Source organism: Cajanus cajan, chromosome 10 (genome assembly GCF_000230855.2).
Source record: "Cajanus cajan strain Asha chromosome 10, NIPB_CcT2T_4, whole genome shotgun sequence".
In the NCBI taxonomy this organism is placed as follows: domain Eukaryota; kingdom Viridiplantae; phylum Streptophyta; class Magnoliopsida; order Fabales; family Fabaceae; genus Cajanus; species Cajanus cajan.
This window is the reverse complement of record NC_138526.1, coordinates 31,669,448-31,741,536: the sequence shown is the minus strand read 5'-3', so window position 1 is coordinate 31,741,536 and position 72,089 is coordinate 31,669,448. Positions and strand designations below refer to the sequence as shown.

General features: G+C 31.4%; 4 long non-coding RNA genes across 4 annotated transcripts; all 4 read right to left on the bottom strand.

Moving 5' to 3' along the window:
- Positions 1 to 27,184: 27,184 nt before the first annotated feature.
- Positions 27,185 to 29,443, bottom strand: LOC145952825 (uncharacterized). Its single transcript, XR_014430318.1, has 3 exons — positions 28,381 to 29,443; positions 27,958 to 28,301; positions 27,185 to 27,879 (listed from the first exon to the last, which is right to left on the bottom strand). It is a non-coding gene; the product is annotated as an uncharacterized LOC145952825 (long non-coding RNA).
- A 1-nt stretch (position 29,444) lies between these two features.
- Positions 29,445 to 34,679, bottom strand: LOC145952824 (uncharacterized). The gene is made up of 3 exons (XR_014430317.1): positions 30,011 to 34,679; positions 29,821 to 29,910; positions 29,445 to 29,726 (listed from the first exon to the last, which is right to left on the bottom strand). It is a non-coding gene; the product is annotated as an uncharacterized LOC145952824 (long non-coding RNA).
- A 23,252-nt stretch (positions 34,680 to 57,931) lies between these two features.
- On the bottom strand, positions 57,932 to 60,190 carry LOC145952818 (uncharacterized). Its single transcript, XR_014430306.1, has 3 exons — positions 59,128 to 60,190; positions 58,705 to 59,048; positions 57,932 to 58,626 (listed from the first exon to the last, which is right to left on the bottom strand). It is a non-coding gene; the product is annotated as an uncharacterized LOC145952818 (long non-coding RNA).
- Position 60,191: 1 nt separating this feature from the next.
- Positions 60,192 to 67,189, bottom strand: LOC145952817 (uncharacterized). Its single transcript, XR_014430305.1, has 3 exons — positions 60,758 to 67,189; positions 60,568 to 60,657; positions 60,192 to 60,473 (listed from the first exon to the last, which is right to left on the bottom strand). It is a non-coding gene; the product is annotated as an uncharacterized LOC145952817 (long non-coding RNA).
- Positions 67,190 to 72,089: the final 4,900 nt, after the last annotated feature.

The window sequence follows — 72,089 nt, the reverse complement described above, 5'->3', positions numbered from 1 at the left end:
TGAAGGTTTTGATGATAACAAAGTGAGGAAAAAAGCTGACCAAGGACAAAAACAAGTCAAAAACAAAGTCAAGAGGAAAAATATGATTATCATGTTGTAATAGGAGTAGCTCATAAATTGTATTGTTTTTTTGAGCTTATTTTTTCATGTCTGTGCTTTGTGCATGAGCTAATATTTATCTAATCTGATTAGGAGTGAGTATGATGACGAATTTGAAGCTTAAGAAGTTATTTTGAGACATAAAACAGAGTTTTGAAAACTAACTCAAAATAATCAATTATCATTAAATATAATCGATTATTCCAGCAACAGGTAAAAAGGATACCTTGTTGCAATAATCGATTATTTGTGAAATAATTGATTATCCCGTAAATCACTCTCTAGAATAATCGATTATCCTGCAAAATAATCGATTAAATTGTTCTTGGTTGATTTCCAGAAATCATGAAGAATAAAATAATTGATTATTCTTTAAAATAATCGATTATCTGGTTCTGAAAAACTTATAAATAGTTTGCACATTTTAAAACTTCAGAAAAAGATAGAACAGAGAATCAAAAAGAGAAAAACGTAATTGTGAAGTCTTTGTGACCTCATTAGAGAGTTTTCTTTGTGAAACCAAGAAGAAAAATATTTTTGAAATGCTTTGAGAAAAGATCATCATCATCATCACATTCTTGAAAAGAGAAAGATTAAGATTTGCTTCTGAATTCCAGGTGAATTCGTTCCTTTAATTCTTTGTGAATAATTGTAAATCTTGAGTAGGTTTCTCAAGTGGTAAGGGATTCTTGTAGTGGGTTTCTACAAGGGGTGCTTTCTTGAGGTCAAGAAAATGGTTATCTTGAATGTAGGAGTGTATGCATGTGTGGTATGCTTGTAAAACTTCTTCATTAAGATAGTAAAACAAATCTTGATCATGTTATGATTGAGGACTAGATGTAGGTCACATGTGGAGTGGCTGAATCAGGATAAAAGACTTGTGCAATCTTCTCTTACCCTTATCTTTTACTTTGTGTATTGAAGAGATTATTCTTGATTAACATGTTTGTATGTGCAACATTGGTTTAAATAGAATCAAAGTATTACATATTGATTGTGCTTAACTTTGAATCTCATTAATGATTAATCAAGAAAGCATATAGGATTCATTCTTCATTAACAAGTCTTTAAGAAACTTCTTTGAAAATTCATAATTAGAAAAGTTTGAATTGAAATAAAGATCCTAAAAAATATGAAAATTTTTAAAGTGCCATAGAATCCAATTCACCCCCCTCTTGGATTGAGCCATTCTTTTCTAACACTATAGCCTCATGTTTTACCACCAAAATAAATCATCTAAATGTGCTTCTCCAATTTCTTTCAACCGTCCATTCGTTACTCGAGTCATACTTAGTTTCACACTACTAGGAGTAACTTAACAATTCAAACTTAAATCCATAGACCGAGCCAAAAGGTCCATCTCTCAAATCTTAAGTGAAGATGAATGTAAAGGTTTCCTACTCAAAGCATCGACTACTACGTTCACTTTACCAGATAACAACTAAGATTAAAATCTTAGTCCTTAAGAAATTCCAACTATCTCTCTTGTCTTATATTCAACTCTCTCGGGTCAAATAGATATTTAAGGCTCTAATGATCACTAAATACCTCAAGCTTATAATCATATAGGTAGTGTCTCCAAATCTTAGTGTAAATGTCACAACTGCTCACTCAATGTCATGGTAAGGTAATTCCTCTCATGAATTTTCAATTTCCTAGACACATAAGCTACTACCCTTCCTTCTTGCATCCATACTCCAACCAACCCATCTTAGAAGCATCACTATATACCACATAAGACTTACTAAAATCTGGTAACACTATGCGATCTTTCCTTAAGAGTTTGAAACCTACTCTCACATTTATTATCCCATACAAAGGCAACTCTTTCCTAGTCAATCTAGTCAAAGGTAATGATATCCTAGAAATTTTCTCAATAACTCTCCTATAATAATAAACTAATATAAGAAAACTCTTATCCTCACTAATTGACTTTTGGTATCTCCTACTTAGCACAACTTCTACCTTAGGTAGATCTACGTTATATCTCCATTAGAAATTACAGGGCCTAGAACATTCACCTCATACAATCAAAAATTACACTTAGATAACTAGCATAAAATTGTCTAGTATATATCCTCATCTTCAACTTTGATTTGATGATACCACATCCTAAGGTCAATCTTACTAAACACACAAACACCCACTAATTGTTATATAAGGTCATCTATCCTCATATCAACATACACGCATATCAAATCATATTAGAATACCTACTTCAAACATTCATATATACCATCCCTAAGCATATACCAATCAATCATCGTTTACTCCATACAACATGTACATGAACCAACCTTACCATATAGAATCATACCATCTTAAACAACCTCTCAATGACAACACCTCAGAACATCATATCCAAATTAGTTTTTATTCTTGTTATGCCTAACAACTCAAAAACATCATAACATCATACACCTCCCTTTAACAATTATCGAGCAAATGACACACAGAGAGTCATACTCATCCAAATGATCTCAAACCTATCTCAAAAGAAAGCTAAGAGAATAAGCTATAATTTTATGAAAACATACAATTCTAAAATGATTATCTTCTTAGCTAAAAATTCAAAAAATCCCGACAAATATATTCAGCACTTATAGCTAGACCTTTGATCACCCAAGCAGCTATAACTGGAGTTCTAGACCTTCATTTTTCCTGATTCCAGTTCCACTGAAAAGATAACATCTAAGGATTCTACTTTCCTGATGATGTCAATACGGTACTCATACTAGCACAACAAAACTTCAGCGAAAACATCCTCTATACCAGACAGTAATATTATATCAACCTCTAAAACCATGAAAATACCTCAATCCTTCCAACTCACTTCTTTCCACCTCAACTAATATCCAAGCTTCCCACTACAATCCTAAACCAAAATAACTCACATACTCAACACTAAAGACTTAGAAAATAAAACTCACATGTTACCTAAACCATGAAAGGTTAACATGCAAGCACCAACACTAAAGGAATTCACCAATATTTCAATCTCTCATCAAGAATACCAAAACTCCAGTTCTCAAAATACAATCTCCTTGGATTCAATCACTATAACTATAAATTTCAGAAACGCCACCAATCGTAAACTCTTAATACATTCAATAAGTCAATTTCTCACTCACATCCAAGGTTCCACTAGTTCTAGTTGGTTAGCAAGATACCTCGTCTACTACAACTACTTGCACCTATGCTCATAGCATAAGCGATGCCACCCAACCACTACTTCTTACATAAGCAAGAAGTATCAAAACAATTAAGCAATCATGAGAATAAGAAAGAACAATCAAAAATAGCATCATCAAGTTATATCATGTCTATCAGACAAATCCTGAGAACACAATGTAACACCCCAATTTTCAAAAAAGTTATTATTATTATTATTAGATGGTATTTGGTCATAATTATTTTAATAATTATAGAGGAATATTATTTTGTACGTTTTAAATAATTATTATTTTGGACAATTATTTTGTACGTATTAAATAAGTATTTTTATTAGCATTTTTAAATAAATATTTATATGTTTTAAGAGAAGGTTGATTTTATATGATATTTTGTTATTAAAATTATATTATTATATTTTGGGTCAGAAATATATTATTATTATAGAGGAAAAATATTTTATAATATACATGTATTTATTTTATTTAATTATTTTGAGGAAAAAGAGAAGTGGGTTAGAAGAGAAGGAAAATGGGTTGGGTTGACCCAACCCAATGGATTAATTTTAAGAAAGGAATCAGGTGGTGTTAACCCTATCTACCTCATTTGCGTTCTGAAGGGTTAGGAAAAAAAAAAGAGGAGAAACAAAGAGCTCTAAGGAAGAGTACTCAGGAACGATCCTAGATCACACCAAGAGCATTCGTCTTCTGCTCATCCAGGTACGAGGGAGATGGGTTTCTTCATATGTGAATATAGGGGTGTTCGGGTAGTGAGGGCAATCCCTAAGTCCCTCTAGGAACTCTATTTAAAATTCTGAACGATTATCTGTGCAATCGATGTTCTAAATTCTTAATTCATTTGGAAGAACTTATTTCTTGAATTATCTTTGAATTCCATTGGGGCTTTCTTGTTAATTCTTTATCCTTAAATTTGATGACTTGAATTTTATGTGTTAAGAAGAGTTTAGATTTTTTTTGTAAAACCAATGGAAACCAATTTTTGAGGCTTGAGATGTGTATGGATTGATTTGGAACGTATGAAGAATATAAATGGAGTTAAACTGAACCAACGGGGTGTAGAAGTAGTGAAAATTGGTAAAAACCTTGTTGGAACTCATAAAACGCAGGTTTAATTTCACAGAGGGGAGTCTGGGCAGAGATTTGGGCGCTCAGCGCCAGTTTTGGGCGTCGGGCGTCGGGACCCCGACATACGTTTGTAATTTTGCGATATCTTTCTGTGTAATTATCCAAATCGAGTGCCGTTTGTTTTGCTAGAAACTAGACATCTGGGGCTACCATTTAGACACACGAATCGTGTAAAAATATTAATATTTGATCAAGTTATGTGAGTTTCAATTTGAGCCTTCCAATCTGTGTGCGAACCACAACATCAATTTTTTTGTGAGCCCTGAATGGTAACCTAAACGACTTTATTAGGATTTGTGTTCTTCAGGAAAGTTGTAGATATTGATGTTAGGATTCTAATGAAGTTGGGATCACTTAGAAAGGATATGTATATCTCGAGTTATGGTTAAATTATTAACTGAATGTCATAGATATTGTGATGTGTGTGAAGAATTATGTGAAATTTGTGATCTGTGATGTTGATAACTTAATGATAGGTACCTAGCATGTGAGGTTGATATTGCATGGATTGTTATTGACATGTGATGATGTTATATAATGGAGATGCATTAATTATGAGTTACGTGGGATGCATGAGTTGCATGAGACTTATGTGTTGCATGTGGTGCTTGAGAAGCCAGACGTGACTATATTGCATTGGACCCTGGGCCCAGAGAGGGGTTGAGACAGGGGGGACCATGACGGGAGGCATTCCATGCGTGGGCCATTGGGTGTTTAACTGCGTAGCTCACTGGCCACAAAGGGTTTAACGGTGGGTGGATTGCCTTTGCACGGGCCGCTGGGTGTTTAACCGTGCAACATACCGGCCCTGGGAGGGTGTGAGAACGGTATGCCCGCATTGGCAACAACTAAGGGAATTGACGAGGTACGCCCATTGTGCGGAGTGCCAAGTTGAGACTCTTAGGAGAGGAAATGTGTATGAGCATATAGTGAGCATGTGTATGAAAGCTTGTATGATTGAAAAAAAAAATGATGTTTGGTAATTATATGAGATGTATTTGTTGTTTATATTTAATGATGATATTTTGGTGCAAGGTGTGGGGGGGAATTGGGTAGCTCTATGTTCATATATGATGTTATCTATCTCTCACCGTCCTGTTTTTATGTGGTTTTCTTTTAGGTGAAGATGAAGGCACTCATAGTGTTGAGTTCTAAAGGAAAAGGGTTCTGCTCTGATAGGATGTGACATTGGGGCATGAATTTAGGATGCTTTAGTTATGAATTGTTATTTGTCGTTTGAGGAGACTTATTTTTAAGAGTTTTATATTCACCTTATATTTGTAAATTCTGGATTCCTTTCATTTTTCTTTAGAGACCTTGATAATTTTCTTTTAAGAGTAAAACTTTATTATTATTATTATTATTATTATTTCTATTTATTTCAAGACTTGTGAACCTATGAGTTTTTATTAAAATATGTGGACCCTTCTTGATGTTATATTTATTGAATTATTCTTATTGTTGTTACTTATTTATTATGGGGTAGAAGGGTGTCACATTTAGTGGTATCAGAGCAGGTCGATCCAATCGGCCGTGAGTTATGAGTCTACTATGCTTGTTTGGTAGATGAATGATGGAATATGTTTTGCTTTATGATGAGGATAATGATGATGATGATGATGTTTCCATTGTGTTGTTAGTGTTGTGCTTACACTTATATTGTTTTCTCAGAATTTGGCCGAAAGACATGATATAGCTTAGTTGATGTTATTCATGATTGCTTATTTGTTTTGATACTTCTTGCTTACGTAAGAAGTAGTGGTTGAGTGGTATCGCTCGTATTGCGAGCATATGTGCCAGTAGTAGTGGACGAAGCCTTGCTAATCAACTAGAAATTATTGGGACCTTAGATTTGGGTGAGACATTGATTTGTCGAGAGTTTACGGTTAATGGAGTTTCTGGAATCTATAGTTGTAACGATTGAATCCAAGAAGGTTGTATATGAGAATTGGAGTTTTGATATCCTTGATGAGAGATTGAAATGTTGGTAATTCCCTTGAGTGTTGGTGTTGGCATGTTTACCGTTTATGGTTTAGGTAGAATGTGAGTTTTATTTTCTAAGTCTGTTGTGCTAAATATGTGAGTTGTTTTGGTTTAGTATTGTAGTGGGAAGCTTGAATATGGAGTTGAGGTGTGAGTTTGGAAGGGTTGATGTATTTTTGTGGCCTTAGATATATTGATATACTATTGCTGTTTGGTGTAGAGGATATTTTCGCTGCAGTTTTGTTGTGCCATTATGACTACCATATTGATAGATTTAGATTTTGTGATCTTCATGAAAGTTGTAGTCTTGGGAGTGATCTTTTCAATGGCACTGAAATTAGGTAAAATGAAGGTTTAGAACTCCAGTTATAGTTATTTTGGTAATCAGAGGCTAGCTGTAAGCGTTAAATATATCTGTTGTGATTTTTGAATTGTTAGCTAAGAAGAGGATCTATTCTTAATCTCATGTCTTCATAAGAGTTATAGCTTATTCTTTTATCTTTCTTTTGAGATAGGATTGAGATCATTGGACAAGTGTAACTCTCTAGGTATCATTTTCCTTGACAGTTATTGATGGGATATGTATGCTATCATGATGTTTTTGAGTTACTAGGCGATGCAAGGATAAAAATAATTTTGTTATGATGTTCTGAGGTCTTGTCATGTGGATTGTAAGGTTGTTCAAGGTTGTATGATGTTATGTGGTAAAGTTAAGTTCATGCACATGTTATATGGTGTAAAATAGTGATAGATTCATATATATGATTGGGAAGAATATAGATGAAGGTTTAAATAGGTATTCTAATATGATTTGATATGCATGTATGTGGATATGAGGATAGATGACCTTATGGATTAATTAGTGAATGGTTGTGTGTTTAGTGAGATTGACCTTAAGATGTGATATCATCAGATTAGAGTTATTCTGAATATATATCCAAGATAGATTTAGGCTAAATTATCTAAGTATGATTTTTGATTGTATGAGGTGAGTGTTCTAGGCCTTGTAATTTCTTGCGCGGATATAATGTAGATCTACCTATGGTAGAAGTTGTGCTTAAGTGGGAGATACCAAAAGTCAATTAGTGAGGTTATGAGTTTTATTGAGATAGTTTATAGGAAATTTATTGAGTAAATTTTAAGATAGCGGTTCACGGTTTAGGCTGCTCTCGTTTCTCTCGTCGCTGCCACGGGAATCGCTGTTGCTTTCTTTTCCTCTGGTTATTAAGATGCTTCAGTTCACCAGGTTGTCTCTTGCCTACCCATGGATTCAACAGTAGTTCGAAAGGTTAATCTATATCGGGCATTCCTGAACCTATGCTTTTTTTTTTTAACTCCTCAAAGCATTTCGTCGCTTACTACTCTGGGTCGCTTATTATTACCTTTGACTGGATTGACTATAAAAGAGTTGCCTTTGTATGGGATGACAAATGTGAGAGTAGTTTTCAAACTCTTAAGAAAAGGTTGGCTAGTGCCAATATTACTGGATTTTTGTAAGCCTTTTATAGTATATAGTAGTGCTTCTAAGATAGGTTTGGGCAGAGTGTTGATGCAAGAAGGAACGGTAGTAGCTTATGCTTCTAGGAAATTGAGAAATCATGAGAGGAATTACCTTACCCATGACTTTAAGTTAGCGGTTGTAATATTTATACTAAGATTTGGAGACACTACCTATATGATTCTAAGCTTGAGGTATTTAGTGATCATTAGAGCCTTAAATATCTTTTGACCAAAGGAGATAATTGGAATTTCTTAAGGACTAGGATTTTAATCTTAGTTGTTATCTAGGTAAAGCCAATGTGGTGATCGATGCTTTGAGTAGGAAACCTTTATATTTGCTTTTCCTTATGATTAGAGAGACGGATCTTTTAGTTCAAATTAGGGATTTAAGCTTGACTTATGAGGTTATCCTTAGTAGTGTGAGACTAGGTATGACTCGAATAACTAGTGAATTGTTAAAGGAAAATTGGAGGAACATAATTTGTTGATTCATTTTGGTGATAAGATATGAGGCTATAGGACAAGATAATGGATAAGTGTTTATCTCGGGTATAGATGAAGTGGTAAGACTTTGAGATCTAGTATATGTACCTAGTGCACTTATGCTTAGGTGGTTGATCTTTAGAGAGGGTCATAGAAGAAAAGCTAATATTATAGCAGATACCTTGAGTAGGATGATCTTTCATCTATCGTCTTTGATGATTTAAGGTTGGATTTGATTAAAGAGTTTACAGACTTAAGCTTGATGTGTGAGCTTACCCTTAGAAGCATTGAATTGAGTATGTCGAACGTGACTAGTGAATTAATGGATGAGATTAGAAAAAGCCCAGGAGTCAGATCCTTTCTTAGTGAACCAAGTGAAGAAGATTGATAGGAGTATAGGTAACCTTTTCTGAGTAGGAATCGACGTTGTTTTGAGGTGCAAGAACAAAATTTGGGTGCCTAGTAATCCCAAATTAAGAGATGATCTTAGAGGAAGGACAAAAAAGTACTCTTAGCATCCATTTAGGAGCTATTAACATGTATCAGAGTGGCGCAGCGGAAGCATTGTGGCCTAAGGTGAAGAGAGGAGGAGAGGAAGTTTGTGTACTCATGTTTAGTATGATATAAGTCTAAGACAGAACATCATGAGCCTTTTAGGACTTTTGTAGCCTTTAGATGTCCTGTTTGGAGGTGAGATAATGCGTCTATACTTTGTTGTGGGTTTGCCTAGGAAGTTTAGGAAGAATCTTGAGTTTAATGAAGGAGTCATAGTCGAACCTCTTCATTTCAGAAATTCGAGGACGAATTTCTTAAAAGGGGGGAAGTATTGTAACACCCCAATTTTCAAAAAAGTTATTATTATTATTATTAGATGGTATTTGGTCATAATTATTTTAATAATTATAGAGGAATATTATTTTGTACGTTTTAAATAATTATTATTTTGGACAATTATTTTGTACGTATTAAATAAGTATTTTTATTAGCATTTTTAAATAAATATTTATATGTTTTAAGAGAAGGTTGATTTTATATGATATTTTGTTATTAAAATTATATTATTATATTTTGGGTCAAAAATATATTATTATTATAGAGGAAAAATATTTTATAATATACATGTATTTATTTTATTTAATTATTTTGAGGAAAAAGAGAAGTGGGTTAGAAGAGAAGGAAATTGGGTTGGGTTGACCCAACCCAATGGATTAATTTTAAGAAAGGAATCAGGTGGTGTTAACCCTATCTGCCTCATTTGCGTTCTGAAGGGTTAGGAAAAAAAAAGAGGAGAAACAAAGAGCTCTAAGGAAGAGTACTCAGGAACGATCCTAGATCACACCAAGAGCATTCATCTTCTGCTCATCCAGGTACGGGGGAGATGGGTTTCTTCATATGTGAATATAGGGGTGTTCGGGTAGTGAGGGCAATCCCTAAGTCCCTCTAGGAACTCTATTTAAAATTCTGAACGATTATCTGTGCAATCGATGTTCTAAATTCTTAATTCATTTGGAAGAACTTATTTCTTGAATTATCTTTGAATTCCATTGGGGCTTTCTTGTTAATTCTTTATCCTTAAATTTGATGACTTGAATTTTATGTGTTAAGAAGAGTTTAGATTTTTTTTTTGTAAAACCAATGGAAACCAATTTTTGAGGCTTGAGATGTGTATGGATTGATTTGGAACGTATGAAGAATATAAATGGAGTTAAACTGAACCAACGGGGTGTAGAAGTAGTGAAAATTGGTAAAAACCTTGTTGGAACTCGTAAAACGCAGGTTTAATTTCACAGAGGGGAGTCTGGGCAGAGATTTGGGCGTTCAGCGCCAGTTTTGGGCGTCGGGCGTCGGGACCCCGACATACGTTTGTAATTTTGCGATATCTTTCTGTGTAGTTATCCAAATCGAGTGCCGTTTGTTTTGTTAGAAACTAGACAACTGGGGCTACCATTTAGACACACGAATCGTGTAAAAATATTAATATTTGATCAAGTTATGTGAGTTTCAATTTGAGCCTTCCAATCTGTGTGCGAACCACAACATCAATTTTTGTGAGCCCTGAATGGTAACCTAAACGACTTTATTAGGATTTGTGTTCTTCAGGAAAGTTGTAGATATTGATGTTAGGATTCTAATGCAGTTGGGATCACTTAGAAAGGATATGTATATCTCGAGTTATGGTTAAATTATTAACTGAATGTCATAGATATTGTGATGTGTGTGAAGAATTATGTGAAATTTGTGATCTATGATGTTGATAACTTAATGATAGGTACCTAGCATGTGAGGATGATATTGCATGGATTGTTATTGACATGTGATGATGTTATATAATGGAGATGCATTAATTATGAGTTACGTGGGATGCATGAGTTGCATGAGACTTATGTGTTGCATGTGGTGCTTGAGAAGCCAGACGTGACTATATTGCATTGGACCCTGGGCCCAGAGAGGGGTTGAGACAGGGGGGACCATGACGGGAGGCATTCCATGCGTGGGCCGTTGCGTGTTTAACTGCGCAGCTCACTGGCCACAGAGGGTTTAACGGTGGGTGGATTGCCTTTGCACGGGCCGCTGGGTGTTTAACCGTGCAACATACCGGCCCTGGGAGGGTGTGAGAACGGTATGCCCGCATTGGCAACAACTAAGGGAATTGACGAGGTACGCCCATTGTGCGGAGTGCCAAGTTGAGACTCTTAGGAGAGGAGATGTGTATGAGCATATAGTGAGCATGTGTATGAAAGCTTGTATGATTGAAAAAAAAATGATGTTTGGTAATTATATGAGATGTATTTGTTGTTTATATTTAATGATGATATTTTGGTGCAAGGTGTGGGGGGGAATTGGGTAGCTCTATGTTCATATATGATGTTATCTATCTCTCACCGTCCTGTTTTTATGTGGTTTTCTTTTAGGTGAAGATGAAGGCACTCATAGTGTTGAGTTCTAAAGGGAAAGGCTTCTGCTCTGATAGGATGTGACATTGGGGCATGAATTTAGGATGCTTTAGTTATGAATTGTTATTTGTCGTTTGAGGAGACTTATTTTTAAGAGTTTTATATTCACCTTATATTTGTAAATTCCGGATTCCTTTCATTTTTCTTTAGAGACCTTGATAATTTTCTTTTAAGAGTAAAACTTTATTATTATTATTATTATTATTATTTCTATTTATTTCAAGACTTGTGAACCTATGAGTTTTTATTAAAATATGCGGACCCTTCTTGATGTTATATTTATTGAATTATTCTTATTGTTGTTACTTATTTATTATGGGGTAGAAGGGTGTCACACACAATGCACACAAATAAATAAACAACAACATAATCATTAATCACATTAGCACATCAATAAGTTCAACAATCAATTCATTACATTATTCATCTACCAAACAAGCATAGTAGACTCATAACTCACGGTCGATTGGATCGACCTGCTCTGATACCACTAAATGTGACACCCTTACTACCCCAACACATATATATTGTAACAATGTAAATAAACTAAATAATAAGATTTTCAACGTTGGTAAAAGGGTTCACATCAAACCTTCATAATTGTTTTTCAATCCAAAAATAATTGAAAATAAAACTTGAAAAGTAAAACTTAAGAGTTTACAAATTGTTTTCAAAGGAAAAAGGCACAACTCTAAATACATATAAAAATTTATATCCTAGAATTCTCTACCCCGATATCACAATACTATAGCACACCCACAATTCAATTGTTGGCATTTTAGATGCCACTCAAAGCAGGATCCTCCTCACCTAAAACATCAACAAATTATACGGTGATAAAAGAAAACATCTCTATGTAAAGCACATACAAACAAACAACAATGTAATCTCATCATAACTCATTACATAATGAAATATTTACAAGCATTTCTATATATCATAACTCTATCAATCATGCATCATCTTCACACCATAATTCGCAATCACACCCATTCATCTCAAATCTTGCAATTAACATTCTTATTTTCACATTCATAATCCACACAAATCTTACAATTAACACTATGCCAAGGCAACGCCACAACTGACATAAGTGATATGTGTTAATTGTGTCACTCATCCCACACCATGCCAGGGTCACGCCCTCCCTGTAGCATCACTTACCCAGGGGTCGTGCCATCCCTGGTCATTAATGTGAGGAACCACAATCACATCATAATCCACAAAAATCTTGCAATTAAACCTATGCCAAGGTCACACCTGTAGCATCTCTTGCTCGAGGTCGTTCTCTCTCCCAGATCATCATTTGTACAAACTAATCATATATTCATAATCCTTAACACATATAGAATCTAAAGGGATCATCAATTTCTCAAACAGAATTAATTATAAAATTATCCATAATCTTAAGGGACTCTTCCTCTACCCAATTCCCTCATGTAACTCTACATACAAATAATCATTTTTCCCCCCGTACCTGGATAAACAGTAGTTGAAACTAAAACAGAGATCTCCTTGGTCTCCTCCTGTGAGTGCCCCTCGGTCTTCAGAGAGTGCAGAAAGAAAAGAAGAGAGCAAAGAAGAAAAGAAGAGAAAAGTGAAAAGTGTGCTTTTTGTGAGTGCCAGAGTGCTCTATTTATAGGCATCAAGTGTCTCCGGAATGGCCAGATCCAAATCCAGAACGGCTCGTTCTGGACCTTTAAATCATGAGTAAAATTCACATTCAGAACGGCCCATTCTCAAACCAGAATAGCCCGTTCTCAAACTAGAAAGGCCCGTTCTAGGTTTGCATTAAAAACTCTCAACGGTAATATTTTAGAACAGTCCGTTCCAACTTTGGAATGGCCCGTTCTCAATAAGGTTTAAAGGTCATTTCTAAAATTCAGAACGGCCCGTTCCCAACTAAGAATCATAGGCAAATTTAACAGTTTGGAATGTCCTGTTCCATTTTGGGAAAGGCCCGTTCCGAGCCACTAAATCACCTTCATTTTAGTAACTTGGAATGGCTCGTTCCAATTTTGGAACGGCCCATTCTGGGCTACTAAAACACCCCTGTAAATTACTAAATTACCTTCATTGGGCTTTTGGGCCCTCGTACATTCTATGAAAATCGAGCTGTTACAATTGAGGCAGAAAGTTCACAAACCACTCAAGATACTATCAATTGGAAAAATGATATATACTCAAAAGTTAAAGGACCTGAGAAAAAGGATGAGTGCGTTGTCTTGGAAAGCTTCCATGACATGAAAGTTCATACCAAAGCTCTACCATAGACAATAGAATTCAAAAATTAGAGAATTTTCTTGGAAATATTGTTAATGTCCTTCAATCACGGTTTGTATATGATCCACAGATTAATCAAGTTTGACAAGTTGTAGCTGAAGAGGTGTGAATTTTTATAATGCAATTTATTTAATAACTCAAATGATATAATTTTTTATAAATTAAAAATATCTTTTTTTTTCTCATTTAGGTACCTACAAATGTTTCAAATGATTCTATTAGTCAAAATCATCAAACTACAAGAGACCCCAAATGAGAAAAGTTAATATAGGTGAGTTAATTGAAATTCAAATAATTAAATTTTTGATACTTCATATTGACAACAATCTTTTATTTTATTTTCTGTTATTATAATGTTATGTGTGATTGGATGAATAGAAGGCTTACACACATATATATATATATATATATATATATATATATATATATATATATATATATATAAGCATTGGGATATAATGTAATGTAACCATTGATTACTTTTTTAATATGGGTAATTGCTACTTAATTTTTTAAGGTTGGGGAAATAAAAATAACATAATATGCTTCAAGAAGAAAATATACTTGTGACAAATATTTTCCTTGCCTAAAATGTTTCACTTTATCTATTTAATTTTGTTAACTCTTAAATTCTGTCTCTTCATTCCCTTCTAAAATATTACTTTAGTAATTAAAATGCATAATTTCATGTCATAGTACATGATGAAGATAATTATCATAGCATTGTAAAATTGACATCTTTCATATTTTTTTTAGGATTGGTGAAGGATTTACATGCAGTGAATCACCATAGATGACAATACTTACAGAATGACATTTATCAATGCAATATGTTTTCCTTTTTTATTTCTAATTAGCAACTTTAACATCATGAATTTGCCATTTTTATAACATAGTTTGGATACTTATATTTCTAGCTCTATGAACAATGATACTTGAAATATAATACAAACATGATGTTTAAAATAACATAATAACAATTACTGGTTGTTGACACTGACATGGAATCTCAATATTAGACGAGTAAGAGAATAAGTAAAAATTTTCGTGTTATTTTAATATAGATCAAAAAACAACTTGTGTCAAGTCATCTACTTATTTTTTTCCTTTTTTTTTTCTTCCAAAAAAGGAAGGATGAATATTATAATATGTTTTGTATATATAGTTTTTATTATTTAATGAAATTTAGCAAGAACAAAATATTAATGGTGTTTACCTATAGTAAGGGGTGTACCTACAATAATAATAATAATAAATACTTTTACCTACATGCATAACATGTAACTACAACTTAATGGTGTTTACCTATAGTAAGGGGTGTAAATATAAGTCAATGCCTTTTACCCACGCATATTGCAAATTATAGGTATCTCTTATAATGACAGTCAAATGTAGTTGTTGAATTATGTCTGTAGGTAAAACTTATAGTGATAGGCTATTAGTTGTCCATATATGCCCTCTCAAAGTTGACAACTTCAGTGTCTATAGGTCAAAGTCCATGATACCTTTAGCTATGGAATTTGGATTTTTAGTGACATTTTTTGTGTGTAGGCATAGGTCATTTTTCTTGTAGTGAAGGTGACTAAGGCATATGTATTATGTAAGTAAAGAGAGGAGGAGTGATGCACCTGATCAAGTCTAGAATAGAGAATTGCCTAACTAAGTGCCAATTTGGCAATAGTAAAAGAGTGACAACATGTGGAGAGAAAATTTTAATATGTGAACCTATTTAACCTTAATTATTTATGAATTTCTTTATTTATTAATTTCATTACATATTTAGATAGAATGGATGTCATAGTATTTGTAAATTATTTAATTTAATAAATATTCAGTGAAATTCGTCAATTTAAATAAATAAACAGATACATCTGTGGGAGAACATATTGTTTATTACTTAAAAAATATGTTTATGTAAATTCTTTTATTTTATTTTTTTTTTGGTTTGGCCCTTCTTGGTACATAATATTTACTAAACATATTAATAATCAATTTTCGTTGAAATTGGTTTAGCGGTAGAAGTTGAAATAGTAAGCATGGTTTTAAGGTCAAACCATATGGAATGTTTATTTTACATAATGTTATTTTATCTTAGGAGAATAATATAACTCAAAATGTTATTACTAAAAATATAAGAAGAGATGTTTGATTCACTTTTTTTATGCTACAAAAAATGTAAAAGACAAACTAAAGAGAACTATACTCTAACATGTAAGATGCCAATGACTTGGGCCAACAAAAGGTAAGTAAGCTGAGGAGGACTATTTATTTAAACTTAGATGAGTTGATCATGTGTGATGTCATACTTTGTTACCAAGTATGCACATGAACTAGTTTCTCGAAAGACATGTTTAAAGCTGACAATTCAATTTAAAAAAGTAAAATGTTGAATCCTCTATATAAGCAAATAGTATGGATAGAAAACATTGTCATTTTCCCTTATCAACACTATAAGAAAATCTGATTCACAAATAAGGTTGCAAATATCATCATATCAAACTTTCTAAAGTGATATTTAACAATTTAATATTCCTAGAAATATTTTCTATAATTTAAAATAATATAATTGAAAATACAAGTTACAAGGGTTACAAAAAAATAAATTTCAATATTTCCATGAGAATATCGATTATTCACCTCTCCACCATGGAAATAGAACTTTCTTACTCATGAGAATATCACTTTCTCATAAATAAAATATATTTAAGAATGTTATTGTATAAACATCTAACAAACATAGAAACAAAACATTTTCACCTTTATATTCCCATAAACAAAGAAAAATAACTTGAAACAATCATCTCCTAATATTATCATTATAATTTTGATAGATAAAAGAAAAATTCTCATTAAAAAACATGATTGATTATATTTAATAACAATTTTACTTCTGATTACAATTATTTAACTATTAATTCAAATATGATATTTTATTTAAAGAATGAGTTAGTTCTATTTCAACAAAAAATTATATTAATAATACATATAAATTAAACACTAATTAAAACTTTTTAATTATAAAGAAACTATTTACTTATTTTAACAAACAAACTATCATCATAAAGTAAAAGGAATCCTATATTCTATTTAACAAAAAAAATGCTACAATGATTAAAATGGTTTTCCTCATTTGAATTTTGGCAGAGGATTATGACGAAGATGGAGCGGTGGCACACGTCAGACGGCTACTGGACATCGTGGGTGGGAACTCTCAACTCTTGATCTTACCCCTCCACATTCTGAATGCAGGATATTACCACTTTAGGTGTTGTTAATGTAAGATATTGTGGTTATGTTTTTGCTATGAAAGTTGAGGGTGGAGAAACTAGAAGAAATGATGGGAGAGTAAGGTTTGGTTGTTATTTATAATTTATATCTATATCTATAACAATAATAAAGGGAAAACCCTCCCATGTCAAATTAATTATATTAAATTGCTAAAATATAAAAAAAAAATTGGCAAAAATATCAAATTTAACATTTTTTTCAAAAAAAAATTAAAAAATGTGAACAAATAAATTTATTTGGAATTGCGACTCTTTCATCAACTGTCGCACCAACTACCTCTATATTAACATTACGACCCTTTCATCAACTATCGCATCAATTGCCTCGAAATTAATATTATGACTCTTTTTTTACCGGTTGAAAATTATAATTTTTTCTAATTTTAATAAATTTATTAATGTAACAATCCTCATATTTGGCCTCTCAAGGGTTCTATTTCACAATATTTCACTATTTAGCGTGTTTTATCCTTACTTGTGCAATTTCTGGGAAACATCCCAGAAGGTCACCCATCCCTGTACTACTCTAGGTCAAGCACTCTTAATTATGAAGTTCTAATGAGTAGGCTACCAAAATGTATATGTATGTTGTCAGTATAACTTATACAAATTAATTCATTTAAGTTATCCTCAAATATACAATCTCATATTTGTACTATAATAATAATATATAATAATTTTATATTATGAATAATAATAATAATAGTAATAATAATAATATATTTAGTTATTCTTTATTTATATGTACTTACTTTTATAATTAACATCTACTTATTTCTATTTAAAATTATAACTTAAATAATTTAATTTTATAATTTATAATGATAATATATTTTATAAAATTATAAATATTTATTTATTACATACATATAAATTAAATTTTAATATTTTAAATAATTATTAATTAATTTAATATATTTATTTACCTTAAATCAAACATATAAAATTCAAAAAAAATGTATTTATCCTTGTTTTATTTTCTAATTATCAACTATTAATAAAATACTAACTTAAAATCTTATCTAATTATATATAATATTCTCATATCAAATTTAAAAGCAGATATTAGTTATACAAAAATATTAGGATCATATAGTAAATTGTTAATAAGATTTTAGTTAAATAACTTAAAATAATTAATGTTTCAATTATATTGTTAATTAGCAAATAATTTATTCCAAAACTAGTTAAATTTTTTATATTAATTATTAGTAAAATTTAATAACTTTTAAATTAACAATTAATTGGATCGATGAAATTCAACATACACCATGAGTTATTGAGCGGAATAACCCAGAGTTATTTTGTAAGTTATCTTAAATCAAACATATAATATTCAAAAAATGTATTTATCCTTGTTTTATTTTTTAATTATCAACCTTTAATAAAATACTAACTTAAAATCTTATCTAATTATATCATAATATTTTCATATCAAATTTAAAACCAGTTGTTACATTTTCGACGAATATAAATTTTTCTGAAATATTCCATTAATAATATAGCTTCTCCTACAAAAAATTTCTCATCGAAAATATAAATTTTCTGACAGATTGAATTTAATTTTATAAGAAATCATCGTCGATTAATATAACATTTTGTATATATGATTTAAGAGTAAAAGATTTTCAATTTAACGGTTAAATTTACAAAATTCACATTTAATATAAAGTTATTGAGCGGTGTAACACTTAGTAAAATTTACACCGATGTAATTATAACCCCCCCTCATATATATATATATATATATATATATATATATATATATATATATATATATATATATATATATATATATATATATATGTGACTTTTACTAAGTATTACACCGCTCAATAACTTTATATTAAATGTAAATTTGGTAAATCCAACTGTTAGATTAAAAGTTCATATCTCTCATAGATTATATATACAAAAAGATGATTTGATACTTCATTTTTATAAAACAAAATTGATGTAATATATTCATTTCAAAATACACTAAAATATAAATACTTTGATTACCTACCAGTTGTTCAATTTTAACAAAATTTGATATACACTTATAAAGTGATATGAACTGTCAATTTAACGGTTGGATTTACAAAATTCGCATTTAATATAAAGTTATTGAGTGTCATAATACTTAGTGAAAGTTACACCAGTATAATTATAACCCTCTATATTATATATATATATATATATATATATATATATATATATATATATATATATATATATATATATACAGGGACGGATGCACGTTTGGAATAGTGGGTCACTTGCCCCCACTACTATTTGACATATACATAATTTTTTATCTAAAAAATAATATATTTTAAAAAAAATTATATTCTAATAAAAAAAAATATAGATTCTGAAAAAAAATATTTATTTATTTGATATCTGTCAAATTTTTGAAAGAAATTAATTATCATGTGATAAAAAAATTTCTCAATAATGAATTAGTTTTAAAAAAAGTTTAATTATAATATATATATTGATATATATATATATATATATATATATATATATATATATGTCTTAATATTCACATATATAATGTAATATATTAAAATAAATAATTTTTTGATAAAATAAGATTTGTCCATGCATGTTTTTTTTTTGGTACATCAGGAAGTTAAAGAAAGAAAGTAAAGGAAAGAAATAAAATAAAAAATAAATCACGGAACCCCAAGACATGCAGGTTACGTGATGGACAAATTATCTAACATCAGAAGATCAAGTACGTTATTTGGTGGTATATCCCAGTTCTCATCCCAGTCAGCTTTTGTTGTGTTCCAACTTGCAAGTCTATTTGCGACCTTATTGGCATCTCTGTTTATGTGAACTATGGTGGTGAACCAGCTTTTCCTCAAGAGAATACGAATATCCTCAATGGTTCCACAATGTTTATGACGGTGACTATGGTCCTCCTTCTCTAAGGGGAGCACTTTAGTAACTTCCAAGCAGTCTGATTCACAAATAATATGCTTCCAACCCTTTTCCCAACATCTAGAAAGACCAATCTTAATAGCAAGCAGCTCAGCTAGAATGTGGTCTCCCTTCCCAGTTATTTTAGAAAACCCATAAAGCCATCTTCCAGCGCAGTCCCGAACCACCCCACCAATACTCATCCTACCATTAGATACATTAAAGCTGCCATCCACGTTCAGTTTCAAAAACTGATTCTTAGGAGGGGTCCAGGGAGAGTGATTAAACTCATGTTGCAGCATTTTATTCAAGTAAGGGAGCTCCGCAAGTGAATTATAAATGCCACGAATAACATTATTGATGTTCCATTCATCCTTTCCAGCAGCAAATATGCTGTTATTTCTCCACTTCCAAGCCCACCAGAGAACCGTGATAATTTTAGGTGAGTCTTTAGAATTCATGACATTTCTGAACCAACTAATAATATTATCGGGTGATAGAAGAGGTCCACTACTGATACCCATCCTTAACCAGATTTCTCTAGCATGCGGGCAGTCTCTTAACACATGGAGGATGGTCTCGGAAGACCCAGAGCAACGCGGGCAGGTATCAGAAGTTGAAAGATGACAGTCTTTCCTCTTACTATTGGTTGGTAGGGCATTATTAAGAATTTGCCAGCAGAACAGCCTCAACTTTTCTGAAACTGGTAGCTTCCAAATCTTATTCCAGATAAGATGATGATACTGACTAGTATCACCTTACAACCATCTATAAGCCGAAGATGAGGAGAAAATACCTGTTATATTATTCTCCCAAATGAACGTGTCAGTTCCAAATGTGATGCACGAAATCTTAGTGTTCAAAATTATCTCTTTGATATTTGACGGGAAGAGGAGGGAATCTTCCTTTACCTGCATGTTCATCTTTTGTGTTTTTTATTTATTGTATACATTGATTGAAAAAATCAAAATAGTAAAATTGTATATATTGATTAAAAAAATCAAAATAAGAAAAATCTGAAGATTTATGTTCCATTTAGAATTGTTATTATAAGATATATTTTAAAATAAATTATCATCTAAAAATATATATTAGATATTAAAAACATATTTATATCATAAATAAATTAAACTGGACTTTTATAAAATTTAACATATTTATTTTTATATTTTTAATAGTGTTATGAAGATGGAATTTAAAATAAAATTTATAAAATTTAACATTGTAAATTATTCAATAATATGTGATCTGATAACTCAAAAATTAAGTTATAGAATGATAATTATATTTATTTATATATTCTAACACATCTTACATACAAGATAAATTGATAAGTTTGTTGAAAGATAAATTTATATTCTAGTCACGATTTTGAAATTATATAAAGAAAAAAAAATCGTGTACCTCATGTTAAAGGAAGTATATATAAATTTTTTAATAAAATATAAGTTTATTAAGATAATATACATAATACTTAAAAAAAATTAATTTTAATAAAAAAAAATTGTCTTGTAGATTGCGACGGTTTATAGTAAATCGTCGCAATGCTGAAAATTTTGCGGCGGTTTATGACTAACTGTCGCAATGTTAAAAAAAATTTGCGACGGTTTATGATTAACTGTCGCAATCTTAAACAAATTTTGCGACAGTTTATGATAAACCATCGCAATGTTCAATAAATTTTGCGACGGTTTACGCTAAACTGTCGCAATATTGTACAATTTTGCGATGGTTTATGATAAACCGTCGCAATGTTCTACAAATTTTGCGATGGTTTACAATAAACCTTCGCAATGTTGAACAATTTTGCGATGGTTTTGAAAAATTGTCGTATAAAGGGTCGCAATATCAAAGCGACGACGGTTTCTAGATAACCGTCGTAATTTGTCCGTTGCAATTTATCATTTTCCTTGTAGTGTATTTTTTTGAGTTGTTTACAAAAATGTACATTGTTACCTATGTGGTTCATTCGTTTGTTGTTTTCCGGTTGATTCCATTGTTTAAGTGTATTTAGTGTTTTTGCATGCTTAGTAGATTTCATTTGGAGTTTTGTTTGTTTACATGGTTATATGTGATTTAGTTTTTTTATTTGTGAATCTCATAGGTGAATTTGGTGATTTAGTTTTCTTATTTGTGAATCTCATAGGTGAATTTGGTGATATAGTTTTGTTGAATTTGTTTATGTTTAACTTATTTATGTTTTTGTGAAATGCATCACTTAATTTATGAATTATTTTTTGTTGTTTTACTTTCTGATTAATAGTTTTCAGTTGCTGAATTGCATTTTTTTAGGAACATGGCTGAATTTGCATCTTCAGAAAGTAGCAGGGTTACATTATCACCAAATAGAAAGATGAGAAACTATTTTTGTGGAGTTCCTTGTAAGGTTCAAATGTCAAGCACTTCTAAGAACTTTGGTAGAAAATTTTTTGGTTGTGGAAATTATGATGGATATAACAAGCATTGCAAGTTTTTCTTGTGGTGCAACCTAGTTGATGAAGTTTATGAGAATGAAAATTTTCTTTCAGTAGTTGCAGCTAAAATGAGTGAGATCGAAGAATTGAAGGGGATAGTTGATAAACTGAATTGAGACACTGAAATAGAGTCTTTGAAGGACATAGTTGATGAAATGAATAGTAAATTAAGTGTTCTTAGTAGTAAGGTTGAAATGATTAATGAAGATTTGATGGCAGCGTGTAATACTATTGATTCTCACGTTGTAGATTATAGGAAAATGAAGTTTGTGATATTGGCATTCATTGTATTTACTGTAGCCAAAGTGATGTATTTTTGATGTTGTTAAATTTAATTTATAAGGTGATTGATTAATGAATTATTGTTTTTTTGCAAGTTTATTTTTTCTTTTTTTTATAAATTTATGTAAGTTTAGGGTTAAATTTATTTAATTTTGACAATAAATAAGAGATTTGAATGAATTTGTTACATAATATTATTTTTGTTCCACTAAGTTGTCTGTCATATGTAAATAAAATATTTTTGTAAGTTTTTTTGATAAATGTATAAACTAGGCAAACTATAAATGAATTTATGCTAACAAAAACATAAGTGAAATTACAAAACATTTTATAAAATAAATAGTTTAATGTTTTTTTTGGTTTTTAAATTGTAATGTAGATTTGTAGATAATTTTTTTTAAATCTTCTATAACAAATGAAAAGTTTAAATTTTATTGTACATTTGTACATGTCGCATAGTAATAATTACAAAAATATTATTTTTTAACACAATGGCCCATGAAAATTGTAACATGATATATGTTATGTGACATTTGACAATTTACTCATTATTAGTATATATATAAAAGCCTAAACATATTTTAAAAAACATCAGCAACCAATTATCATATAAATTAAAAAATAATAGTCTAAAAAAATCAAGTTGATTTAAATTACGCAATAAGTTAAGTAGATTTTATAAGTCGTGTGAAATTGTGATGATTGTTAATTGGGATACTGATAAAAAAACAAGAATGTCATCATACAAAAGCACTTAAATGAAGTCAACAGTTATAAAACAAGCATAAAATGAGAAGGCCAAGTCAGGCTTTGTTAACATGGAGGATTAGGAAGTTCAAGTTTTGAACTTTTTCAATCCTAAGTCGTATGCATGTGTTGTATCGTTGACCTTTAATAAGCAGCCCCCATTCCTTCCCGACATAAAACTCCTTTTTGTTTCGCTGTGTTGATGGTTTTTTAATGTCAGCTTGAACCATCTCTCCATCTTTGTTGATTAAGACACAAAATTTGTATTTGTCTATGCCCCAAACATTAAAGTATTTGACCGAAAAATACTGGAAATAATAATGAAAGACAATTATTTACATCATTATGTATATTAATTTTTGAAATAAAATATTTTGTTAATTTAAAAACAATGATGTAATTCCATACCAAAGGTTTTCTTCTAGTTGCTACATATTTTGTTATAGTGTGAAACCAAGGAACAGAATGTCTTGGCATATGATCTGTTGGAAAAGGCAATTGTAGAAGTTGTTCTTCAGGTGGTGGTGAATCAGCCTCTGTTAAATCTACAATCTCATTGTCAGGGTGGAGAAGTGGGACATTAATCTTGCTGAGAAAATTAAAAGTGAAGATTAATAAATAAATAAATAAATAAATAACAAATTAAAGTTAATGAAATATAGGTTTGCAATTATATGTACCTTTTAGAACTATGGCCAATTTCGTTTTTAATTTTAAGATAGGATATTTCCTCTTCAGCAGCAGTAAAGATACGCAAGTTAAATTCGTTTGACCCCTTGTACCAAAACTCAGCAATATGTTTGTTTTTTATACCATAAAAATCTATCATGTCATTTACCCCTTTGTTAAACATACCAACAGTTTTACATAAATTTTTCAGATAAACCTTGAACGAGTTTCCTTGTGGGTCTATAATGAGACACTCGCCTGGTTCTATTTTACAAATCCAGTACTTGTAAAATTTTGCATTTAAATAGATGCGACCCTAAACAAAAACAAAACAAAAATATGGAAGAACATAAGTTATGAATAACATGAAATTTTGTTATTTAATTTTATTTAACATAAAATAAGTTAACCTTATTTGGGTAGACGTCAGATCGGAAGTGTGTTGGTGGGTTTTCCTCATGAGCGTCATTAAAATAGTCCATTATATGTCTTCAATAGGAAGAAAGACAAGTAAATTGAAGGGTTCAATTCCACAATCGAATATAAACCCTAAACCATAGACATAAAAATAGATAATGCAAAAATAATATATGCAATGTATGAAATGATGATTAAGGATACATGCAATGAAGAACAGTGCTTTTTTATTTTGTATTACAGAATACAGACGAAGAACAGTCAAATGGACGAATTTAACATGTAAAGTTTTGGTTTTTATATTAAGTGAAGTATGATAAACGTTAAGCCCTAAAAGAAAGAATTTTTTGCCTAAACAACGATAATGAAGATGATGAAGTTAACTAACCAACAATTTTTAAGTTTTTGAGATGACTGTGGCAAGAAGATGATTCTTCGGAGAAGATGAAAGTGGCTTGTTGTGTTGTATTTGTTTAGGGTTGAGAGAATGATGAAATGATAGCACTTTATGTGTCTATTGCCCAGTTTCTGCATCGTTGGAATTGGAGAAAATTAAAGTGACTGATTGTTGCCCCGTTTTAGTCCAAGACAATTTTGTTTGAAACGTTAAGACTTGCGGTTGTGGCCAATTAATGATTGTACATTGTGAAAATCAAAACCACAAACTGTGTACCTTCCCGTATAATAAGGTGTTTGGTATTCCCAAAAGCATATCCTGTGGTTAATATTTTTTATATTAATTATTATAATTAAAAAATAGGATTTAATATTTTGATTAATATAATCAAAGTTTAGCAATGTTCATTTATGCATGAAAATATTTATTAATTATGAACCAGTAACAAAGTTTGGAATAATAACAGTTAAGAAATTGAATGTTGAAATTTTTTGTTATCAGTAACAATTACATAATACAAGAAGCCAATGAGGATGAATCAAGAGACCTGGAACTAATAATTTCACCAGCACCACAACCTAATAACGAACCGGAGAATAACCTGCCCATATATCCACCATGGTATTTGACTCTAACAAAGGCAGCAGCTACAGGGAAACAACCATTAGTGAGTTAATAAATTACTTAAAAAAAATTTATTAATGAACTTTGAATATTTTGACTAAATAATTAATATAAGTAACATATGATTAATATAATATACTTTACTAATTATTATTTAATTGTTTCCTGGCAAAATTTTATTGTTAAATACGTCGTTGCTTGGAACATAAATGATTATGCATATTGTTTTTTATTTGATGTCAATCAAAAAAACAATATGAATCATATATAAGCAGAAGATCGTCCCGCCATGCTAAGGAGTGTTATTTGAGTTCTGCATGGATGCAATTTATGAAGGGTGGAAAATTCAAAGAGGGTGATGTCCTCAAGTTGAAAAAAGCTTTTCACTCGGAATATCTACTGATAAACGTTTTGAAAATGTAGTTGTTGTTGTTGTGGGGTATCGATTAAGATATTTTTTTTGTTAAACATCCGTAACTTTTATAATTAATTTTGATGAAATTTACTCTGATTTGCATTCTTTTAATTCCAATTACGATAAATAAAAATATATATTATTTTTGTAACCTAATTAACAAATTACCTTAATTTTATTTAATATATTAAAAAATATGTCAAATGTGATTATTTTTTTAGTTATTAATTAAATGTTCCATTCTTGATATTTTTAAAAATATTTATTTATAGACTTTTGAAATGATTATGGTCTTGTTTTGAAAAACAAAAATTATACATCTTTCTAATTGTATTCCGAAACCCTATCAAATTATTTTTTGTTAATAATAAATAATTATATAATGAAATTTTTAATACTAATTAATTATATCATGTCATTATTAATTACTACATACATCTGAAATCATCATTGCTTATTGGAATGATGTAATTGCAGGCATACATAAATAAATTTTATATCCCTCATGAAATGTGTACGTGCTTCGTAAATGAAAATACAAGTTCTGTGTTGTCAGTTGTATATTAATATTATTCTTTTTTCATATTTAATATCCACTTGTGTAAAGAATTTAACTCTGAAATACAAACCGTTCACAAGGAAAATGACTCCTCATATTTAAAGTTATTAAACGACACTTCATTTTACCATTTTTGGTTTTCACACCTTAATGACTTATTTAAAGTGACCTACAATACCCAAATTTCACATTCCATAACTGACCATCATATATGTTCATTTTCAAAATGTTAGTATGTAGATTGAGGGAAAGTTAAATTCCATAACACCATTGCCTTCGTTTTGGGTTTTATTCAACATTCAGTTCATCCTTATCTCTTTCATATATGAAATTTATAATTGTTATTTATGGAAGAAAAAAAAACCCCTTCATCCACCAAAATCATCTTCAAGGAATTTGTTTGCAATGGATTCTTAAACTCTGCAGCTTCTAGAATGTTATTATATGAACTCTTATCTTTTAGTCAATTCTTCTCGCTCTAATGTCCTTTAGTAATGAAAACCTCTGAGTCATGTCCTTTAAAAAGAAGATGAAAGTAAAAACAACAAAACTTTTAATAATTTCAACAATAATTTTTTTTGGTGAAATTATTAAAAGTTTTCTTCCTTTTACTTTCATCTTCTTTTTAAAGGACATGAATCAAAGGTTTACATTACTAAAGGACATTAGACCGGGAAGAATTGACTGAAACATAAGAGTTCATATAATAACATTGTTATGTCTGCCAGAGTTTAAGAATCCATTGCAAACAAATTCGTTGAAGATGATTTTGGTGGTTCAAGAGGTTTTTTTTTTCATAAATAACAATTATAAATTTAATTTTTGGATACTTTAGTTTTTATTTTTACTTCTGTTTCAAACCCTAAACCAAAAAAAAATATGATTAATGAAGATATTAAAAATATGATTAATGAAGATATTATTAAAAGTTTTATCCTTTTTTCTTTTATCTTCTTTTTAAAGGATATGACCCAAAGGTTTACATTACTAATGAACATTGTTGCGGGGATAATTGACTACAACATAAGAGTTCATATAATAACATTGCCGACCTTTAAAGGATATGACCCAAAGGTTTACATTATCTATTTTTCATTTATAATTTGTAATCATATTGTTACTTTTTTTCCATCAAATTAGTACATTAATTTTACGCAAATTATACACACAATATTTTCTTATTAAACAAGTCAATTTGCACATGCACAGTCAGATCAAATATGAATAATTTTCTCCATCTAAAGTCATAAGTATTAAAATTATGGCTCAGTATCATTTTCAAAATAAGTGTATCACATCATTTTTTCCCAATACATCAAATTTAAATATGTTAAAGTTTCAGACTTCACTAATAATTTTGCATTTCAAACTGACAACGTTGTCTCAACGCCCTTTATAGTCAACCAAAGACCATTTTTGCGTGTAAAATTTAGCATCTGCACCTGGGAAATCATCATTTTCTACCCTGATTTTTTACCTACAAAAAATGCATAACGTGAGAAGCATTAAAAAAATTATTATTTTAATGTACAACACCGTCAACAAACAAACTTACTTGGTTCAGTGCCACCATTCATAACATTTTGAAGTAAGTCAGACCAACCAGATGCACCAGCCATGTTCATCAAACGAAAATTTTACAAGATGATCAATTTTTTAATCTTAATATATTAATAAAATATTATGGATAATTTATGTATATAAATTACGGAAACAAAATTAACTAACCTCATTTATTGGCAAGTATTGTGGATATTGAAAGTTTAACATCTGCTGTTGCTGGATATGATTATAAAAAGGATGTTGCACAGGAGGAAACTGATTATAAGTATGGACCAAATCATTTCTTTCAAATGATGTCGGGGATAAAACATCTCTTTTGTGAGATTCTTCACCTTCCTTCATTAACCAAAAAAAATAAATTATATTTTGATCCTCAACGAACTCAACAAAAACAAAAGTTACTCACAAATTGGACCTGTATTTTTTGAGTTGAAGACTCCATCTTTACATCTGATGGAAATCTAATCCCCAAGGATCCCTTTGGAATAGGTAAGACCAAGAAGGGTGAAGGTTGATCCAAGGAGGCTCACCCATGAAGACCATTGGGCCTTTAAATAGGTCCATGGTTAGGAGGCTAGAGGAGGCTTCTAGAGAGGAGATGCTTCTTAGACCTATGCTCAATATGAGTATTGAGTATGATTCCTCTTTTTAGTCTCATAGTCTCTACTATACATACATTGTATAGTTTGATTTCTTGTACCTTGTATATAGTAGATACTTGTATAGGTGTATTTTTGCCTTTGTATTTGTGAGGCACTTTATTTCCTTTTATTAGCTATTGTATATTGTTTCTAGGGTAGGTTACTTGGACACTTTGACTCCATTTAACCTAATCTAGAAATACACTATTTTCTTAGTTTTCTAGTAGTAGGATTGAGAGTGGCATTAGCAAGCTAGAGAGTGTAACTAGCAAGCTAGAGAGTGTTACTAGCAATTGGGCCTAGAGATGGGCCTAGGCAAAATTTTACATATTAGACTCATTTTACTCCTAATTTTTCATAGATTTGATTTAGGTAGGTTTCATTCACATTGGATGAACCTAACTAAACCAAATCAACATTTTTTCAAAACTGGTTGGAGTAAAATAAAGTCCATGAGCAGCCCAACTTGATTTGTGTTCACATTGCTTGTTCACACTCAAGCTTAGAAGCTTGAAGCACAAGCTTCTCCTTAGCTTGCTTACCAAGCAAGCTAAGTGAGTAGCTTGCTCTCCAAGCCTCTAGACCATGGATGGTTAGCTAGACCTTACCATGGTTCCTAGTGAACCATGGTTAAGCCTAGCTTGCTCTCCAAGCTTCCTACTCCTATATTTTCATTTTTCCTTCATTGTAAAACACTTTTGGATGTATAGAGATTTCATTTCTGAAATATTGTTCAGATTTCTCTCTTCTAAAAGTCCCTAAACCTCCTTTGATATTCATCCAATTCTCTTATCCCTTCACTAGAAGAGTGTGGTGAGAATTGAAGTGGCTTATCTCTTCATCAAGGAGTGGCGCCTCTTGGGAGTGTTCTCCACCAAACCGTGGTGGTTCTAAGGTCTCCTCCTCCATTGGAGACCTTAGCAAAGCTTAGGAAGAATCAAGGAGCCAAAGATCTAGGGAGGAACTTGAAGAGGATTTACATCAATCCGGATTCTCCAACAAGTTTTCCATCAACATCTTTCACTAAATTACAAGAACTTGCTTTTCCTTTTTCTTTTACATTTTTATCACAAATCTTCCTACCAACTGTATGTACTTTTAAATTTGTTGCTTTCAATTTCTGAAATTAAATATGATAATACAAATCAATGATTATAATCAAATGCAAAGTTAATATTTTAAGACATACATATATCAAAATAAAATTCACTTACAATGTTCTCCTCCTTCAAATTCGGTTTTGAAACCCTTTGTTTCTTATATTTCAATTTTGATATACTTAAATCATCATCCATTCGTTTATTCTGTACATTCCATTAAAAGCACAAATTTCATAAATTAATCACAAAATACAAATAATGAGACTATTAAAACTTTTTTCAGATATACAATCAAAATAAATACCTTCACTAGAGCACTACTGCCATCTTCTTTGTTAGTATCATCATTAGAGCATATAAAATTTTCCTGCAATTAACAAAATAAATTACTTATATAAACTGATGTGTCAAATAAATAAATTAATTACCTAAAATGATATTTCAAAATAAATAACTTACACTTTCATCAACATCATCATCCAATTCTGTATTATCCTCACTGGAACTAAAGTCATAATCCATGGAAAGGAGGACAAGACATGTTGAAGCTACATGACCAATTAAATTACAATTAGAACATTTCCTACTCTTTTTCTTCACATTTTTCTTTGATGGGGCACCTTTTGTCTTAACAACAAGGGGGTCACAATAATCATTACTAGCATCATATCCATTGTGCTGCAAACTAACTTCTTTTTATAACTTATCAGTAAGCTTCAAAATTTCATTCCTTATGAAATTAAAACTTTCACAAATCTTTGAAGCAAGGTGACCAAGTCTATTAAAACATGCACTTAAAACCCCAAAGCGTGCAGTAAAAATCATATCATTAGAATTATCCCCTGTCTCATACGACATATAAACTGAATTTTTTGCATCCTTCAACCATCGATTGCATATTAAACCTGGAGGAAACACATGAACATGTTGATATCGCATAACACATATAATATGACTACAAGGAATGCCACAAGACTCAAACATCATACAATCACATTCATATTTGCACTCATCTTTGTCAAAAACAACATTGCGTAAAGATTGACGATGCTTATAATTGTCAACTGTGAAGGTAACCTTATCACCATTGTCATTTGTATCAACAACATTCAAAGATTCAGCAGTAATAATCTCAACCATTACCAATTTAAACACATCACTGGTATAAATTTTTTAAGCTTCTTTTTCAATTAAGGGCAAAGACGTGGATAAAACAGGTTCTGTATAAAAAGAATTGAAATCAGACAACTCATTATACCTATAATCTCTTAAAGAATGCTCAAAATTGTACAACAACTCAACTATAGTATTTTTTTCTCTTCAAATAAGACTTTATGCATGAATTTATTCCTTCACATAAAGAAGTAGTCCTTATACCGCCAAAAAATTTGTCACATAAATAAGCAGTAGCCCACATAAATCATTTTTGGTAAGTTTGTTGAACCCAATTATTGTCTTGTAGTTCATGTCTTTCTACTAACTCATTCCATAATCTTTCAAACTTTTCTGGGCTATAATTACCGTACATTACTCTCTTGAAATCCTTCCAAAAATTATTATTCTTAACATTCTGACAGACATTTTTTTGCAAATGCCATGAACAAAGCCTATGTGTTGCTTCTGGAAATACATGCTTAATTGCCTCTCTCATTGCACCATCTCCATCAGTCACTACAGCTTTTGGTTGCTTATTTGACATTGCATTCAAAAAGGATTCCAACACCCACCTATATGCCTCGATACTTTCATCAAAAACAATAGCACAACCAAATATAACAGTTTGAGCATGGTGGTTTTTACCAGAAAAAATCACCAATGGCTTATTATACTTATTCTTCTTATGTGTACTATCAAAAGCAAGTACATCACCAAAACATTGAAAATCACTTCTGCTCGTACCATCAGCCCAAAATAGGTGTTTCAACTGAATGTAGGAGTGTATGCATGTGTGGTATGCTTGTAAAACTTCTTCATTAAGATAGTAAAACAAATCTTGATCATGTTATGATTGAGGACTAGATGTAGGTCACATGTGGAGTGGCTGAATCAGGATAAAAGACTTGTGCAATCTTCTCTTACCCTTATCTTTTACTTTGTGTATTGAAGAGATTATTCTTGATTAACATGTTTGTATGTGCAACATTGGTTTACATAGAATCAAAGTATTACATATTGATTGTGCTTAACTTTGAATCTCATTAATGATTAATCAAGAAAGCATATAGGATTCATTCTTCATTAACAAGTCTTTAAGAAACTTCTTTGAAAATTCATAATTAGAAAAGTTTGAATTGAAATAAAGATCCTAAAAAATATGAAAATTTTTAAAGTGCCATAGAATCTAATTCACCCCCCTCTTGGATTGAGCCATTCTTTTCTAACACTATAGCCTCATGTTTTACCACCAAAATAAATCATCTAAATGTGCTTCTCCAATTTCTTTCAACCGTCCATTCGTTACTCGAGTCATACTTAGTTTCACACTACTAGGAGTAACTTAACAATTCAAACTTAAATCCATAGACCGAGCCAAAAGGTCCATCTCTCAAATCTTAAGTGAAGATGAATGTAAAGGTTTCCTACTCAAAGCATCGACTACTACGTTCACTTTACCAGATAACAACTAAGATTAAAATCTTAGTCCTTAAGAAATTCCAACTATCTCTCTTGTCTTATATTCAACTCTCTCGGGTCAAATAGATATTTAAGGCTCTAATGATCACTAAATACCTCAAGCTTATAATCATATAGGTAGTGTCTCCAAATCTTAGTGTAAATGTCACAACTGCTCACTCAATGTCATGGTAAGGTAATTCCTCTCATGAATTTTCAATTTCCTAGACACATAAGCTACTACCCTTCCTTCTTGCATCCATACTCCAACCAACCCATCTTAGAAGCATCACTATATACCACATAAGACTTACTAAAATCTGGTAACACTATGCGATCTTTCCTTAAGAGTTTGAAACCTACTCTCACATTTATTATCCCATACAAAGGCAACTCTTTCCTAGTCAATCTAGTCAAAGGTAATGATATCCTAGAAATTTTCTCAATAACTCTCCTATAATAATAAACAAATATAAGAAAACTCTTATCCTCACTAATTGACTTTTGGTATCTCCTACTTAGCACAACTTCTACCTTAGGTAGATCTACGTTATATCTCCATTAGAAATTACAGGGCCTAGAACATTCACCTCATACAATCAAAAATTACACTTAGATAACTAGCATAAAATTGTCTAGTATATATCCTCATCTTCAACTTTGATTTGATGATACCACATCCTAAGTTCAATCTTACTAAACACACAAACACCCACTAATTGTTATATAAGGTCATCTATCCTCATATCAACATACACGCATATCAAATCATATTAGAATACCTACTTCAAACATTCATATATACCATCCCTAAGCATATACCAATCAATCATCGTTTACTCCATACAACATGTACATGAACCAACCTTACCATATAGAATCATACCATCTTAAACAACCTCTCAATGACAACACCTCAGAACATCATATCCAAATTAGTTTTTATTCTTGTTATGCCTAACAACTCAAAAACATCATAACATCATACACCTCCCTTTAACAATTGTCGAGCAAATGACACACAGAGAGTCATACTCATCCAAATGATCTCAAACCTATCTCAAAAGAAAGCTAAGAGAATAAGCTATAATTTTATGAAAACATACAATTCTAAAATGATTATCTTCTTAGCTAAAAATTCAAAAAATCCCGACAAATATATTCAGCACTTATAGCTAGACCTTTGATCACCCAAGCAGCTATAACTGGAGTTCTAGACCTTCATTTTTCCTGATTCCAGTTCCACTGAAAAGATAACATCTAAGGATTCTACTTTCCTGATGATGTCAATACGGTACTCATACTAGCACAACAAAACTTCAGCGAAAACATCCTCTATACCAGACAGTAATATTATATCAACCTCTAAAACCATGAAAATACCTCAATCCTTCCAACTCACTTCTTTCCACCTCAACTAATATCCAAGCTTCCCACTACAATCCTAAACCAAAATAACTCACATACTCAACACTAAAGACTTAGAAAATAAAACTCACATGTTACCTAAACCATGAAAGGTTAACATGCAAGCACCAACACTAAAGGAATTCACCAATATTTCAATCTCTCATCAAGAATACCAAAACTCCAGTTCTCAAAATACAATCTCCTTGGATTCAATCACTATAACTATAAATTTCAGAAACGCCACCAATCGTAAACTCTTAATACATTCAATAAGTCAATTTCTCACTCACATCCAAGGTTCCACTAGTTCTAGTTGGTTAGCAAGATACCTCGTCTACTACAACTACTTGCACCTATGCTCATAGCATAAGCGATGCCACCCAACCACTACTTCTTACATAAGCAAGAAGTATCAAAACAATTAAGCAATCATGAGAATAAGAAAGAACAATCAAAAATAGCATCATCAAGTTATATCATGTCTATCAGACAAATCCTGAGAACACAATGTAACACCCCAATTTTCAAAAAAGTTATTATTATTATTATTAGATGGTATTTGGTCATAATTATTTTAATAATTATAGAGGAATATTATTTTGTACGTTTTAAATAATTATTATTTTGGACAATTATTTTGTACGTATTAAATAAGTATTTTTATTAGCATTTTTAAATAAATATTTATATGTTTTAAGAGAAGGTTGATTTTATATGATATTTTGTTATTAAAATTATATTATTATATTTTGGGTCAGAAATATATTATTATTATAGAGGAAAAATATTTTATAATATACATGTATTTATTTTATTTAATTATTTTGAGGAAAAAGAGAAGTGGGTTAGAAGAGAAGGAAAATGGGTTGGGTTGACCCAACCCAATGGATTAATTTTAAGAAAGGAATCAGGTGGTGTTAACCCTATCTACCTCATTTGCGTTCTAAAGGGTTAGGAAAAAAAAAAGAGGAGAAACAAAGAGCTCTAAGGAAGAGTACTCAGGAACGATCCTAGATCACACCAAGAGCATTCGTCTTCTGCTCATCCAGGTACGAGGGAGATGGGTTTCTTCATATGTGAATATAGGGGTGTTCGGGTAGTGAGGGCAATCCCTAAGTCCCTCTAGGAACTCTATTTAAAATTCTGAACGATTATCTGTGCAATCGATGTTCTAAATTCTTAATTCATTTGGAAGAACTTATTTCTTGAATTATCTTTGAATTCCATTGGGGCTTTCTTGTTAATTCTTTATCCTTAAATTTGATGACTTGAATTTTATGTGTTAAGAAGAGTTTAGATTTTTTTTTGTAAAACCAATGGAAACCAATTTTTGAGGCTTGAGATGTGTATGGATTGATTTGGAACGTATGAAGAATATAAATGGAGTTAAACTGAACCAACGGGGTGTAGAAGTAGTGAAAATTGGTAAAAACCTTGTTGGAACTCATAAAACGCAGGTTTAATTTCACAGAGGGGAGTCTGGGCAGAGATTTGGGCGCTCAGCGCCAGTTTTGGGCGTCGGGCGTCGGGACCCCGACATACGTTTGTAATTTTGCGATATCTTTCTGTGTAGTTATCCAAATCGAGTACCGTTTGTTTTGCTAGAAACTAGACATCTGGGGATATCATTTAGACATACGAATCGTGTAAAAATATTAATATTTGATCAAGTTATGTGAGCTTCAATTTGAGCCTTCCAATCTGTGTGCGAACCACAACATCAATTTTTGTGAGCCCTGAATGGTAACCTAAACGACTTTATTAGGATTTGTGTTCTTCAGGAAAGTTGTAGATATTGATGTTAGGATTCTAATGGAGTTAGGATCACTTAGAAAGGATATGTATATCTCGAGTTATGGTTAAATTATTAACTGAATGTCATAGATATTGTGATGTGTGTGAAGAATTATGTGAAATTTGTGATCTGTGATGTTGATAACTTAATGATAGGTACCTAGCATGTGAGGATGATATTGCATGGATTGTTATTGACATGTGATGATGTTATATAATGGAGATGCATTAATTATGAGTTACGTGGGATGCATGAGTTGCATGAGACTTATGTGTTGCATGTGGTGCTTGAGAAGCCAGACGTGACTATATTGCATTGGACCCTGGGCCCAGAGAGGGGTTGAGACAGGGGGGACCATGACGGGAGGCATTTCATGCGTGGTCCGTTGGGTGTTTAACTGCGTAGCTCACTGGCCACAAAGGGTTTAACGGTGGGTGGATTGCCTTTGCACGGGCCGCTGGGTGTTTAACCGTGCAACATACCGGCCCTGGGAGGGTGTGAGAACGGTATGCCCGCATTGGCAACAACTAAGGGAATTGATGAGGTACGCCCATTGTGCGGAGTGCCAAGTTGAGACTCTTAGGAGAGGAAATGTGTATGAGCATATAGTGAGCATGTGTATGAAAGCTTGTATGATTGAAAAAAAAAATGATGTTTGGTAATTATATGAGATGTATTTGTTGTTTATATTTAATGATGATATTTTGGTGCAAGGTGTGGGGGGGAATTGGGTAGCTCTATGTTCATATATGATGTTATCTATCTCTCACCGTCCTGTTTTTATGTGGTTTTCTTTTAGGTGAAGATGAAGGCACTCATAGTGTTGAGTTCTAAAGGGAAAGGGTTCTGCTCTGATAGGATGTGACATTGGGGCATGAATTTAGGATGCTTTAGTTATGAATTGTTATTTGTCGTTTGAGGAGACTTATTTTTAAGAGTTTTATATTCACCTTATATTTGTAAATTCTGGATTCCTTTCATTTTGCTTTAGAGACCTTGATAATTTTCTTTTAAGAGTAAAACTTTATTATTATTATTATTATTATTTCTATTTATTTCAAGACTTGTGAACCTATGAGTTTTTATTAAAATATGTGGACCCTTCTTGATGTTATATTTATTGAATTATTCTTATTGTTGTTACTTATTTATTATGGGGTAGAGGGGTGTCACATTTAGTGGTATCAGAGCAGGTCGATCCAATCGGCCGTGAGTTATGAGTCTACTATGCTTGTTTGGTAGATGAATGATGGAATATGTTTTGCTTTATGATGAGGATAATGATGATGATGATGATGTTTCCATTGTGTTGTTAGTGTTGTGCTTACACTTATATTGTTTTCTCAGAATTTGGCTGAAAGACATGATATAGCTTAGTTGATGTTATTCATGATTGCTTATTTGTTTTGATACTTCTTGCTTACGTAAGAAGTAGTGGTTGAGTGGTATCGCTCGTATTGCGAGCATATGTGCCAGTAGTAGTGGACGAAGCCTTGCTAATCAACTAGAAATTATTGGGACCTTAGATTTGGGTGAGACATTGATTTGTCGAGAGTTTACGGTTAATGGAGTTTCTGGAATCTATAGTTGTAACGATTGAATCCAAGAAGGTTGTATATGAGAATTGGAGTTTTGATATCCTTGATGAGAGATTGAAATGTTGGTAATTCCCTTGAGTGTTGGTGTTGGCATGTTTACCGTTTATGGTTTAGGTAGAATGTGAGTTTTATTTTCTAAGTCTGTTGTGCTAAATATGTGAGTTGTTTTGGTTTAGGATTGTAGTGGGAAGCTTGAATATGGAGTTGAGGTGTGAGTTTGGAAGGGTTGATGTATTTTTGTGGCCTTAGATATATTGATATACTATTGCTGTTTGGTGTAGAGGATATTTTCGCTGTAGTTTTGTTGTGCCATTATGACTACCATATTGATAGATTTAGATTTTGTGATCTTCATGAAAGTTGTAGTCTTGGGAGTGATCTTTTCAATGGCACTGAAATTAGGTAAAATGAAGGTTTAGAACTCCAGTTATAGTTATTTTGGTAATCAGAGGCTAGCTGTAAGCGTTAAATATATCTGTTGTGATTTTTGAATTGTTAGCTAAGAAGAGGATCTATTCTTAATCTCATGTCTTCATAAGAGTTATAGCTTATTCTTTTATCTTTCTTTTGAGATAGGATTGAGATCATTGGACAAGTGTAACTCTCTAGGTATCATTTTCCTTGACAGTTATTGATGGGATATGTATGCTATCATGATGTTTTTGAGTTACTAGGCGATGCAAGGATAAAAATAATTTTGTTATGATGTTCTGAGGTCTTGTCATGTGGATTGTAAGGTTGTTCAAGGTTGTATGATGTTATGTGGTAAAGTTAAGTTCATGCACATGTTATATGGTGTAAAATAGTGATAGATTCATATATATGATTGGGAAGAATATAGATGAAGGTTTAAATAGGTATTCTAATATGATTTGATATGCATGTATGTGGATATGAGGATAGATGACCTTATGGATTAATTAGTGAATGGTTGTGTGTTTAGTGAGATTGACCTTAAGATGTGATATCATCAGATTAGAGTTATTCTGAATATATATCCAAGATAGATTTAGGCTAAATTATCTAAGTATGATTTTTGATTGTATGAGGTGAGTGTTCTAGGCCTTGTAATTTCTTGCGCGAATATAATGTAGATCTACCTATGGTAGAAGTTGTGCTTAAGTGGGAGATACCAAAAGTCAATTAGTGAGGTTATGAGTTTTATTGAGATAGTTTATAGGAAATTTATTGAGTAAATTTTAAGATAGCGGTTCACGGTTTAGGCTGCTCTCGTTTCTCTCGTCGCTGCCACGGGAATCGCTGTTGCTTTCTTTTCCTCTGGTTATTAAGATGCTTCAGTTCACCAGGTTGTCTCTTGCCTACCCATGGATTCAACAGTAGTTCGAAAGGTTAATCCATATCGGGCATTCCTGAACCTATGCTTTTTTTTTTTAACTCCTCAAAGCATTTCGTCGCTTACTACTCTGGGTCGCTTATTATTACCTTTGACTGGATTGACTATAAAAGAGTTGCCTTTGTATGGGATAACAAATGTGAGAGTAGTTTTCAAACTCTTAAGAAAAGGTTGGCTAGTGCCAATATTACTGGATTTTTGTAAGCCTTTTATAGTATATAGTAGTGCTTCTAAGATAGGTTTGGGCAGAGTGTTGATGCAAGAAGGAACGGTAGTAGCTTATGCTTCTAGGAAATTGAGAAATCATGAGAGGAATTACCTTACCCATGACTTTAAGTTAGCGGTTGTAATATTTATACTAAGATTTGGAGACACTACCTATATGATTCTAAGCTTGAGGTATTTAGTGATCATTAGAGCCTTAAATATCTTTTGACCAAAGGAGATAATTGGAATTTCTTAAGGACTAGGATTTTAATCTTAGTTGTTATCTAGGTAAAGCCAATGTGGTGATCGATGCTTTGAGTAGGAAACCTTTATATTTGCTTTTCCTTATGATTAGAGAGACGGATCTTTTAGTTCAAATTAGGGATTTAAGCTTGACTTATGAGGTTATCCTTAGTAGTGTGAGACTAGGTATGACTCGAATAACTAGTGAATTGTTAAAGGAAAATTGGAGGAACATAATTTGTTGATTCATTTTGGTGATAAGATATGAGGCTATAGGACAAGATAATGGATAAGTGTTTATCTCGGGTATAGATGAAGTGGTAAGACTTTGAGATCTAGTATATGTACCTAGTGCACTTATGCTTAGGTGGTTGATCTTTAGAGAGGGTCATAGAAGAAAAGCTAATATTATAGCAGATACCTTGAGTAGGATGATCTTTCATCTATCGTCTTTGATGATTTAAGGTTGGATTTGATTAAAGAGTTTACAGACTTAAGCTTGATGTGTGAGCTTACCCTTAGAAGCATTGAATTGAGTATGTCGAACGTGACTAGTGAATTAATGGATGAGATTAGAAAAAGCCCAGGAGTCAGATCCTTTCTTAGTGAACCAAGTGAAGAAGATTGATAGGAGTATAGGTAACCTTTTCTGAGTAGGAATCGACGTTGTTTTGAGGTGCAAGAACAAAATTTGGGTGCCTAGTAATCCCAAATTAAGAGATGATCTTAGAGGAAGGACAAAAAAGTACTCTTAGCATCCATTTAGGAGCTATTAACATGTATCAGAGTGGCGCAGCGGAAGCATTGTGGCCTAAGGTGAAGAGAGGAGGAGAGGAAGTTTGTGTACTCATGTTTAGTATGATATAAGTCTAAGACAGAACATCATGAGCCTTTTAGGACTTTTGTAGCCTTTAGATGTCCTGTTTGGAGGTGAGATAATGCGTCTATACTTTGTTGTGGGTTTGCCTAGGAAGTTTAGGAAGAATCTTGAGTTTAATGAAGGAGTCATAGTCGAACCTCTTCATTTCAGAAATTCGAGGACGAATTTCTTAAAAGGGGGGAAGTATTGTAACACCCCAATTTTCAAAAAAGTTATTATTATTATTATTAGATGGTATTTGGTCATAATTATTTTAATAATTATAGAGGAATATTATTTTGTACGTTTTAAATAATTATTATTTTGGACAATTATTTTGTACGTATTAAATAAGTATTTTTATTAGCATTTTTAAATAAATATTTATATGTTTTAAGAGAAGGTTGATTTTATATGATATTTTGTTATTAAAATTATATTATTATATTTTGGGTCAGAAATATATTATTATTATAGAGGAAAAATATTTTATAATATACATGTATTTATTTTATTTAATTATTTTGAGGAAAAAGAGAAGTGGGTTAGAAGAGAAGGAAATTGGGTTGGGTTGACCCAACCCAATGGATTAATTTTAAGAAAGGAATCAGGTGGTGTTAACCCTATCTGCCTCATTTGCGTTCTGAAGGGTTAGGAAAAAAAAGAGGAGAAACAAAGAGCTCTAAGGAAGAGTACTCAGGAACGATCCTAGATCACACCAAGAGCATTCGTCTTCTGCTCATCCAGGTACGGGGGAGATGGGTTTCTTCATATGTGAATATAGGGGTGTTCGGGTAGTGAGGGCAATCCCTAAGTCCCTCTAGGAACTCTATTTAAAATTCTGAACGATTATCTGTGCAATCGATGTTCTAAATTCTTAATTCATTTGGAAGAACTTATTTCTTGAATTATCTTTGAATTCCATTGGGGCTTTCTTGTTAATTCTTTATCCTTAAATTTGATGACTTGAATTTTATGTGTTAAGAAGAGTTTAGATTTTTTTTTTGTAAAACCAATGGAAACCAATTTTTGAGGCTTGAGATGTGTATGGATTGATTTGGAACGTATGAAAAATATAAATGGAGTTAAACTGAACCAACGGGGTGTAGAAGTAGTGAAAATTGGTAAAAACCTTGTTGGAACTCGTAAAACGCAGGTTTAATTTCACAGAGGGGAGTCTTGGCAGAGATTTGGGCGTTCAGCGCCAGTTTTGGGCGTCGGGCGTCGGGACCCCGACATACGTTTGTAATTTTGCGATATCTTTCTGTGTAGTTATCCAAATCGAGTTCCGTTTGTTTTGTTAGAAACTAGACATCTGGGGCTACCATTTAGACACACGAAGCGTGTAAAAAGATTAATATTTGATCAAGTTATGTGAGTTGCAATTTGAGCCTTCCAATCTGTGTGCGAACCACAACATCAATTTTTGTGAGCCCTGAATGGTAACCTAAACGACTTTATTAGGATTTGTGTTCTTCAGGAAAGTTGTAGATATTGATGTTAGGATTCTAATGCAGTTGGGATCACTTAGAAAGGATATGTATATCTCGAGTTATGGTTAAATTATTAACTGAATGTCATAGATATTGTGATGTGTGTGAAGAATTATGTGAAATTTGTGATCTATGATGTTGATAACTTAATGATAGGTACCTAGCATGTGAGGATGATAATGCATGGATTGTTATTGACATGTGATGATGTTATATAATGGAGATGCATTAATTATGAGTTACGTGGGATGCATGAGTTGCATGAGACTTATGAGTTGCATGTGGTGCTTGAGAAGCCAAACGTGACTATATTGCATTGGACCCTGGGCCCAGAGAGGGGTTGAGACAGGGGGGACCATGACGGGAGGCATTCCATGCGTGGGCCGTTGCGTGTTTAACTGCGCAGCTCACTGGCCACAGAGGGTTTAACGGTGGGTGGATTGCCTTTGCACGGGCCGCTGGGTGTTTAACCGTGCAACATACCGGCCCTGGGAGGGTGTGAGAACGGTATGCCCGCATTGGCAACAACTAAGGGAATTGACGAGGTACGCCCATTGTGCGGAGTGCCAAGTTGAGACTCTTAGGAGAGGAGATGTGTATGAGCATATAGTGAGCATGTGTATGAAAGCTTGTATGATTGAAAAAAAAATGATGTTTGGTAATTATATGAGATGTATTTGTTGTTTATATTTAATGATGATATTTTGGTGCAAGGTGTGGGGGGGAATTGGGTAGCTCTATGTTCATATATGATGTTATCTATCTCTCACCGTCCTGTTTTTATGTGGTTTTCTTTTAGGTGAAGATGAAGGCACTCATAGTGTTGAGTTCTAAAGGGAAAGGGTTCTGCTCTGATAGGATGTGACATTGGGGCATGAATTTAGGATGCTTTAGTTATGAATTGTTATTTGTCGTTTGAGGAGACTTATTTTTAAGAGTTTTATATTCACCTTATATTTGTAAATTCCGGATTCCTTTCATTTTTCTTTAGAGACCTTGATAATTTTCTTTTAAGAGTAAAACTTTATTATTATTATTATTATTATTATTATTATTATTATTTCTATTTATTTCAAGACTTGTGAACCTATGAGTTTTTATTAAAATATGCGGACCCTTCTTGATGTTATATTTATTGAATTATTCTTATTGTTGTTACTTATTTATTATGGGGTAGAAGGGTGTCACACACAATGCACACAAATAAATAAACAACAACATAATCATTAATCACATTAGCACATCAATAAGTTCAACAATCAATTCATTACATTATTCATCTACCAAACAAGCATAGTAGACTCATAACTCACGGTCGATTGGATCGACCTGCTCTGATACCACTAAATGTGACACCCTTACTACCCCAACACATATATATTGTAACAATGTAAATAAACTAAATAATAAGATTTTCAACGTTGGTAAAAGGGTTCACATCAAACCTTCATAATTGTTTTTCAATCCAAAAATAATTGAAAATAAAACTTGAAAAGTAAAACTTAAGAGTTTACAAATTGTTTTCAAAGGAAAAAGGCACAACTCTAAATACATATAAAAATTTATATCCTAGAATTCTCTACCCCGATATCACAATACTATAGCACACCCACAATTCAATTGTTGGCATTTTAGATGCCACTCAAAGCAGGATCCTCCTCACCTAAAACATCAACAAATTATACGGTGATAAAAGAAAACATCTCTATGTAAAGCACATACAAACAAACAACAATGTAATCTCATCATAACTCATTACATAATGAAATATTTACAAGCATTTCTATATATCATAACTCTATCAATCATGCATCATCTTCACACCATAATTCGCAATCACACCCATTCATCTTAAATCTTGCAATTAACATTCTTATTTTCACATTCATAATCCACACAAATCTTACAATTAACACTATGCCAAGGCAACGCCACAACTGACATAAGTGATATGTGTTAATTGTGTCACTCATCCCACACCATGCCAGGGTCACGCCCTCCCTGTAGCATCACTTACCCAGGGGTCGTGCCATCCCTGGTCATTAATGTGAGGAACCACAATCACATCATAATCCACAAAAATCTTGCAATTAAACCTATGCCAAGGTCACACCTGTAGCATCTCTTGCTCGAGGTCGTTCTCTCTCCCAGATCATCATTTGTACAAACTAATCATATATTCATAATCCTTAACACATATAGAATCTAAAGGGATCATCAATTTCTCAAACAGAATTAATTATAAAATTATCCATAATCTTAAGGGACTCTTCCTCTACCCAATTCCCTCATGTAACTCTACATACAAATAATCCTTTTTTCCCCCGTACCTGGATAAACAGTAGTTGAAACTAAAACAGAGATCTCCTTGGTCTCCTCCTGTGAGTGCCCCTCGGTCTTCAGAGAGTGCAGAAAGAAAAGAAGAGAGCAAAGAAGAAAAGAAGAGAAAAGTGAAAAGTGTGCTTTTTGTGAGTGCCAGAGTGCTCTATTTATAGGCATCAAGTGTCTCCGGAATGGCCAGATCCAAATCCAGAACGGCTCGTTCTGGACCTTTAAATCATGAGTAAAATTCACATTCAGAACGGCCCATTCTCAAACCAGAATAGCCCGTTCTCAAACTAGAAAGGCCCGTTCTAGGTTTGCATTAAAAACTCTCAACGGTAATATTTTAGAACAGTCCGTTCCAACTTTAGAATGGCCCGTTCTCAATAAGGTTTAAAGGTCATTTCTAAAATTCAGAACGGCCCATTCCCAACTAAGAATCATAGGCAAATTTAACAGTTTGGAATGTCCTGTTCCATTTTGGGAAAGGCCCGTTCCGAGCCACTAAATCACCTTCATTTTAGTAACTTGGAATGGCTCGTTCCAATTTTGGAACGGCCCATTCTGGGCTACTAAAACACCCCTGTAAATTACTAAATTACCTTCATTGGGCTTTTGGGCCCTCGTACATTCTATGAAAATCGAGCTGTTACAATTGAGGCAGAAAGTTCACAAACCACTCAAGATACTATCAATTGGAAAAATGATATATACTCAAAAGTTAAAGGACCTGAGAAAAAGGATGAGTGCGTTGTCTTGGAAAGCTTCCATGACATGAAAGTTCATACCAAAGCTCTACCATAGACAATAGAATTCAAAAATTAGAGAATTTTCTTGGAAATATTGTTAATGTCCTTCAATCACGGTTTGTATATGATCCACAGATTAATCAAGTTTGACAAGTTGTAGCTGAAGAGGTGTGAATTTTTATAATGCAATTTATTTAATAACTCAAATGATATAATTTTTTATAAATTAAAAATATCTTTTTTTTTTCTCATTTAGGTACCTACAAATGTTTCAAATGATTCTATTAGTGAAAATCATCAAACTACAAGAGACCCCAAATGAGAAAAGTTAATATAGGTGAGTTAATTGAAATTCAAATAATTAAATTTTTGATACTTCATATTGACAACAATCTTTTATTTTATTTTCTGTTATTATAATGTTATGTGTGATTGGATGAATAGAAGGCTTACATATATATATATATATATATATATATATATATATATATAAGCATTGGGATATAATGTAATGTAACCATTGATTACTTTTTTAATATGGGTAATTGCTACTTAATTTTTTAAGGTTGGGGAAATAAAAATAACATAATATGCTTCAAGAAGAAAATATACTTGTGACAAATATTTTCCTTGCCTAAAATGTTTCACTTTATCTATTTAATTTTGTTAACTCTTAAATTCTGTCTCTTCATTCCCTTCTAAAATATTACTTTAGTAATTAAAATGCATAATTTCATGTCATAGTACATGATGAAGATAATTATCATAGCATTGTAAAATTGACATCTTTCATATTTTTTTTAGGATTGGTGAAGGATTTACATGCAGTGAATCACCATAGATGACAATACTTACAGAATGACATTTATCAATGCAATATGTTTTCCTTTTTTATTTCTAATTAGCAACTTTAACATCATGAATTTGCCATTTTTATAACATAGTTTGGATACTTATATTTCTAGCTCTATGAACAATGATACTTGAAATATAATACAAACATGATGTTTAAAATAACATAATAACAATTACTGGTTGTTGACACTGACATGGAATCTCAATATTAGACGAGTAAGAGAATAAGTAAAAATTTTCGTGTTATTTTAATATAGATCAAAAAACAACTTGTGTCAAGTCATCTACTTATTTTTTCCTTTTTTTTTTCTTCCAAAAAAGGAAGGATGAATATTATAATATGTTTTGTATATATAGTTTTTATTATTTAATGAAATTTAGCAAGAACAAAATATTAATGGTGTTTACCTATAGTAAGGGGTGTACCTACAATAATAATAATAATAAATACTTTTACCTACATGCATAACATGTAACTACAACTTAATGGTGTTTACCTATAGTAAGGGGTGTAAATATAAGTCAATGCCTTTTACCCACGCATATTGCAAATTATAGGTATCTCTTATAATGACAGTCAAATGTAGTTGTTGAATTATGTCTGTAGGTAAAACTTATAGTGATAGGCTATTAGTTGTCCCTATATGCCCTCTCAAAGTTGACAACTTCAGTGTCTATAGGTCAAAGTCCATGATACCTTTAGCTATGGAATTTGGATTTTTAGTGACATTTTTTGTGTGTAGGCATAGGTCATTTTTCTTGTAGTGAAGGTGACTAAGGCATATGTATTATGTAAGTAAAGAGAGGAGGAGTGATGCACCTGATCAAGTCTAGAATAGAGAATTGCCTAACTAAGTGCCAATTTGGCAATAGTAAAAGAGTGACAACATGTGGAGAGAAAATTTTAATATGTGAACCTATTTAACCTTAATTATTTATGAATTTCTTTATTTATTAATTTCATTACATATTTAGATAGAATGGATGTCATAGTATTTGTAAATTATTTAATTTAATAAATATTCAGTGAAATTCGTCAATTTAAATAAATAAACAGATACATCTGTGGGAGAACATATTGTTTATTACTTAAAAAATATGTTTATGTAAATTCTTTTATTTATTTTTTTTTTGGTTTGGCCCTTCTTGGTACATAATATTTACTAAACATATTAATAATCAATTTTCGTTGAAATTGGTTTAGCGGTAGAAGTTGAAATAGTAAGCATGGTTTTAAGGTCAAACCATATGGAATGTTTATTTTACATAATGTTATTTTATCTTAGGAGAATAATATAACTCAAAATGTTATTACTAAAAATATAAGAAGAGATGTTTGATTCACTTTTTTTATGCTACAAAAAATGTAAAAGACAAACTAAAGAGAACTATACTCTAACATGTAAGATGCCAATGACTTGGGCCAACAAAAGGTAAGTAAGCTGAGGAGGACTATTTATTTAAACTTAGATGAGTTGATTATGTGTGATGTCATACTTTGTTACCAAGTATGCACATGAACTAGTTTCTCGAAAGACATGTTTAAAGCTAACAATTCAATTTAAAAAAGTAAAATGTTGAATCCTCTATATAAGCAAATAGTATGGATAGAAAACATTGTCATTTTCCCTTATCAACACTATAAGAAAATCTGATTCACAAATAAGGTTGCAAATATCATCATATCAAACTTTCTAAAGTGATATTTAACAATTTAATATTCCTAGAAATATTTTCTATAATTTAAAATAATATAATTGAAAATACAAGTTACAAGGGTTACAAAAAAATAAATTTCAATATTTCCATGAGAATATCGATTATTCACCTCTCCACCATGGAAATAGAACTTTCTTACTCATGAGAATATCACTTTCTCATAAATAAAATATATTTAAGAATGTTATTGTATAAACATCTAACAAACATAGAAACAAAACATTTTCACCTTTATATTCCCATAAACAAAGAAAAATAACTTGAAACAATCATCTCCTAATATTATCATTATAATTTTGATAGATAAAAGAAAAATTCTCATTAAAAAACATGATTGATTATATTTAATAACAATTTTACTTCTGATTACAATTATTTAACTATTAATTCAAATATGATATTTTATTTAAAGAATGAGTTAGTTCTATTTCAACAAACAATTATATTAATAATACATATAAATTAAACACTAATTAAAACTTTTTAATTATAAAGAAACTATTTACTTATTTTAACAAACAAACTATCATCATAAAGTAAAAGGAATCCTATATTCTATTTAACAAAAAAAATGCTACAATGATTAAAATGGTTTTCCTCATTTGAATTTTGGCAGAGGATTATGACGAAGATGGAGCGGTGGCACACGTCAGACGGCTACTGGACATCGTGGGTGGGAACTCTCAACTCTTGATCTTACCCCTCCACATTCTGAATGCAGGATATTACCACTTTAGGTGTTGTTAATGTAAGATATTGTGGTTATGTTTTTGCTATGAAAGTTGAGGGTGGAGAAACTAGAAGAAATGATGGGAGAGTAAGGTTTGGTTGTTATTTATAATTTATATCTATATCTATAACAATAATAAAGGGAAAACCCTCCCATGTCAAATTAATTATATTAAATTGCTAAAATATAAAAAAAAAATTGGCAAAAATATCAAATTTAACATTTTTTTCAAAAAAAAATTAAAAAATGTGAACAAATAAATTTATTTGGAATTGCGACTCTTTCATCAACTGTCGCACCAACTACCTCTATATTAACATTACGACCCTTTCATCAACTATCGCATCAATTGCCTCGAAATTAATATTATGACTCTTTTTTTACCGGTTGAAAATTATAATTTTTTCTAATTTTAATAAATTTATTAATGTAACAATCCTCATATTTGGCCTCTCAAGGGTTCTATTTCACAATATTTCACTATTTAGCGTGTTTTATCCTTACTTGTGCAATTTCTGGGAAACATCCCAGAAGGTCACCCATCCCTGTACTACTCTAGGTCAAGCACTCTTAATTATGAAGTTCTAATGAGTAGGCTACCAAAATGTATATGTATGTTGTCAGTATAACTTATACAAATTAATTCATTTAAGTTATCCTCAAATATACAATCTCATATTTGTACTATAATAATAATATATAATAATTTTATATTATGAATAATAATAATAATAGTAATAATAATAATATATTTAGTTATTCTTTATTTATATGTACTTACTTTTATAATTAACATCTACTTATTTCTATTTAAAATTATAACTTAAATAATTTAATTTTATAATTTATAATGATAATATATTTTATAAAATTATAAATATTTATTTATTACATACATATAAATTAAATTTTAATATTTTAAATAATTATTAATTAATTTAATATATTTATTTACCTTAAATCAAACATATAAAATTCAAAAAAAATGTATTTATCCTTGTTTTATTTTCTAATTATCAACTATTAATAAAATACTAACTTAAAATCTTATCTAATTATATATAATATTCTCATATCAAATTTAAAAGCAGATATTAGTTATACAAAAATATTAGGATCATATAGTAAATTGTTAATAAGATTTTAGTTAAATAACTTAAAATAATTAATGTTTCAATTATATTGTTAATTAGCAAATAATTTATTCCAAAACTAGTTAAATTTTTTATATTAATTATTAGTAAAATTTAATAACTTTTAAATTAACAATTAATTGGATCGATGAAATTCAACATACACCATGAGTTATTGAGCGGAATAACCCAGAGTTATTTTGTAAGTTATCTTAAATCAAACATATAATATTCAAAAAATGTATTTATCCTTGTTTTATTTTTTAATTATCAACCTTTAATAAAATACTAACTTAAAATCTTATCTAATTATATCATAATATTTTCATATCAAATTTAAAACCAGTTGTTACATTTTCGACGAATATAAATTTTTCTGAAATATTCCATTAATAATATAGCTTCTCCTACAAAAAATTTCTCATCGAAAATATAAATTTTCTGACAGATTGAATTTAATTTTATAAGAAATCATCGTCGATTAATATAACATTTTGTATATATGATTTAAGAGTAAAAGATTTTCAATTTAACGGTTAAATTTACAAAATTCACATTTAATATAAAGTTATTGAGCGGTGTAACACTTAGTAAAATTTACACCGATGTAATTATAACCCCCCCTCATATATATATATATATATATATATATATATATATATATATATATATATATATATATATATATATTAAATGTGACTTTTACTAAGTATTACACCGCTCAATAACTTTATATTAAATGTAAATTTGGTAAATCCAACTGTTAGATTAAAAGTTCATATCTCTCATAGATTATATATACAAAAAGATGATTTGATACTTCATTTTTATAAAACAAAATTGATGTAATATATTCATTTCAAAATACACTAAAATATAAATACTTTGATTACCTACCAGTTGTTCAATTTTAACAAAATTTGATATACACTTATAAAGTGATATGAACTGTCAATTTAACGGTTGGATTTACAAAATTCGCATTTAATATAAAGTTATTGAGTGTCATAATACTTAGTGAAAGTTACACCAGTATAATTATAACCCTCTATATATATATATATATATATATATATATATATATATATATATATATATACAGGGACGGATGCACGTTTGGAATAGTGGGTCACTTGCCCCCACTACTATTTGACATATACATAATTTTTTATCTAAAAAATAATATATTTTAAAAAAAATTATATTCTAATAAAAAAAAATATAGATTCTGAAAAAAAATATTTATTTATTTGATATCTGTCAAATTTTTGAAAGAAATTAATTATCATGTGATAAAAAAATTTCTCAATAATGAATTAGTTTTAAAAAAAGTTTAATTATAATATATATATTGATATATATATATATATATATATATATATATATGTCTTAATATTCACATATATAATGTAATATATTAAAATAAATAATTTTTTGATAAAATAAGATTTGTCCATGCATGTTTTTTTTTTGGTACATCAGGAAGTTAAAGAAAGAAAGTAAAGGAAAGAAATAAAATAAAAAATAAATCACGGAACCCCAAGACATGCAGGTTACGTGATGGACAAATTATCTAACATCAGAAGATCAAGTACGTTATTTGGTGGTATATCCCAGTTCTCATCCCAGTCAGCTTTTGTTGTGTTCCAACTTGCAAGTCTATTTGCGACCTTATTGGCATCTCTGTTTATGTGAACTATGGTGGTGAACCAGCTTTTCCTCAAGAGAATACGAATATCCTCAATGGTTCCACAATGTTTATGACGGTGACTATGGTCCTCCTTCTCTAAGGGGAGCACTTTAGTAACTTCCAAGCAGTCTGATTCACAAATAATATGCTTCCAACCCTTTTCCCAACATCTAGAAAGACCAATCTTAATAGCAAGCAGCTCAGCTAGAATGTGGTCTCCCTTCCCAGTTATTTTAGAAAACCCATAAAGCCATCTTCCAGCGCAGTCCCGAACCACCCCACCAATACTCATCCTACCATTAGATACATTAAAGCTGCCATCCACGTTCAGTTTCAAAAACTGATTCTTAGGAGGGGTCCAGGGAGAGTGATTAAACTCATGTTGCAGCATTTTATTCAAGTAAGGGAGCTCCGCAAGTGAATTATAAATGCCACGAATAACATTATTGATGTTCCATTCATCCTTTCCAGCAGCAAATATGCTGTTATTTCTCCACTTCCAAGCCCACCAGAGAACCGTGATAATTTTAGGTGAGTCTTTAGAATTCATGACATTTCTGAACCAACTAATAATATTATCGGGTGATAGAAGAGGTCCACTACTGATACCCATCCTTAACCAGATTTCTCTAGCATGCGGGCAGTCTCTTAACACATGGAGGATGGTCTCGGAAGACCCAGAGCAACGCGGGCAGGTATCAGAAGTTGAAAGATGACAGTCTTTCCTCTTACTATTGGTTGGTAGGGCATTATTAAGAATTTGCCAGCAGAACAGCCTCAACTTTTCTGAAACTGGTAGCTTCCAAATCTTATTCCAGATAAGATGATGATACTGACTAGTATCACCTTACAACCATCTATAAGCCGAAGATGAGGAGAAAATACCTGTTATATTATTCTCCCAAATGAACGTGTCAGTTCCAAATGTGATGCACGAAATCTTAGTGTTCAAAATTATCTCTTTGATATTTGACGGGAAGAGGAGGGAATCTTCCTTTACCTGCATGTTCATCTTTTGTGTTTTTTATTTATTGTATACATTGATTGAAAAAATCAAAATAGTAAAATTGTATATATTGATTAAAAAAATCAAAATAAGAAAAATCTGAAGATTTATGTTCCATTTAGAATTGTTATTATAAGATATATTTTAAAATAAATTATCATCTAAAAATATATATTAGATATTAAAAACATATTTATATCATAAATAAATTAAACTGGACTTTTATAAAATTTAACATATTTATTTTTATATTTTTAATAGTGTTATGAAGATGGAATTTAAAATAAAATTTATAAAATTTAACATTGTAAATTATTCAATAATATGTGATCTGATAACTCAAAAATTAAGTTATAGAATGATAATTATATTTATTTATATATTCTAACACATCTTACATACAAGATAAATTGATAAGTTTGTTGAAAGATAAATTTATATTCTAGTCACGATTTTGAAATTATATAAAGAAAAAAAAATCGTGTACCTCATGTTAAAGGAAGTATATATAAATTTTTTAATAAAATATAAGTTTATTAAGATAATATACATAATACTTAAAAAAAATTAATTTTAATAAAAAAAAATTGTCTTGTAGATTGCGACGGTTTATAGTAAATCGTCGCAATGCTGAAAATTTTGCGGCGGTTTATGACTAACTGTCGCAATGTTAAAAAAAATTTGCGACGGTTTATGATTAACTGTCGCAATCTTAAACAAATTTTGCGACAGTTTATGATAAACCATCGCAATGTTCAATAAATTTTGCGACGGTTTACGCTAAACTGTCGCAATATTGTACAATTTTGCGATGGTTTATGATAAACCGTCGCAATGTTCTACAAATTTTGCGATGGTTTACAATAAACCTTCGCAATGTTGAACAATTTTGCGATGGTTTTGAAAAATTGTCGTATAAAGGGTCGCAATATCAAAGCGACGACGGTTTCTAGATAACCGTCGTAATTTGTCCGTTGCAATTTATCATTTTCCTTGTAGTGTATTTTTTTGAGTTGTTTACAAAAATGTACATTGTTACCTATGTGGTTCATTCGTTTGTTGTTTTCCGGTTGATTCCATTGTTTAAGTGTATTTAGTGTTTTTGCATGCTTAGTAGATTTCATTTGGAGTTTTGTTTGTTTACATGGTTATATGTGATTTAGTTTTTTTATTTGTGAATCTCATAGGTGAATTTGGTGATTTAGTTTTCTTATTTGTGAATCTCATAGGTGAATTTGGTGATATAGTTTTGTTGAATTTGTTTATGTTTAACTTATTTATGTTTTTGTGAAATGCATCACTTAATTTATGAATTATTTTTTGTTGTTTTACTTTCTGATTAATAGTTTTCAGTTGCTGAATTGCATTTTTTTAGGAACATGGCTGAATTTGCATCTTCAGAAAGTAGCAGGGTTACATTATCACCAAATAGAAAGATGAGAAACTATTTTTGTGGAGTTCCTTGTAAGGTTCAAATGTCAAGCACTTCTAAGAACTTTGGTAGAAAATTTTTTGGTTGTGGAAATTATGATGGATATAACAAGCATTGCAAGTTTTTCTTGTGGTGCAACCTAGTTGATGAAGTTTATGAGAATGAAAATTTTCTTTCAGTAGTTGCAGCTAAAATGAGTGAGATCGAAGAATTGAAGGGGATAGTTGATAAACTGAATTGAGACACTGAAATAGAGTCTTTGAAGGACATAGTTGATGAAATGAATAGTAAATTAAGTGTTCTTAGTAGTAAGGTTGAAATGATTAATGAAGATTTGATGGCAGCGTGTAATACTATTGATTCTCACGTTGTAGATTATAGGAAAATGAAGTTTGTGATATTGGCATTCATTGTATTTACTGTAGCCAAAGTGATGTATTTTTGATGTTGTTAAATTTAATTTATAAGGTGATTGATTAATGAATTATTGTTTTTTTGCAAGTTTATTTTTTCTTTTTTTTATAAATTTATGTAAGTTTAGGGTTAAATTTATTTAATTTTGACAATAAATAAGAGATTTGAATGAATTTGTTACATAATATTATTTTTGTTCCACTAAGTTGTCTGTCATATGTAAATAAAATATTTTTGTAAGTTTTTTTGATAAATGTATAAACTAGGCAAACTATAAATGAATTTATGCTAACAAAAACATAAGTGAAATTACAAAACATTTTATAAAATAAATAGTTTAATGTTTTTTTTGGTTTTTAAATTGTAATGTAGATTTGTAGATAATTTTTTTTAAATCTTCTATAACAAATGAAAAGTTTAAATTTTATTGTACATTTGTACATGTCGCATAGTAATAATTACAAAAATATTATTTTTTAACACAATGGCCCATGAAAATTGTAACATGATATATGTTATGTGACATTTGACAATTTACTCATTATTAGTATATATATAAAAGCCTAAACATATTTTAAAAAACATCAGCAACCAATTATCATATAAATTAAAAAATAATAGTCTAAAAAAATCAAGTTGATTTAAATTACGCAATAAGTTAAGTAGATTTTATAAGTCGTGTGAAATTGTGATGATTGTTAATTGGGATACTGATAAAAAAACAAGAATGTCATCATACAAAAGCACTTAAATGAAGTCAACAGTTATAAAACAAGCATAAAATGAGAAGGCCAAGTCAGGCTTTGTTAACATGGAGGATTAGGAAGTTCAAGTTTTGAACTTTTTCAATCCTAAGTCGTATGCATGTGTTGTATCGTTGACCTTTAATAAGCAGCCCCCATTCCTTCCCGACATAAAACTCCTTTTTGTTTCGCTGTGTTGATGGTTTTTTAATGTCAGCTTGAACCATCTCTCCATCTTTGTTGATTAAGACACAAAATTTGTATTTGTCTATGCCCCAAACATTAAAGTATTTGACCGAAAAATACTGGAAATAATAATGAAAGACAATTATTTACATCATTATGTATATTAATTTTTGAAATAAAATATTTTGTTAATTTAAAAACAATGATGTAATTCCATACCAAAGGTTTTCTTCTAGTTGCTACATATTTTGTTATAGTGTGAAACCAAGGAACAGAATGTCTTGGCATATGATCTGTTGGAAAAGGCAATTGTAGAAGTTGTTCTTCAGGTGGTGGTGAATCAGCCTCTGTTAAATCTACAATCTCATTGTCAGGGTGGAGAAGTGGGACATTAATCTTGCTGAGAAAATTAAAAGTGAAGATTAATAAATAAATAAATAAATAAATAACAAATTAAAGTTAATGAAATATAGGTTTGCAATTATATGTACCTTTTAGAACTATGGCCAATTTCGTTTTTAATTTTAAGATAGGATATTTCCTCTTCAGCAGCAGTAAAGATACGCAAGTTAAATTCGTTTGACCCCTTGTACCAAAACTCAGCAATATGTTTGTTTTTTATACCATAAAAATCTATCATGTCATTTACCCCTTTGTTAAACATACCAACAGTTTTACATAAATTTTTCAGATAAACCTTGAACGAGTTTCCTTGTGGGTCTATAATGAGACACTCGCCTGGTTCTATTTTACAAATCCAGTACTTGTAAAATTTTGCATTTAAATAGATGCGACCCTAAACAAAAACAAAACAAAAATATGGAAGAACATAAGTTATGAATAACATGAAATTTTGTTATTTAATTTTATTTAACATAAAATAAGTTAACCTTATTTGGGTAGACGTCAGATCGGAAGTGTGTTGGTGGGTTTTCCTCATGAGCGTCATTAAAATAGTCCATTATATGTCTTCAATAGGAAGAAAGACAAGTAAATTGAAGGGTTCAATTCCACAATCGAATATAAACCCTAAACCATAGACATAAAAATAGATAATGCAAAAATAATATATGCAATGTATGAAATGATGATTAAGGATACATGCAATGAAGAACAGTGCTTTTTTATTTTGTATTACAGAATACAGACGAAGAACAGTCAAATGGACGAATTTAACATGTAAAGTTTTGGTTTTTATATTAAGTGAAGTATGATAAACGTTAAGCCCTAAAAGAAAGAATTTTTTGCCTAAACAACGATAATGAAGATGATGAAGTTAACTAACCAACAATTTTTAAGTTTTTGAGATGACTGTGGCAAGAAGATGATTCTTCGGAGAAGATGAAAGTGGCTTGTTGTGTTGTATTTGTTTAGGGTTGAGAGAATGATGAAATGATAGCACTTTATGTGTCTATTGCCCAGTTTCTGCATCGTTGGAATTGGAGAAAATTAAAGTGACTGATTGTTGCCCCGTTTTAGTCCAAGACGATTTTGTTTGAAACGTTAAGACTTGCGGTTGTGGCCAATTAATGATTGTACATTGTGAAAATCAAAACCACAAACTGTGTACCTTCCCGTATAATAAGGTGTTTGGTATTCCCAAAAGCATATCCTGTGGTTAATATTTTTTATATTAATTATTATAATTAAAAAATAGGATTTAATATTTTGATTAATATAATCAAAGTTTAGCAATGTTCATTTATGCATGAAAATATTTATTAATTATGAACCAGTAACAAAGTTTGGAATAATAACAGTTAAGAAATTGAATGTTGAAATTTTTTGTTATCAGTAACAATTACATAATACAAGAAGCCAATGAGGATGAATCAAGAGACCTGGAACTAATAATTTCACCAGCACCACAACCTAATAACGAACCGGAGAATAACCTGCCCATATATCCACCATGGTATTTGACTCTAACAAAGGCAGCAGCTACAGGGAAACAACCATTAGTGAGTTAATAAATTACTTAAAAAAAATTTATTAATGAACTTTGAATATTTTGACTAAATAATTAATATAAGTAACATATGATTAATATAATATACTTTACTAATTATTATTTAATTGTTTCCTGGCAAAATTTTATTGTTAAATACGTCGTTGCTTGGAACATAAATGATTATGCATATTGTTTTTTATTTGATGTCAATCAAAAAAACAATATGAATCATATATAAGCAGAAGATCGTCCCGCCATGCTAAGGAGTGTTATTTGAGTTCTGCATGGATGCAATTTATGAAGGGTGGAAAATTCAAAGAGGGTGATGTCCTCAAGTTGAAAAAAGCTTTTCACTCGGAATATCTACTGATAAACGTTTTGAAAATGTAGTTGTTGTTGTTGTGGGGTATCGATTAAGATATTTTTTTTGTTAAACATCCGTAACTTTTATAATTAATTTTGATGAAATTTACTCTGATTTGCATTCTTTTAATTCCAATTACGATAAATAAAAATATATATTATTTTTGTAACCTAATTAACAAATTACCTTAATTTTATTTAATATATTAAAAAATATGTCAAATGTGATTATTTTTTTAGTTATTAATTAAATGTTCCATTCTTGATATTTTTAAAAATATTTATTTATAGACTTTTGAAATGATTATGGTCTTGTTTTGAAAAACAAAAATTATACATCTTTCTAATTGTATTCCGAAACCCTATCAAATTATTTTTTGTTAATAATAAATAATTATATAATGAAATTTTTAATACTAATTAATTATATCATGTCATTATTAATTACTACATACATCTGAAATCATCATTGCTTATTGGAATGATGTAATTGCAGGCATACATAAATAAATTTTATATCCCTCATGAAATGTGTACGTGCTTCGTAAATGAAAATACAAGTTCTGTGTTGTCAGTTGTATATTAATATTATTCTTTTTTCATATTTAATATCCACTTGTGTAAAGAATTTAACTCTGAAATACAAACCGTTCACAAGGAAAATGACTCCTCATATTTAAAGTTATTAAACGACACTTCATTTTACCATTTTTGGTTTTCACACCTTAATGACTTATTTAAAGTGACCTACAATACCCAAATTTCACATTCCATAACTGACCATCATATATGTTCATTTTCAAAATGTTAGTATGTAGATTGAGGGAAAGTTAAATTCCATAACACCATTGCCTTCGTTTTGGGTTTTATTCAACATTCAGTTCATCCTTATCTCTTTCATATATGAAATTTATAATTGTTATTTATGGAAGAAAAAAAAACCCCTTCATCCACCAAAATCATCTTCAAGGAATTTGTTTGCAATGGATTCTTAAACTCTGCAGCTTCTAGAATGTTATTATATGAACTCTTATCTTTTAGTCAATTCTTCTCGCTCTAATGTCCTTTAGTAATGAAAACCTCTGAGTCATGTCCTTTAAAAAGAAGATGAAAGTAAAAACAACAAAACTTTTAATAATTTCAACAATAATTTTTTTTGGTGAAATTATTAAAAGTTTTCTTCCTTTTACTTTCATCTTCTTTTTAAAGGACATGAATCAAAGGTTTACATTACTAAAGGACATTAGACCGGGAAGAATTGACTGAAACATAAGAGTTCATATAATAACATTGTTATGTCTGCCAGAGTTTAAGAATCCATTGCAAACAAATTCGTTGAAGATGATTTTGGTGGTTCAAGAGGTTTTTTTTTTCATAAATAACAATTATAAATTTAATTTTTGGATACTTTAGTTTTTATTTTTACTTCTGTTTCAAACCCTAAACCAAAAAAAAATATGATTAATGAAGATATTAAAAATATGATTAATGAAGATATTATTAAAAGTTTTATCCTTTTTTCTTTTATCTTCTTTTTAAAGGATATGACCCAAAGGTTTACATTACTAATGAACATTGTTGCGGGGATAATTGACTACAACATAAGAGTTCATATAATAACATTGCCGACCTTTAAAGGATATGACCCAAAGGTTTACATTATCTATTTTTCATTTATAATTTGTAATCATATTGTTACTTTTTTTCCATCAAATTAGTACATTAATTTTACGCAAATTATACACACAATATTTTCTTATTAAACAAGTCAATTTGCACATGCACAGTCAGATCAAATATGAATAATTTTCTCCATCTAAAGTCATAAGTATTAAAATTATGGCTCAGTATCATTTTCAAAATAAGTGTATCACATCATTTTTTCCCAATACATCAAATTTAAATATGTTAAAGTTTCAGACTTCACTAATAATTTTGCATTTCAAACTGACAACGTTGTCTCAACGCCCTTTATAGTCAACCAAAGACCATTTTTGCGTGTAAAATTTAGCATCTGCACCTGGGAAATCATCATTTTCTACCCTGATTTTTTACCTACAAAAAATGCATAACGTGAGAAGCATTAAAAAAATTATTATTTTAATGTACAACACCGTCAACAAACAAACTTACTTGGTTCAGTGCCACCATTCATAACATTTTGAAGTAAGTCAGACCAACCAGATGCACCAGCCATGTTCATCAAACGAAAATTTTACAAGATGATCAATTTTTTAATCTTAATATATTAATAAAATATTATGGATAATTTATGTATATAAATTACGGAAACAAAATTAACTAACCTCATTTATTGGCAAGTATTGTGGATATTGAAAGTTTAACATCTGCTGTTGCTGGATATGATTATAAAAAGGATGTTGCACAGGAGGAAACTGATTATAAGTATGGACCAAATCATTTCTTTCAAATGATGTCGGGGATAAAACATCTCTTTTGTGAGATTCTTCACCTTCCTTCATTAACCAAAAAAAATAAATTATATTTTGATCCTCAACGAACTCAACAAAAACAAAAGTTACTCACAAATTGGACCTGTATTTTTTGAGTTGAAGACTCCATCTTTACATCTGATGGAAATCTAATCCCCAAGGATCCCTTTGGAATAGGTAAGACCAAGAAGGGTGAAGGTTGATCCAAGGAGGCTCACCCATGAAGACCATTGGGCCTTTAAATAGGTCCATGGTTAGGAGGCTAGAGGAGGCTTCTAGAGAGGAGATGCTTCTTAGACCTATGCTCAATATGAGTATTGAGTATGATTCCTCTTTTTAGTCTCATAGTCTCTACTATACATACATTGTATAGTTTGATTTCTTGTACCTTGTATATAGTAGATACTTGTATAGGTGTATTTTTGCCTTTGTATTTGTGAGGCACTTTATTTCCTTTTATTAGCTATTGTATATTGTTTCTAGGGTAGGTTACTTGGACACTTTGACTCCATTTAACCTAATCTAGAAATACACTATTTTCTTAGTTTTCTAGTAGTAGGATTGAGAGTGGCATTAGCAAGCTAGAGAGTGTAACTAGCAAGCTAGAGAGTGTTACTAGCAATTGGGCCTAGAGATGGGCCTAGGCAAAATTTTACATATTAGACTCATTTTACTCCTAATTTTTCATAGATTTGATTTAGGTAGGTTTCATTCACATTGGATGAACCTAACTAAACCAAATCAACATTTTTTCAAAACTGGTTGGAGTAAAATAAAGTCCATGAGCAGCCCAACTTGATTTGTGTTCACATTGCTTGTTCACACTCAAGCTTAGAAGCTTGAAGCACAAGCTTCTCCTTAGCTTGCTTACCAAGCAAGCTAAGTGAGTAGCTTGCTCTCCAAGCCTCTAGACCATGGATGGTTAGCTAGACCTTACCATGGTTCCTAGTGAACCATGGTTAAGCCTAGCTTGCTCTCCAAGCTTCCTACTCCTATATTTTCATTTTTCCTTCATTGTAAAACACTTTTGGATGTATAGAGATTTCATTTCTGAAATATTGTTCAGATTTCTCTCTTCTAAAAGTCCCTAAACCTCCTTTGATATTCATCCAATTCTCTTATCCCTTCACTAGAAGAGTGTGGTGAGAATTGAAGTGGCTTATCTCTTCATCAAGGAGTGGCGCCTCTTGGGAGTGTTCTCCACCAAACCGTGGTGGTTCTAAGGTCTCCTCCTCCATTGGAGACCTTAGCAAAGCTTAGGAAGAATCAAGGAGCCAAAGATCTAGGGAGGAACTTGAAGAGGATTTACATCAATCCGGATTCTCCAACAAGTTTTCCATCAACATCTTTCACTAAATTACAAGAACTTGCTTTTCCTTTTTCTTTTACATTTTTATCACAAATCTTCCTACCAACTGTATGTACTTTTAAATTTGTTGCTTTCAATTTCTGAAATTAAATATGATAATACAAATCAATGATTATAATCAAATGCAAAGTTAATATTTTAAGACATACATATATCAAAATAAAATTCACTTACAATGTTCTCCTCCTTCAAATTCGGTTTTGAAACCCTTTGTTTCTTATATTTCAATTTTGATATACTTAAATCATCATCCATTCGTTTATTCTGTACATTCCATTAAAAGCACAAATTTCATAAATTAATCACAAAATACAAATAATGAGACTATTAAAACTTTTTTCAGATATACAATCAAAATAAATACCTTCACTAGAGCACTACTGCCATCTTCTTTGTTAGTATCATCATTAGAGCATATAAAATTTTCCTGCAATTAACAAAATAAATTACTTATATAAACTGATGTGTCAAATAAATAAATTAATTACCTAAAATGATATTTCAAAATAAATAACTTACACTTTCATCAACATCATCATCCAATTCTGTATTATCCTCACTGGAACTAAAGTCATAATCCATGGAAAGGAGGACAAGACATGTTGAAGCTACATGACCAATTAAATTACAATTAGAACATTTCCTACTCTTTTTCTTCACATTTTTCTTTGATGGGGCACCTTTTGTCTTAACAACAAGGGGGTCACAATAATCATTACTAGCATCATATCCATTGTGCTGCAAACTAACTTCTTTTTATAACTTATCAGTAAGCTTCAAAATTTCATTCCTTATGAAATTAAAACTTTCACAAATCTTTGAAGCAAGGTGACCAAGTCTATTAAAACATGCACTTAAAACCCCAAAGCGTGCAGTAAAAATCATATCATTAGAATTATCCCCTGTCTCATACGACATATAAACTGAATTTTTTGCATCCTTCAACCATCGATTGCATATTAAACCTGGAGGAAACACATGAACATGTTGATATCGCATAACACATATAATATGACTACAAGGAATGCCACAAGACTCAAACATCATACAATCACATTCATATTTGCACTCATCTTTGTCAAAAACAACATTGCGTAAAGATTGACGATGCTTATAATTGTCAACTGTGAAGGTAACCTTATCACCATTGTCATTTGTATCAACAACATTCAAAGATTCAGCAGTAATAATCTCAACCATTACCAATTTAAACACATCACTGGTATAAATTTTTTAAGCTTCTTTTTCAATTAAGGGCAAAGACGTGGATAAAACAGGTTCTGTATAAAAAGAATTGAAATCAGACAACTCATTATACCTATAATCTCTTAAAGAATGCTCAAAATTGTACAACAACTCAACTATAGTATTTTTTTCTCTTCAAATAAGACTTTATGCATGAATTTATTCCTTCACATAAAGAAGTAGTCCTTATACCGCCAAAAAATTTGTCACATAAATAAGCAGTAGCCCACATAAATCATTTTTGGTAAGTTTGTTGAACCCAATTATTGTCTTGTAGTTCATGTCTTTCTACTAACTCATTCCATAATCTTTCAAACTTTTCTGGGCTATAATTACCGTACATTACTCTCTTGAAATCCTTCCAAAAATTATTATTCTTAACATTCTGACAGACATTTTTTTGCAAATGCCATGAACAAAGCCTATGTGTTGCTTCTGGAAATACATGCTTAATTGCCTCTCTCATTGCACCATCTCCATCAGTCACTACAGCTTTTGGTTGCTTATTTGACATTGCATTCAAAAAGGATTCCAACACCCACCTATATGCCTCGATACTTTCATCAAAAACAATAGCACAACCAAATATAACAGTTTGAGCATGGTGGTTTTTACCAGAAAAAATCACCAATGGCTTATTATACTTATTCTTCTTATGTGTACTATCAAAAGCAAGTACATCACCAAAACATTGAAAATCACTTCTGCTCGTACCATCAGCCCAAAATAGGTGTTTCAACTGAATGTAGGAGTGTATGCATGTGTGGTATGCTTGTAAAACTTCTTCATTAAGATAGTAAAACAAATCTTGATCATGTTATGATTGAGGACTAGATGTAGGTCACATGTGGAGTGGCTGAATCAGGATAAAAGACTTGTGCAATCTTCTCTTACCCTTATCTTTTACTTTGTGTATTGAAGAGATTATTCTTGATTAACATGTTTGTATGTGCAACATTGGTTTACATAGAATCAAAGTATTACATATTGATTGTGCTTAACTTTGAATCTCATTAATGATTAATCAAGAAAGCATATAGGATTCATTCTTCATTAACAAGTCTTTAAGAAACTTCTTTGAAAATTCATAATTAGAAAAGTTTGAATTGAAATAAAGATCCTAAAAAATATGAAAATTTTTAAAGTGCCATAGAATCTAATTCACCCCCCTCTTGGATTGAGCCATTCTTTTCTAACACTATAGCCTCATGTTTTACCACCAAAATAAATCATCTAAATGTGCTTCTCCAATTTCTTTCAACCGTCCATTCGTTACTCGAGTCATACTTAGTTTCACACTACTAGGAGTAACTTAACAATTCAAACTTAAATCCATAGACCGAGCCAAAAGGTCCATCTCTCAAATCTTAAGTGAAGATGAATGTAAAGGTTTCCTACTCAAAGCATCGACTACTACGTTCACTTTACCAGATAACAACTAAGATTAAAATCTTAGTCCTTAAGAAATTCCAACTATCTCTCTTGTCTTATATTCAACTCTCTCGGGTCAAATAGATATTTAAGGCTCTAATGATCACTAAATACCTCAAGCTTATAATCATATAGGTAGTGTCTCCAAATCTTAGTGTAAATGTCACAACTGCTCACTCAATGTCATGGTAAGGTAATTCCTCTCATGAATTTTCAATTTCCTAGACACATAAGCTACTACCCTTCCTTCTTGCATCCATACTCCAACCAACCCATCTTAGAAGCATCACTATATACCACATAAGACTTACTAAAATCTGGTAACACTATGCGATCTTTCCTTAAGAGTTTGAAACCTACTCTCACATTTATTATCCCATACAAAGGCAACTCTTTCCTAGTCAATCTAGTCAAAGGTAATGATATCCTAGAAATTTTCTCAATAACTCTCCTATAATAATAAACAAATATAAGAAAACTCTTATCCTCACTAATTGACTTTTGGTATCTCCTACTTAGCACAACTTCTACCTTAGGTAGATCTACGTTATATCTCCATTAGAAATTACAGGGCCTAGAACATTCACCTCATACAATCAAAAATTACACTTAGATAACTAGCATAAAATTGTCTAGTATATATCCTCATCTTCAACTTTGATTTGATGATACCACATCCTAAGTTCAATCTTACTAAACACACAAACACCCACTAATTGTTATATAAGGTCATCTATCCTCATATCAACATACACGCATATCAAATCATATTAGAATACCTACTTCAAACATTCATATATACCATCCCTAAGCATATACCAATCAATCATCGTTTACTCCATACAACATGTACATGAACCAACCTTACCATATAGAATCATACCATCTTAAACAACCTCTCAATGACAACACCTCAGAACATCATATCCAAATTAGTTTTTATTCTTGTTATGCCTAACAACTCAAAAACATCATAACATCATACACCTCCCTTTAACAATTGTCGAGCAAATGACACACAGAGAGTCATACTCATCCAAATGATCTCAAACCTATCTCAAAAGAAAGCTAAGAGAATAAGCTATAATTTTATGAAAACATACAATTCTAAAATGATTATCTTCTTAGCTAAAAATTCAAAAAATCCCGACAAATATATTCAGCACTTATAGCTAGACCTTTGATCACCCAAGCAGCTATAACTGGAGTTCTAGACCTTCATTTTTCCTGATTCCAGTTCCACTGAAAAGATAACATCTAAGGATTCTACTTTCCTGATGATGTCAATACGGTACTCATACTAGCACAACAAAACTTCAGCGAAAACATCCTCTATACCAGACAGTAATATTATATCAACCTCTAAAACCATGAAAATACCTCAATCCTTCCAACTCACTTCTTTCCACCTCAACTAATATCCAAGCTTCCCACTACAATCCTAAACCAAAATAACTCACATACTCAACACTAAAGACTTAGAAAATAAAACTCACATGTTACCTAAACCATGAAAGGTTAACATGCAAGCACCAACACTAAAGGAATTCACCAATATTTCAATCTCTCATCAAGAATACCAAAACTCCAGTTCTCAAAATACAATCTCCTTGGATTCAATCACTATAACTATAAATTTCAGAAACGCCACCAATCGTAAACTCTTAATACATTCAATAAGTCAATTTCTCACTCACATCCAAGGTTCCACTAGTTCTAGTTGGTTAGCAAGATACCTCGTCTACTACAACTACTTGCACCTATGCTCATAGCATAAGCGATGCCACCCAACCACTACTTCTTACATAAGCAAGAAGTATCAAAACAATTAAGCAATCATGAGAATAAGAAAGAACAATCAAAAATAGCATCATCAAGTTATATCATGTCTATCAGACAAATCCTGAGAACACAATGTAACACCCCAATTTTCAAAAAAGTTATTATTATTATTATTAGATGGTATTTGGTCATAATTATTTTAATAATTATAGAGGAATATTATTTTGTACGTTTTAAATAATTATTATTTTGGACAATTATTTTGTACGTATTAAATAAGTATTTTTATTAGCATTTTTAAATAAATATTTATATGTTTTAAGAGAAGGTTGATTTTATATGATATTTTGTTATTAAAATTATATTATTATATTTTGGGTCAGAAATATATTATTATTATAGAGGAAAAATATTTTATAATATACATGTATTTATTTTATTTAATTATTTTGAGGAAAAAGAGAAGTGGGTTAGAAGAGAAGGAAAATGGGTTGGGTTGACCCAACCCAATGGATTAATTTTAAGAAAGGAATCAGGTGGTGTTAACCCTATCTACCTCATTTGCGTTCTAAAGGGTTAGGAAAAAAAAAAAGAGGAGAAACAAAGAGCTCTAAGGAAGAGTACTCAGGAACGATCCTAGATCACACCAAGAGCATTCGTCTTCTGCTCATCCAGGTACGAGGGAGATGGGTTTCTTCATATGTGAATATAGGGGTGTTCGGGTAGTGAGGGCAATCCCTAAGTCCCTCTAGGAACTCTATTTAAAATTCTGAACGATTATCTGTGCAATCGATGTTCTAAATTCTTAATTCATTTGGAAGAACTTATTTCTTGAATTATCTTTGAATTCCATTGGGGCTTTCTTGTTAATTCTTTATCCTTAAATTTGATGACTTGAATTTTATGTGTTAAGAAGAGTTTAGATTTTTTTTTGTAAAACCAATGGAAACCAATTTTTGAGGCTTGAGATGTGTATGGATTGATTTGGAACGTATGAAGAATATAAATGGAGTTAAACTGAACCAACGGGGTGTAGAAGTAGTGAAAATTGGTAAAAACCTTGTTGGAACTCATAAAACGCAGGTTTAATTTCACAGAGGGGAGTCTGGGCAGAGATTTGGGCGCTCAGCGCCAGTTTTGGGCGTCGGGCGTCGGGACCCCGACATACGTTTGTAATTTTGCGATATCTTTCTGTGTAGTTATCCAAATCGAGTACCGTTTGTTTTGCTAGAAACTAGACATCTGGGGATATCATTTAGACATACGAATCGTGTAAAAATATTAATATTTGATCAAGTTATGTGAGCTTCAATTTGAGCCTTCCAATCTGTGTGCGAACCACAACATCAATTTTTGTGAGCCCTGAATGGTAACCTAAACGACTTTATTAGGATTTGTGTTCTTCAGGAAAGTTGTAGATATTGATGTTAGGATTCTAATGGAGTTAGGATCACTTAGAAAGGATATGTATATCTCGAGTTATGGTTAAATTATTAACTGAATGTCATAGATATTGTGATGTGTGTGAAGAATTATGTGAAATTTGTGATCTGTGATGTTGATAACTTAATGATAGGTACCTAGCATGTGAGGATGATATTGCATGGATTGTTATTGACATGTGATGATGTTATATAATGGAGATGCATTAATTATGAGTTACGTGGGATGCATGAGTTGCATGAGACTTATGTGTTGCATGTGGTGCTTGAGAAGCCAGACGTGACTATATTGCATTGGACCCTGGGCCCAGAGAGGGGTTGAGACAGGGGGGACCATGACGGGAGGCATTTCATGCGTGGTCCGTTGGGTGTTTAACTGCGTAGCTCACTGGCCACAAAGGGTTTAACGGTGGGTGGATTGCCTTTGCACGGGCCGCTGGGTGTTTAACCGTGCAACATACCGGCCCTGGGAGGGTGTGAGAACGGTATGCCCGCATTGGCAACAACTAAGGGAATTGATGAGGTACGCCCATTGTGCGGAGTGCCAAGTTGAGACTCTTAGGAGAGGAAATGTGTATGAGCATATAGTGAGCATGTGTATGAAAGCTTGTATGATTGAAAAAAAAAATGATGTTTGGTAATTATATGAGATGTATTTGTTGTTTATATTTAATGATGATATTTTGGTGCAAGGTGTGGGGGGGAATTGGGTAGCTCTATGTTCATATATGATGTTATCTATCTCTCACCGTCCTGTTTTTATGTGGTTTTCTTTTAGGTGAAGATGAAGGCACTCATAGTGTTGAGTTCTAAAGGGAAAGGGTTCTGCTATGATAGGATGTGACATTGGGGCATGAATTTAGGATGCTTTAGTTATGAATTGTTATTTGTCGTTTGAGGAGACTTATTTTTAAGAGTTTTATATTCACCTTATATTTGTAAATTCTGGATTCCTTTCATTTTGCTTTAGAGACCTTGATAATTTTCTTTTAAGAGTAAAACTTTATTATTATTATTATTATTATTTCTATTTATTTCAAGACTTGTGAACCTATGAGTTTTTATTAAAATATGTGGACCCTTCTTGATGTTATATTTATTGAATTATTCTTATTGTTGTTACTTATTTATTATGGGGTAGAGGGGTGTCACATTTAGTGGTATCAGAGCAGGTCGATCCAATCGGCCGTGAGTTATGAGTCTACTATGCTTGTTTGGTAGATGAATGATGGAATATGTTTTGCTTTATGATGAGGATAATGATGATGATGATGATGTTTCCATTGTGTTGTTAGTGTTGTGCTTACACTTATATTGTTTTCTCAGAATTTGGCTGAAAGACATGATATAGCTTAGTTGATGTTATTCATGATTGCTTATTTGTTTTGATACTTCTTGCTTACGTAAGAAGTAGTGGTTGAGTGGTATCGCTCGTATTGCGAGCATATGTGCCAGTAGTAGTGGACGAAGCCTTGCTAATCAACTAGAAATTATTGGGACCTTAGATTTGGGTGAGACATTGATTTGTCGAGAGTTTACGGTTAATGGAGTTTCTGGAATCTATAGTTGTAACGATTGAATCCAAGAAGGTTGTATATGAGAATTGGAGTTTTGATATCCTTGATGAGAGATTGAAATGTTGGTAATTCCCTTGAGTGTTGGTGTTGGCATGTTTACCGTTTATGGTTTAGGTAGAATGTGAGTTTTATTTTCTAAGTCTGTTGTGCTAAATATGTGAGTTGTTTTGGTTTAGGATTGTAGTGGGAAGCTTGAATATGGAGTTGAGGTGTGAGTTTGGAAGGGTTGATGTATTTTTGTGGCCTTAGATATATTGATATACTATTGCTGTTTGGTGTAGAGGATATTTTCGCTGTAGTTTTGTTGTGCCATTATGACTACCATATTGATAGATTTAGATTTTGTGATCTTCATGAAAGTTGTAGTCTTGGGAGTGATCTTTTCAATGGCACTGAAATTAGGTAAAATGAAGGTTTAGAACTCCAGTTATAGTTATTTTGGTAATCAGAGGCTAGCTGTAAGCGTTAAATATATCTGTTGTGATTTTTGAATTGTTAGCTAAGAAGAGGATCTATTCTTAATCTCATGTCTTCATAAGAGTTATAGCTTATTCTTTTATCTTTCTTTTGAGATAGGATTGAGATCATTGGACAAGTGTAACTCTCTAGGTATCATTTTCCTTGACAGTTATTGATGGGATATGTATGCTATCATGATGTTTTTGAGTTACTAGGCGATGCAAGGATAAAAATAATTTTGTTATGATGTTCTGAGGTCTTGTCATGTGGATTGTAAGGTTGTTCAAGGTTGTATGATGTTATGTGGTAAAGTTAAGTTCATGCACATGTTATATGGTGTAAAATAGTGATAGATTCATATATATGATTGGGAAGAATATAGATGAAGGTTTAAATAGGTATTCTAATATGATTTGATATGCATGTATGTGGATATGAGGATAGATGACCTTATGGATTAATTAGTGAATGGTTGTGTGTTTAGTGAGATTGACCTTAAGATGTGATATCATCAGATTAGAGTTATTCTGAATATATATCCAAGATAGATTTAGGCTAAATTATCTAAGTATGATTTTTGATTGTATGAGGTGAGTGTTCTAGGCCTTGTAATTTCTTGCGCGAATATAATGTAGATCTACCTATGGTAGAAGTTGTGCTTAAGTGGGAGATACCAAAAGTCAATTAGTGAGGTTATGAGTTTTATTGAGATAGTTTATAGGAAATTTATTGAGTAAATTTTAAGATAGCGGTTCACGGTTTAGGCTGCTCTCGTTTCTCTCGTCGCTGCCACGGGAATCGCTGTTGCTTTCTTTTCCTCTGGTTATTAAGATGCTTCAGTTCACCAGGTTGTCTCTTGCCTACCCATGGATTCAACAGTAGTTCGAAAGGTTAATCCATATCGGGCATTCCTGAACCTATGCTTTTTTTTTTTAACTCCTCAAAGCATTTCGTCGCTTACTACTCTGGGTCGCTTATTATTACCTTTGACTGGATTGACTATAAAAGAGTTGCCTTTGTATGGGATAACAAATGTGAGAGTAGTTTTCAAACTCTTAAGAAAAGGTTGGCTAGTGCCAATATTACTGGATTTTTGTAAGCCTTTTATAGTATATAGTAGTGCTTCTAAGATAGGTTTGGGCAGAGTGTTGATGCAAGAAGGAACGGTAGTAGCTTATGCTTCTAGGAAATTGAGAAATCATGAGAGGAATTACCTTACCCATGACTTTAAGTTAGCGGTTGTAATATTTATACTAAGATTTGGAGACACTACCTATATGATTCTAAGCTTGAGGTATTTAGTGATCATTAGAGCCTTAAATATCTTTTGACCAAAGGAGATAATTGGAATTTCTTAAGGACTAGGATTTTAATCTTAGTTGTTATCTAGGTAAAGCCAATGTGGTGATCGATGCTTTGAGTAGGAAACCTTTATATTTGCTTTTCCTTATGATTAGAGAGACGGATCTTTTAGTTCAAATTAGGGATTTAAGCTTGACTTATGAGGTTATCCTTAGTAGTGTGAGACTAGGTATGACTCGAATAACTAGTGAATTGTTAAAGGAAAATTGGAGGAACATAATTTGTTGATTCATTTTGGTGATAAGATATGAGGCTATAGGACAAGATAATGGATAAGTGTTTATCTCGGGTATAGATGAAGTGGTAAGACTTTGAGATCTAGTATATGTACCTAGTGCACTTATGCTTAGGTGGTTGATCTTTAGAGAGGGTCATAGAAGAAAAGCTAATATTATAGCAGATACCTTGAGTAGGATGATCTTTCATCTATCGTCTTTGATGATTTAAGGTTGGATTTGATTAAAGAGTTTACAGACTTAAGCTTGATGTGTGAGCTTACCCTTAGAAGCATTGAATTGAGTATGTCGAACGTGACTAGTGAATTAATGGATGAGATTAGAAAAAGCCCAGGAGTCAGATCCTTTCTTAGTGAACCAAGTGAAGAAGATTGATAGGAGTATAGGTAACCTTTTCTGAGTAGGAATCGACGTTGTTTTGAGGTGCAAGAACAAAATTTGGGTGCCTAGTAATCCCAAATTAAGAGATGATCTTAGAGGAAGGACAAAAAAGTACTCTTAGCATCCATTTAGGAGCTATTAACATGTATCAGAGTGGCGCAGCGGAAGCATTGTGGCCTAAGGTGAAGAGAGGAGGAGAGGAAGTTTGTGTACTCATGTTTAGTATGATATAAGTCTAAGACAGAACATCATGAGCCTTTTAGGACTTTTGTAGCCTTTAGATGTCCTGTTTGGAGGTGAGATAATGCGTCTATACTTTGTTGTGGGTTTGCCTAGGAAGTTTAGGAAGAATCTTGAGTTTAATGAAGGAGTCATAGTCGAACCTCTTCATTTCAGAAATTCGAGGACGAATTTCTTAAAAGGGGGGAAGTATTGTAACACCCCAATTTTCAAAAAAGTTATTATTATTATTATTAGATGGTATTTGGTCATAATTATTTTAATAATTATAGAGGAATATTATTTTGTACGTTTTAAATAATTATTATTTTGGACAATTATTTTGTACGTATTAAATAAGTATTTTTATTAGCATTTTTAAATAAATATTTATATGTTTTAAGAGAAGGTTGATTTTATATGATATTTTGTTATTAAAATTATATTATTATATTTTGGGTCAGAAATATATTATTATTATAGAGGAAAAATATTTTATAATATACATGTATTTATTTTATTTAATTATTTTGAGGAAAAAGAGAAGTGGGTTAGAAGAGAAGGAAATTGGGTTGGGTTGACCCAACCCAATGGATTAATTTTAAGAAAGGAATCAGGTGGTGTTAACCCTATCTGCCTCATTTGCGTTCTGAAGGGTTAGGAAAAAAAAGAGGAGAAACAAAGAGCTCTAAGGAAGAGTACTCAGGAACGATCCTAGATCACACCAAGAGCATTCGTCTTCTGCTCATCCAGGTACGGGGGAGATGGGTTTCTTCATATGTGAATATAGGGGTGTTCGGGTAGTGAGGGCAATCCCTAAGTCCCTCTAGGAACTCTATTTAAAATTCTGAACGATTATCTGTGCAATCGATGTTCTAAATTCTTAATTCATTTGGAAGAACTTATTTCTTGAATTATCTTTGAATTCCATTGGGGCTTTCTTGTTAATTCTTTATCCTTAAATTTGATGACTTGAATTTTATGTGTTAAGAAGAGTTTAGATTTTTTTTTTGTAAAACCAATGGAAACCAATTTTTGAGGCTTGAGATGTGTATGGATTGATTTGGAACGTATGAAAAATATAAATGGAGTTAAACTGAACCAACGGGGTGTAGAAGTAGTGAAAATTGGTAAAAACCTTGTTGGAACTCGTAAAACGCAGGTTTAATTTCACAGAGGGGAGTCTTGGCAGAGATTTGGGCGTTCAGCGCCAGTTTTGGGCGTCGGGCGTCGGGACCCCGACATACGTTTGTAATTTTGCGATATCTTTCTGTGTAGTTATCCAAATCGAGTTCCGTTTGTTTTGTTAGAAACTAGACATCTGGGGCTACCATTTAGACACACGAAGCGTGTAAAAAGATTAATATTTGATCAAGTTATGTGAGTTGCAATTTGAGCCTTCCAATCTGTGTGCGAACCACAACATCAATTTTTGTGAGCCCTGAATGGTAACCTAAACGACTTTATTAGGATTTGTGTTCTTCAGGAAAGTTGTAGATATTGATGTTAGGATTCTAATGCAGTTGGGATCACTTAGAAAGGATATGTATATCTCGAGTTAT